At 41.3% G+C, this 72,089-nt stretch overlaps 1 long non-coding RNA gene across 1 annotated transcript; it reads right to left on the reverse strand.

Moving 5' to 3' along the window:
- Window positions 1–9,287: 9,287 nt before the first annotated feature.
- Window positions 9,288–46,667, reverse strand: LOC132210937 (uncharacterized). Its single transcript, XR_009447190.1, has 3 exons — window positions 46,578–46,667; window positions 45,767–45,859; window positions 9,288–9,380 (listed from the first exon to the last, which is right to left on the reverse strand). It is a non-coding gene; the product is annotated as an uncharacterized LOC132210937 (long non-coding RNA).
- Between the last annotated feature and the right edge of the window lie 25,422 nt (window positions 46,668–72,089).

Here is a 72,089-nt window from a genome sequence, read left to right on the forward strand (position 1 = left end):
CAGTGCAACGTGAGGGGAAATGAATCCCGGTGCAGCACGAGGGGAAATGAGTCCCAGTGCAGCGCGAGGGGATGTGAGTCCCAGTGCAGCGCAAGGGGAAATGAGTCCCAGTGCAGCATGAGGGGAAATGAGTCCCAGTGCAGCGCGAGGGGAATTGAGTCCCAGTGCTGCGCGATAGGAAATGTGTCCCATTGCAGCACGAGGGGAAATGAGTCCCAGTGCAGCATGAGGGGAAACGAGTCCCAGTGCAGTGTGAGGGGAAATGAGTCCCAGTGCAGTGTGAGGGGAAATGAGTCCCAGTGCAGCGTGAGGGGAAATGAGTCCCAGTGCAGCGCGAGGGGAATTGAGTCCCAGTGCTGCGCGATAGGAAATGTGTCCCATTGCAGCACGAGGGGAAATGAGTCCCAGTGCAGCATGAGGGGAAACGAGTCCCAGTGCAGTGTGAGGGGAAATGAGTCCCAGTGCAGTGTGAGGGGAAATGAGTCCCAGTGCAGCGTGAGGGGAAATGAGTCCCAGTGCAGTGCAAGGGGGAATGAGTCCCGGTGCAGTGCGAGGGGGAATGAGTCCCGGTGCAGTGCGAGGGAGAATGAGTCCCGATGCAGCGTGAGGAGAAATGTGTCCCGGTGCAGTGTGAGGGGAAATGAGTCCCAGTGCAACGTGAGGGGAAATGAGTCCCAGTGCAGCTTCTGTGCTGGAGTACATGTGACAATAAAGGGTATTCTATTCTATTCCGTTTACTTTAGAGATATGAATTCAGTTCCAACGATGGAAGCTGTAGAAGTTAATTAATTTTAAAAATCTGGAACATCAAATTAATCTCAATAAGCATGACAACCTTTATCAATTGTGATTAAGGTGCAACTGTTTTTCTAATAGAGTTTCAGGAAGGATACCTGCCATCCTGTCCCAGTCTGGCTTACATGTGTCTCCAGTATTGTGGCCGACTCTTCACTGACCTCAAAAGCAGTCCAGTTGTCACTCAATAAAGGATGGGAAATAAATGCTGGCTTTGTCTATGACACCAGCGTCCCATGAAAGAATATTCCTTTTAAAGGTTTCTGTATGAAAATCTCAGCACACCAAACAACCATTTAAACTTTATACATATTCTATATTATGTTGCCACGTATCTTTTCTCTCTGTTCTGAATGATAGATGGGTTTTATTCTGGTAATCGTTGCAATCACCTTAGTTGCCATTATTGAGGCATTTATTGGCAATACTGTGAATTGTGAATACGTTACTTATTATATGAATATAAAAGTGTAAATCTGATCTGTTACTGACACAATGCCTCCCTATCCCATTATAATACATATGTAGCATTTATTGGAAATGTTATTTCAATTTTCCTGGGATTTAAGTCCCAACCTGAAACGTCGGTTTTCCTTCTCCTCTGATGCTGCCTGGCCTGTTGAGTTCCTCTAGCTCCACACTGTTATCTCGGATTCCAGCGTCGGCAGTTCTTACAATAACAAATAAGATTTTGGGAGAACAAAATTAAGACCGATTAGCTGCTTGATGGTTTTATGTTTAAAGGGGAATCATATTATCTAAAAATAATGTTTCTTAAATCTTGCAGATAGAGGAGGTGGAAAAATCAATTATCATTTTGTTGCAATGCTTTTATGCACAACAAAATGTTAATATATTTCAGTATATCTTGAAGCAAGTCAAAAGAAATTTGCCACGACCTTGTGCATCAAAAAGATGCACCCTTACACAGTTTATGTCCTGTACAAAAGTCATTTGTGAAACTGGCAACAACTCATTGATACTGCTGTTACACAATTGCAATGCCAATGTCTGTTTTTTCAACTGCTCAGTCTCCCAACTTTCGCACCCAATGTGGAACTCCTTCTTTAATGAGTCTCAGTTCTATGGTTTGGCTTGCATTATCAGAACCTTTGGTTGTAGTAGAATATTGCCATTCGAAAGATCTTCTTTTTGTTTTGGCACAGTAAGCATTGTCCCGAAGGATTACATTCAGGTGAAAAGAAGGAATTTCAGTAATTGCTTTGGGAAATCATAAGTTTTTTGCAGATGAGTGCTTTGTATAATTTTTAATGAGAGCATGCCCATCATGGAATCCCTTATCTACAAGCTATAATTAAAACAATTAAAATGTAAACCAATGTAGTGCAACTGTTCAGAGGGCTTGGTTTCTAATTACTTCCTGCCTATGTTTTGTAAAAGTAAAATTTGCTTCTTGGCTTTTTCTTCATGTAAGATGGCTCACCACTGAGACATGATCATTCTGCATCTGGCATGGTGGGACAGCATACGCCAGGAATTATTCAATGGCCACCATTCATCCTGCTTTGACATAGTCTGGCATAAGGACGTGATAATGAGTCTGCTTTCCATCCTCCTTATCCCTTCTTAACCAAGTAGTTTGCTTCAAACTTGGCACTCTGTCCTCCAGCCCAGCAATTATGGAAAAATGGAACCAATTGAAGATTTTTTTTAAATGTTGAAATATGAATGAAAAGAAAAGCTGGGAAACTCAGCAGGTCAGGCAGCATCTGTGGAGAGAAACAGCTTTTTTTTGTACCGGTCGTGAAACTAGGGGGTTAGAATTTCACAAGCTTCCCCACGTGGTGAGAACAGAGGTAGTGGGGGCACAGTACAAGAACAAGAGATCCCTTCGTGGTCACACCACTGGGGAATTTTCCTGTCAAACAGATGCAAGGAAGATTGGCTGCCCGATGCAAGGAGGCATGCAGCTAAACCATCAAATAAGTGCCAGTTCGTTTGGCGCTTCCAGGATTTTGCTGACAGCAGACAATCTTTCCTTCATGTGGGGAAGTAAAAGACTAGTGGTTAACTTCGGTCCTAGGAGTCAGAAACTTTAACAATTAGAGTTCCTGGCTCGTTTACCTCGTCCAAATAGAGAAAGGAAAAGCATTTCTAAAAAAACGAAGTGATAAGAAACAGCAATCTATGTCTATACTGCAATAATGTTTGTTTTTAACTGCAGCACAGAAGAAATTTAGGTGAGCATTATATGTCAATACTTTTGTAAGTTAATCTTTTGAATTAAAATATCTGCTTGCCTGGACAGAGGAACGCAGTGCCACCAAGCGGATACAACAACATTTAGACACTTTCCCCGAGGAGTAGGAAAGAAGATCAAAGATTTCATGCTCTTTAAGTAAATGGTTGGGGAAAGGAATTGTCAGAGTCTGGATTCTGTTGTTTTACTGGCTTTCTTCACTGTAGAGTTGCGTAGATGTTAGAGGAGATCCGAAAAGAAAGGATTTCACTTACATCTTTTTGCACTGATCCAATAACACTTCCCATCTTGAATATAATGTAGAGATATAACTGCTATATTGGAGTGTGACACTATCAGAGCTCTGATGAAGAGTATCTGGACTTGAAACGTCAGCTGGCTTTCTCTCCACAGATGCTGCCTGACCCATTGTGACCTCCAGCATTTTTTTTATTTTCAGTTTACGAAAATAAACTCTCCTACCTTCATTGCGTCCTCCAGTTAATAAATTTGCCTATCATTGGGAATGCAACAGCAACAAGATGTTTGCATTCTGTTTTCATTTTGTCTAAGGAAATAACATTCATATAACCTGGAATATAGAATTTAGTTGGTTGCAGGTATGACTTATTCTTCTGTTGGCTGTCTTGTCTGGATTTCTCTCCACTCTTGCGGATGGTAATGAATGTGCGTTGGTCAATGCAGCTCGAGTCTGAAATTTCCTGAACGTCTATGAATGTTTTTGGTACAGTACTGTAAGGAAAAGCTGTGTAAATGCTCCAAGCTATTAACTAAGTCATGTCACGTTATTCCATCTTTCCCCAGCATACCCATCATGGAGTGCCTCTTTCATTCAGTTAATAATATTGCCATGCTGTGACAATCACAGTCTAGACAGAAGAAGTAAAAATTGGTTCTGTCTTCGGCTCATTCCCTTAGCACTGCATTTCAATAATCCAGCAGAGTTAAATGTTATCAAAGTCCCCGCTATACAAACACGTCAAAGCTTTGCTAAAATTCGTGTTCATGAGCAGTAACAAAAACTGGATTCTTGTTCTTGTTGCTTCATTTTAAATAGCATTCGCAGCATCTTTGCAATATTATCATCTCATTTGTGTCTTCGTACTAAGCCTGTACTGCACCACTCTTCATCCGATCAGAAATGTACACATTGTTTTTTTGACAAAGTGTGGTGGTTACTACAGGTGACAGCTTATGTTTTGGGCCTAGACCCCTCTTCAGAAAATGTCAACTTCATTTTCTGAAGAAGGGTCTAGGCCCGAAACGTCAGCCTTCCTGCTCCTCTGATGCTGCTTGGCCTGCCGTGTTCATCCAGCTCTACACCTTGTTATCTCAGATTCTCCAGCATCTGTAGTTCCTACTATCTCTGAAATAAAAGCACCACACTGTCTCAGGTTAACAGATAGCAGCCTGTCCAGATAAATGGAGTGATTGAATGGAGTTGAGAGAAAACATAGCACAATGACACAACAGAATCTACTGGAACATTAATTCTTTCATGTATCCCAGATTTTAAATGTTAAACAATAGGCTCATTCTTTGCTTCTAACCTAAATTGGGCCATGTGATGGTTGACTTATTGGCTACATCTCCAGTGTGCAAAATGTTATTTCATTGAAAATGTATTTTTAAAGTGTGGTAATCATTCTGTGTTTGAAGTCATTGGCACGTGGTGAAAGATAAGTGTCTTCTTTTCATTCAAAGGCTGTGAATCTAGTGCATCCGAGTTCTACTAGTATTACACAGTTATCATTTTAAGGTCTTAATGCACTGTTATTTCACATGAACCTGAATACAAAATTCTTTTGCTTGAAATACTTAGAGTGATAGCTGCGTCGAAATATAATTTAAGGTTCTAACCCACATTTAAAGTGCTTTGGTTGCAGAGCAAAATGTAAGCATCTATAAAGTATTCTGAAACAGATGATGTTATCACTTTATAAACATGATAAAAAATAACAAAAATATTCACAATATTTAGATTTTTAAACAGACTGCTGCTCTGAATAGACAGATATTTGATCAATGCAAAATTCTTATCCAACATTATTGGTCTAATGATCAAAGCCTTTTCATTCACTTGTGATATTTTACTTCCATTTTATCATCATAAGGTAGTTCTCAACTTCTCCAATATTCAGTGTTCAGCAAGCTAACACTGTGGCACATTCAAAATCCCAAAAGCTTCAGTGCAAGTGAATCCTTTTAAGTCTTCGCTGTTCTAGTTTTGGTTTAATTGTTGGATGATTGTTTACATGGGTTGTCTTAATTAGATCTGCAACTGGACTTTTTGTTTTTTGGTGCATAGAAATTTTAATATCTAGAGGTGGCTTAGACCTGACCCTTGTTCAACAATGAGAAGCCTTAGTAAATTAGAAGCTTCCTCATAGGCTTTTGTTTACAATTACATGCTTATCACCTTTATGTGGTCTGGTCGGCTTTCTCACATTTCATAAGCAAATTAATGGTATAGAAATAACAAAGCAACCAAAAGAGTAGAGCTATTTTTGGTCTACCAAATGATATTACCCTCCTACTTTGTAGAAAAGAAATGTATTTAGGCACTCCTAAAACTCTAATGCCTGTCTCCTAACTTACATAATCTTCTGTTCACCTATCACTCTTTTGCCCGTTAGCATTTATTGGCTTCTACGTAAGCAGCACCTTGTTAAGAATTCTCATCTTCATGTTCAATTCCACCCCGCATGGGTCTGCCCTCTCTATCTCTGAAACCTACATCCAGTCCCTCAATCCTATGAGATACCAGCATTCAACCATAACTATCTTTTTGAGCATCACCGATGTTAATTGTTCTACCATTAACAATCATGCCTTCAAAAATTGAGGCTGTACCCTGTGGAATTCCCTCCTTAAGCCTCTCCACCTGTCCAAATCCCTTTACTGCTTTAAGGTGCTCCTTAAAATCTATCTATTCGATCAAGCTTTTGGTCATCTGTTGTGATGTGTGATTCAGTGTCTAGTTCTGTTTGATAACATTTTGATGAAGTGCCTTAGGTTTTTGGCCATGTTAAATACTATATATAATATTAGCTGTGCTGTTGCACATTCCTAGCAGTGTTTTATCTATTTAATACTACAGCACATCATCCTGCAAAATCAAAAACTTGAGGATGCTGGAAATCTGAAATAAGTACAGAAAATATTGGAAACACTCAGCCAGTATTTTTGGAAAGAGAAACAGAGAATTCAGAAAACCTTTTCATCAGAATGGTTGATTCCTAGATACCTGTTTTATGTTCTATTTTGTAATTATTCATGATATGCACCACATTCATTCAACCCCATTTATTTAAACACCAATTTAACATTCTTTTTTTTAAAATGACGAGGGATCCATTGCTTGAAAGTTTAATTCTCACCATGCATTTCACTGTCTCTCAACCACATATAAAAAGAAAATCTTTCTTTTCACAAATTTTCTTATATATAAAGATAATTGTGGTTGTGGTCAGCCTACAATATAATATTTTGGTTCTATATTTAGGTAACCTCCTGTAAAAGATGTTACAAGGTACACAGTGAACGCTACAAGGAACACATTCAAAAGATTATGAAAGGAATTTGAGAATGACTCATTGTTACAGTACTGTGATTTCATGCCAAAAACCTGGATTCATGTCCAAGTCTGAGGTTTTAAAACCATCTGGTGTACATAGCACTCATCCTCTCCTTCAGAAAACAGTTCAATTAAAGACATACTTTCCATTATTCCAAAGTAAGGTTGAGGTGAATAAAAAAATGATGACACCTAAGGGAGGGTTTGCTAAAGTGATAAACCTGAGCCCTGGTGGATGATGAAGAAGTTCAAATTTAGGACAGTATTTCATCATAATGAGTTGTTGAGGCCATGACACAGAGAGGGACACAAATCCTTAATGAGTTATTGTCGATTTTTTGTTGGATATTTTTGTTTTGGATGAAAGAGTGTACCTCCTAATTGATTTAGGACAGGCTGGAGATTAGTCTGGCCTTGGTTGTATTTAGCAGAGACAAAAAGCTGGGCTACTGAGCCCATTGTTCCTGGTGAGACATAGAACATAGAACAGGACACGATGTGCTGAACATGACACCAAATAAAATTAATCCTTTCTGCCTGCCCTTAGTCCATTTCCCTCCACTCGTCACATATTCATGTGTTTACCTAAAAGTCCCTCAGATGCCCCTATCGTATCTGCCTCCACCACCCTGGTAGTGTATTCCAGACTCATACCACTCTCTGCATAAAAAACTTGCTCTTCACATCTCCTTTGAACTTTCCCCCCTCACCTTAAATGGATGTCCCCTGGTGCTAAACATTACATCTGTGGGAAAATGATTCTGATTGTCAACGCTAGCTATGCATCTCTTATTTTAATAGACTTCAGTCAAGTCTCCCCTCAGCCTCCACTGCTCCAGTGAAAAACAATGAGTTTTTCTGGCCTCTCCTTACAACTCTTACTCTCTAATCCAGGCAGCATCCTGGGAAACCTCGTTTGCACCCTCTCCAAATCCTTCACATCCTTCCTGTATTTTGGCAACTAGAATTGAATGTAATACCGTTTAGTGTGGCCTAACAAAAGTTTTATAAAGCTCTTGTACTCAATTCCCCAACCAATAAAGGCAAGCATGCCATATGCCTTCTTTACCACCCTATCTACTGGTGTGGCCACTTTCAGGGAGTTATGGACTTGAACCCCAAACCCCTTTGTACATCAATGATGTTCAAAGTCCAGCCATTAACTGTATACTTCCCCTTAATATTTGATCTCCCAAAGTGCAGTGTCTCACACTTACCCAGATTAAACTCCACCTGCCAATTCTCCACCTGTATCTGCAACTGATCTATATCCCGCTGTATCCTTTGACAACATTCTACACTATCCACAACTCCACCAAATTTGTATCAGCTGCAAACTTACTTTCTACATTTTCATCCAAGTCATTTATAGACATTCAATGAAATTGTTCATGTCTATCTGCAGGCTCAATTTACCCATCTGAGTTCCATATCCATTGATATTTTTAGCATTCCCAGTGTTTCGGGGACAGGACAGCTTCCCACCATCTAACTTCAATGGCCATGATCCAATTATAAGTTAATATTCCTAATTCTTGACTCTCTATTAATTTAAATAGTGAGCCCAATTTTAATACATGTACAATCTATCCACATGCACAGAGCTAAGATCAGGCTCAGTTTCTTGGAGTTTTTCTAATGAACCATGTTAGCATTTTATACACCCCAGCCTTCTTTACTCAAGGGAATGCAAGCCAACTTTACACAACTTGTCCTCATAACTTAACCTACTAAAGATTCCAGCACGGGTTTCAAGTGTAAAAAAGAAGCTTTTGTTCACATGTTGCAACAAATCAGTAGATCTTGCAAAGATCAAAGGGCATTCATTACAGAAATGATTTGGAGGAACCAGCAACTTAAGGGAGTGATGCTGAGACTCAGAAAGTGATTTGGGATAATACTAATTAATTTCATGCAAAATCCCTATATTCAACTTTGGGGGAAAAAACACTTTATCATGTGAGAAAAAAATGAATAAATCTAGAAGATTCAAACACCTGCGGCACTGTGTGAATTTTTAAAAACATTATAGCCTGAAACGTATAATTAAAATCTATGCCTGGATTCAAGGGAATATTTCAAGTCAGAAATTTTGACCCATATTTTCAATGGGACACTTGGGGGAAAAAAAATGAAGATTTTAATACTTCAGTTAAACAGTAAATGCCAAGCGCCCTCTGGTGGTGATGATGAGTCTCAAACGTGGAGTTAAAATTTACACAGAAAGACCACAGCTCTACTGTCCTCCTTCCTAATGCCAGTTCTAACAGTACAAGCAATTATTGAGCTTTAAACATATATTCGGAAACTATGTTTAATAGATCACCCAGAGTCAGTCTAGCAGAAATTGTTACAGACAGGACACATATTATTTTTATTTGTTCAGTAGTCTCTTTTTGATAATTTCACTGGTTCTGATTGAATCTGTAACATGTCTTTGCTATCTTACAGTAAAACTTGGAGTTAACTATGTGTGTGCATCAAGGTGGAGAAACCATTTCTGGGCATGAGAACATCTTTCCAGTTTCCTACTGTTGTCAACGTCAACAATAATGGGTCAGAAAGAGCACAGATGAAACAGATCTTTAGCATTGCTCGGATGGTGTCATTTCAAGAAAATTCCTCATCGTATGAAACATTTCTATTTCACATACCTGCATCTGAGTGGGGTTGAATGCTTGTGTTGAATGACAGACACAGCTGTGTAGTAAACGCCTTTGGACAATTTCAAGCTGCCCACTGAAACTTCATATAAGCCTCTTAAAGTCAGAGATGTCTGCCATTGGTCTGTAAGGGTATAACAAGCACCAGAGTTTAAACACACTAAAATCTATTGGCCTCAAATTAAAGACACAATCACAATAATGAAAATTAGATTTGTCAACAAAGCAGTGCCAGGCAAAAATGACTAGATATATTTAGTAATATGAATAGTTCAACTAATCAACGGTAACAGATGCTAAGCAGGCACATCACCAAAATGATCCAAAAGTTGGTCCCTTGGGCATGTTCCTGCCAGAATAAGTCACACTTTCAGTCAGACCATTCGCAAACATGCCCATCAGGAAGGTAGAACCAACAGCCCTGCCAGAATCACCCTTCTGTGTCCAGCTGCTGAAAGGTGATTATGGGGAAATGGCCAGAAACTCTTCATCTGGCTGAACTCTTAGCCATGGGAAGCTTTGATGTTTCAGAGAAATGGGGGAGGGTAGAGGGGAGCAAAGAAATGAACAAAAGGACAAGGTGTATTAAAGTGAATGTAAACAATGATATATAATCAGAATTAGTATCTGTAAAAATCAGTCTCTCAGTGTAAACTACAGTAGTTAACACAGGCAAGTTGTGAAGAAACCAGGAACAGAAGCCAGTGGTCAGCATTTCCAGAATATAAACCTTCTAAGACTATCTACCTATCAGATTAGTGAGGCAGAAGTCAACTTTATGAACTGACAAATTTTCAAAAAGCTTTGGACTGTAGTGTGTACTAAGCATATACCAAAACAAATTCTGAATTTAAAGTATGACATTTGTATACTCTGATTTGGTCAGCAGTGCCTGCACTCCCATTTCTAGACATTCAGCAGTCATGAGAGGAACACATGCCAACATCAATCATTGAATCCCTACGGTGTGAAGCAGGCCATTGGGCCCATCGAGTCCACACTGACCCTCTGAAGAGCATCTCCTCAACCTATCCCTGTAACGCTGCATTTAACATGGCCAATCCACCTAACTTGCACATCTTTAGACAGTAGGAGGAATCTGAAGGAAAACCACACAGAAACAGGTAGAAAGTACAAACTCCACACAGACAGTCACCCAAGAAATCAAATCCAGGTCCCTGGCACAGTGAGGCAGCAGCTCTAACCACTGAGCTACCATGGCTGCCCCAGAATGAGAGATCAGCTCCAGAATGAGGAAATAAAAAATATTTTATGAAATGGAGACCGAAAGTGATATCAATTTCAATGAGTTCATCATTTAAGAATGCAATATTTTAGAATGTTACATGAGAGCACTCCTAAGAAAAAACACAATAAATTTTCTGCTATGAATGATTAAATATTTGAAAATATAGTTGTAATCCTACTCTGCGATACTCTTGCAATTGCTGTAATGAAGCTTTAGTTAAACTTTTCGCATCAGACCATCCTATCTGAAGAATGGAAGTGCTCAGGTGAATCTGCAGCATAAAGGGAGGCAATAAAGAGCTGTGCATGGTGGATAACCAAATGATTTCCACACATTTCCATGTGTAGAGATACTTGGCCTCCTTGGGGTAGTATGGTTAGCATCAAGAAGTCATCGTAGAGGGAGTTGCAATTATAACCTGCATCTTGTCATTGCACAATATATTGAAGCATATCAATCAGGTTTCTGCTCAATTTTATTCTTCAGTTTCTTCCCATTTACTTGAGACCCCTCTTACCTCTTTCTCCATTTCTTTCCATTTGTAGCTTGCTCTTCCTCAATCAATATCACAAAACAGATTTCTTGGTCATATTGCTTTAGAGTTTGTGAATATTTGCTGTACTCAAATTGGCTACCGTGTCCTACCTTACAACAGTGCCTACATTTCAAAAGTAATTCATTGACTGTATAGCATTTTGAGACAGCCAATGATTGTGAAAAGCACTATATAAATGTGAGATAGTAGGAACTGCTGATGCTGGGGAATCTGAGACAACAAGGTGTAGAGTTAGATGAACGCAGTAGGCCAAGCAGCATCAGAGGATCAGGAAAGCTGATGTTTTGGGTCCGGACCTGAAACGTCAGCTTTCCTGCTCATAGAACGTAGAACGTAGAACGTAGAACATAGAACATAGAACAATACAGTGCAGAACAGGCCCTTGATGTTGCCCCAACCTGTGAACTAATCTAAGCCCATCCCCCTCCTCCAATGCTGCTTGGCCTACTGAGTTCATCCAACTCTACACCTTGTTATCACTATATAAATGTGAGAATGTTTTCTGAAGAAGGGTCCAAACCCAAAACGTCAGCTTTCCTGCTCCTCTGATGCTGCTTGACCTGCTGTGTTCATCCAGCTCTACACCTTGTTATCTCTCTATAAATGTGAGTCTGCCTTTCAGTTCCTTCCTGTTAAGTTTCTCTTTGTCTTCATCTCACATATATGTTATGAAATGGACCATCTACAATGTTTTAATGTTTGTTATCATTATAAGGAGTACATTTTAGAACAAAAGATTAAGTCCTCAGTTACTACTGCATGGATATTGGAGGCTTTTGACGATGCCATGACAACAACTTCTGTCTCAAATTGATTAATTGATAAATGAGTAAAGGACACTAGCTACAGGCCACTCTAATTCAATGCTGCAGATTGCAAAATCATACCAGTCAATTAATAAGATTTGTGTTTTTTTCTATTAGTCAACACAGATCAGGTTGGCTTTATCAAAGGGCTTTTTATTACATGTAGTATCTCCTTATTACATGTAATAAAAAGGAGATAAATCTGTCAAAAGCTAAACCCTATGCAGGCATAAACCAATTCTTCTCCTCACGTCTTTATTCTTACCTTCTCAAATTATGGTGTTTTCTTCAATGTAATGCATGTGCTAACAATTCCGATCCAACCATCTCTGCAGATGAGTTGCAAATTGACTTTTCCTCCTAGCTGGAAGGAAAACACTTAACCTATTTACTCCCTACTAAAGAAAACACACTTTCAAACATAAATTGTTTTTTTTCAGCCCCTCTACCTTTGCTTGCCTCTGAACTGTTAACAGGCCCACAGAACCTTCTACAAAGCCAAAGCTCCTGTCAGAATGCCATTGCTGTTCAGGGCACAGAGCAGCTGCAAGCATGTTTCAAAAAAACAGTACTAATGTATTTCACTTTTTATATGTGTTGTTTCAAAGTGGCTACATGCACTGTAGCAAAATGGAGAGATTTTGCATTGGTTATAAGGAAGTAAACCCATTGAAATATTCAGTCAGCTGTATATCTGAGGGAGGTTCACTGTTCTGTTAAGGATTTATCACATAGTTGAAACTGGCTAGAACCTATTAAAATATTCAACGAGCAAGCTAATTTGGATAGATTCTTGTTGTGTGCTGATACTTTAGAAATACAGCCAAAACATAGTTGTTTTCAGTGGTTGAATGGATTCAAAAGAAATTCTTGTGCAATAGGCAAGTTCAGTTCCTCTGCTGAATCATTAATGGCAAGGTGTTTGTAGGATGAAGTCATTCATAGATATTGACAATGCAAATGGCAAAGAGAGCTGACTTCAAGTGTCAAATGGTTGCTTGAAAACATTTCCCTTATAAATCACAGTGCACACCTTCAAATCTGATTGGAAATCAGATTTCTGTGAGGTGACTAGAAATTACATCACCAAAGTACATGACAGTGTTCCATGAAAGGCTGTTATATGCAAAAGTGCTGATGCTGAAGAGTAGAAAATATCTTCTGTGACAGCTATTTTCCACCTTTTGAAGCAGACATTATGAAGTATGCTATAATGAGGCAAGAAAGGGGCAACTATTAATCGTGAAGCATACCACCCGTCTTAACATTACAGAATAATGCCTACAGAAAGTATCAAATGGAATTATTGGCAGGCAACTAAGCGCAACACACGAGATATAAAACAAACTGAGGTGGAATCAGCTGTTACTGAATGTGATGTGCAGGCAGTTAAGTGTTAATCAAATTTTCTAATGAACAACTTCTAAATTTATAAATCCAGAATGACAACATTTGGAAATTAAGTCCACTTCTTTCGCAGCAGCATTTATGTTTGTACAGGCTTCAAGAATGTTGCAACCATTTCACTTGCTTTATTCCTTCAGCAGAACCTGTTTTAATTTGTGAATCTTCTAGATCTCAACCAAGAACACACCATCTGAACAGCACTGTTACCTCCAGGACCTCACCCCCTCTGCTGAGTAGACATGTAATTGCATTATATAACCTTCAAGGTTTGCAAATGGCCTGGTTACATGCTGTTCCAATCATATGAACTCCAGATGGAGTCCCAAATGTAGGTTGATTTGTTTTATCCATAGACCACATTACAAGAACATTAAGTGATGTTGGGGGAAAGTATTGTCTACTTTTTCAAATATTTTGAACATTTCTGCAAAAATGCATTGTGCGATTTTTTTTCTACCAAATGTTTCAATTTTCAGGGACATGTTGAGTTCAAATTGACTGTAATGAAATAGCTCAGAATCTAGTGCTTTTCTAAGTTTCTGGAAATCAGTTGTGTGTTTTCCTAAAAATCCCCATTAAGTTCAATTTCAGCACAGAGTCAACTTTATTTTAGAAACCACAAATGCAGGCAGAAATGCAGTCCACTGCAGTGGAGAATATATTAATCGCACAAATTGCACATTGCAGAAGTTCTGAGAAACACTGAGCATTAATCAGATAAATAGTGCCTCACCATGCTGCAAGTTTTTTCCTTCTTTGGTTTTATTTGCAACTCTCAGCTTCAGGTGTTAATAAACTTTAAAAAGATACCATATCAAGAGCTTCATTTAGAGTTGTAAAATACAACAGAAAATGAGGTCACTGGAAGTGATTCTATGAAAGGAAGGAGAATCATTCCGAATGTACAGTATTCTAATTCTGATGTCAGATGAATTAATTCAAGAATTGAATATACTTGCTGCTTCGTAAAGCTGTTTACCAGTAACTTTAATTTCAGACATCATAAGAGGCAGGACCATTAAATTGCAGCCAGCTAGACCTCTCCATATTAAACTTGTTAAAAGCTGCCAAAACACATGTAGTATTTTTAACCAGCTCGGATGAAGCGTCATCTTAACTTGAAACGTTAGCGTACTGTCTCTCCATGGATGCTGGCTGACTCACTGTGCAGTAATATGTTCCTGCATAGTAACTTTTAACTTAGTCTCTTTATTGATCCAGAAACTTTTAGGTAATTGAGTCGATATAATTCCCAATAATAAATGCAATATTGCATTTCCTAAGAAATTCTTTTCTTGTTTCAGGACTTTTTATGGGCATTGAAAGAGCCTCTGTACAAATTCTTGAATCTAATCATTTAGGTAATAATTTGATCTGAACAAAAACAGCAGAAAGCACTTCAAAATTCTGCAGAGAACACTAAACAGTGAAATTGTCTCACTGTCCAGGGTTTGTCTGTGAAATGACTATTTTCAGTGCCAAACTTTAACAAAATGGACCCTGGGAGAATTAGTTTTTTTTAAATCTTGAAGCTGGGTAACCAAAAAAGGTCAAGACAATGCAAGAGAACGGAATCAGAGATAATGGGAACTGCAGATGCTGGAGAATTCCAAGATAATAAAATGTGAGGCTGGATGAACACAGCAGGCCAAGCAGCATCTCAGGAGCACAAAAGCTGACGTTTCGGGCCTAGACCCTTCATCAGAGAGGGGGATGGGGGGAGGGAACTGGAATAAATAGGGAGAGAGGGGGAGGCGGACCGAAGATGGAGAGTAAAGAAGATAGGTGGAGAAGGTGTAGGTGGGGAGGTAGGGAGGGGATAGGTCAGTCCAGGGAAGACGGACAGGTCAAGGAGGTGGGATGAGGTTAGTAGGTAGCTGGGGGTGCGGCTTGGGGTGGGAGGAAGGGATGGGTGAGAGGAAGAACCGGTTAGGGAGGCAGAGACAGGTTGGACTGGTTTTGGGATGCAGTGGGTGGGGGGGAAGAGCTGGGCTGGTTGTGTGGTGCAGTGGGGGGAGGGGATGAACTGGGCTGGTTTAGGGATGCAGTGGGGGAAGGGGAGATTTTGAAACTGGTGAAGTCCACATTGATACCATATGGCTGCAGGGTTCCCAGGCGGAATATGAGTTGCTGTTCCTGCAACCTTCGGGTGGCATCATTGTGGCAGTGCAGGAGGCCCATGATGGACATGTCATCTAGAGAATGGGAGGGGGAGTGGAAATGGTTTGCGACTGGGAGGTGCAGTTGTTTGTTGCGAACTGAGCGGAGGTGTTCTGCAAAGCGGTCCCCAAGCCTCCGCTTGGTTTCCCCAATGTAGAGAAAGCCGCACCGGGTACAGTGGATGCAGTATACCACATTGGCAGATGTGCAGGTGAACCTCTGCTTAATGTGGAATGTCATCTTGGGGCCTGGGATGGGGGTGAGGGAGGAGGTGTGGGGACAAGTGTAGCATTTCCTGCGGTTGCAGGGGAAGGTGCCGGGTGTGGTGGGGTTGGAGGGCAGTGTGGAGCGAACAAGGGAGTCACGGAGAGAGTGGTCTCTCCGGAAAGCAGACAGGGGTGGGGATGGAAAAATGTCTTGGGTGGTGGGGTCGGATTGTAAATGGCGGAAGTGTCGGAGGATAATGCGTTGTATCCGGAGGTTGGTAGGGTGGTGTGTGAGAACGAGGGGGATCCTCTTGGGGCGGTTGTGGCGGGGGCGGGGTGTGAGGGATGTGTCGCGGGAAATGCGGGAGACGCGGTCAAGGGCGTTCTCAATCACCGTGGGGGGGAAGTTGCGGTCCTTAAAGAACTTGGACATCTGGGATGTGCGGGAGTGGAATGTCTTATCGTGGGAGCAGATGCGGCGGAGGCGGAGGAATTGGGAATAGGGGATGGAATTTTTGCAGGAGGGTGGGTGGGAGGAGGTGTATTCTAGGTAGCTGTGGGAGTCGGTGGGCTTGAAATGGACATCAGTTACAAGCTGGTTGCCTGAGATGGAGACTGAGAGGTCCAGGAAGGTGAGGGATGTGCTGGAGATGGCCCAGGTGAACTGAAGGTTGGGGTGGAAGGTGTTGGTGAAGTGGATGAACTGTTCGAGCTCCTCTGGGGAGCAAGAGGCGGCGCCGATACAGTCATCAATGTACCGGAGGAAGAGGTGGGGTTTGGGGCCTGTGTAGGTGCGGAAGATGGACTGTTCCACGTAACCTACAAAGAGGCAGGCATAGCTGGGGCCCATGCGGGTGCCCATGGCCACCCCCTTAGTCTGTAGGAAGTGGGAGGAGTCAAAAGAGAAGTTGTTGAGTGTGAGGACGAGTTCCGCTAGGCGGATGAGAGTGTCGGTGGAGGGGGCCTGGTCGGGCCTGCGGGACAGGAAGAAGCGGAGGGCCTTGAGGCCATCTCCATGCGGAATGCAGGTGTACAGGGACTGGACGTCCATGGTGAATATGAGGTGTTGGGGGCCAGGGAATTGGAAGTCCTGGAGGAGGTGGAGGGCGTGGGTGGTGTCACGGACATAGGTGGGGAGTTCCTGGACCAAAGGGGAGAAAATGGAGTCCAGATAGGTGGAGATGAGTTCGGTGGGGCAGGAGCAGGCTGAGACGATGGGTCGACCAGGGCAGGCAGGTTTGTGGATTTTGGGAAGGAGATAGAAACACGGACATAGGTGAGAGAACGGAATGTAGCTTAGTGGTAAATTGGAATTTTTCTTTAGATGTAAATTCAGTTTGAAGCAGCTGCCTTATTGGAAACCGATATCTCATTTAATACTCTGGCACGAAAGACAAAATACCAAAGATTTGGGCCTGAATTGTTTCCAGGTTGGAGAGGATTCCGATCTTAATCAAGGTAGTGCTGGAAGTCTGTATGCAGAAGTCCAAGCCTCTAACCCAGTGTCCAGCACCTTTGCTGGACCTGTCATGGGAAGGGTGGGCTATACTTTGGTGGCTCACAGAAGCAATCACATATGTTTAAGTCAGTCAAATCTAATTTCTGCAAATGGGATATCCAAAAGACCACCATTCGATCTATCAGGAGAATGTCTGAAGATTACAGAGTTCCTTGGAGAGTTAGGGAACCCTTTTCTCGAAGTAAAGCTCTTATTTTGGATCAGGTCAGAGACACTTTTGAGAGGTAATGTGCACTTTAGAAGAGGTCAAATTTCCTTTTGGATAGTTAAGGGTGGATATGTATGTATACAAAAAGTGGATAAGCTAATCAAAATTGTCAATCTGCCAAGAAGTCTGTCAGTTTGTCATGGCATTTAAATGCCCTGGCTTTTGGATTTTTGGAAACAAAAAGTGTCTGTGGTGTAAAAAGGAATTAGTGTTTCCTAATTCACTCTATCTGTTGAGATAAGCCTGGGGGTTATCATGAATGGATTTGGGCTGCATGACTGATATCATAACCTCTCATTATCACTTTAGGAGGCCTGTCAGTTTGCTGTTGTTTGACAATTCCAAGTGCTTATAAAGTCTTTCTAATGAGGATATGAATGCAACTGTTTGGTTTCATAAAGAATAAAGTTGCTAAAAAAGTTAAATGTTTTTATCAATAGATAATTTTAAGCATAATGAATATATCATTAGACACATGCAACTTTATATAATTGCATCTCAGTGTGCATATTGTGGCCTTGGCATGGTGGATACTGGGAGAGTTTGCTTAAAGTGTGCAAGAACAAAGTGGGGTTTTTCTGGGATAGCTGATGAGTTAACATTAAGTTGGCATTGCGGCTAAAAATGGCTGGGTTAGGTGGAGGGACATATGTTGATATGGAGGGTAAAAGCAGAGGAAGTGGGTGATGCAAGTAGTGGCATGTGTTAGCATGTATGTGATGGGGAAGGCTGTGGGTTTGAGGGAAGAAGAGTTTAAGGATGAGAATTGTCAAACATTTTTTATTATTAGAGATAACAAGGTGTAGAGCTGGATGCACTCAGGCCAAGCAGCATCAGAGGAGCAGGAAAACATTTATTTCGGGCCTAGACCCTTCTTCATGAAGATGTTTTCCTGCTCCTCTGATGCTGCTTGGCCTGCTGTGCTCATCCAGCTCTGCACCTTGTTATCTCAGATTCTCCAGCATCTGCAGTTCCTACTATCACTGAAACATTTTTTATTATTACTCTTTTTTTTTTGCAACTGAGACAAAATGCCAAGGCAGATCTGTCTCACAACTTGGCCGCTCCCATTGTTGCTTCTGAACTTTTTCGGGGAGCAGAGAACCTAAGTCTAGTAATGAGCCACACTTCCAATACAGCATCAAAATGTGACTCTCCAGAACACATTCTCCCAAACTGGATCTCTGGATTGAGGAATTTTCCCATCTCTTTACTTGGGAGGGGAATTTCAGGCTGAGATGTGTTGTGGTACAGCTTGTTGCATAAGAATGAACACCCAGGATAGAATCACAAATAAAGGATCAATATTATCGGTTCTTGAGAAAATATAGAAAATGTTAATGCCAATCTTGTTAAAATAAGTTGAGAGTTCAGACTTGAGTGACTGATATCTGATGCTAAGTTAGAATTTAATTTACCATTTTGTGGATGTATTTGGGACCCAGGTTGGCAGAAATATTGTGTTAAAATGTATGGGGTGCTAGTCATGTGTAAAATCAATGATCTCATTCTAACAGCAAGTTGTGCCTATAGTCTTTATGGACGATGGCTAATAACTTACTTACTGTTAAGCAAGTATTTGAAGCATTACACTGATAGACCATGAAAGCCAAAGCTGAACGTTTTTTGACTAAATTCAAATTAGCTCAGTACTTTGCACAATGAATATGACTAGAGTTTTAACCTTGTGAAGAATCGAAACTCTCTACAGTTCAGTCTGTAACAAAACATTAATTGCTTACTAAAAGTTTAAAACACTAACAAATCCTGTGACAAGCACTTTAAGTTCTTAATAAATCAAAAACAGATAAGAACTCAATGCATCTAATTCACACAGTGTAATAACTCATCTTACTTTATAACACCCAGACCATAGCACAGTAACAAAAGCTTTTGAATAAGCAACAAGAGCCAAGGAAAGATTTAAAACAAACTGTTTTATTAACATGGCTATAATTTTACGCTGTTTATCCTCCAGCTATGTCTTATTAGTTTAACTACATGTATTCTGTCTTTTCCAGGATTCCTGATGAAATATTCTACTCCAAAACAGCTTCAATATTCCTAACAGACTGTAGGCAAGTATTCCACAAGACAAACTTTGGAAATCTTTACAGCAAACAGTTTGTGACCTTTAGGAACAGTAACCCCTGAACTCCTGCACATCCTGAGGGTTGGGGGGTGGTGGTGGTGTGGAGGGAGAGGCAGTTGTTGGGTGTAGCTGGTTTAGCCAATACATAATTAGCTCTAGTTCCTGAGGAAGTCTGATAAAAAGGTTATTAGCAAATCGAAATTTTAATAAAGAAACGCAAATAAAATCCCTTGAGGAATGTAACAGCCTCAAATCTAATCTGTAAGTCAAATTGAGAAATTGAATGTTTATTTAATAAAGCATTTATTATTTTTTCGCTGTGCATTCTCTCTCTAGGGCTACAGTAGCAGCACTGTATCACACCAATATGTACAACAAGGTGAACAGATTTCAATTAATTCACAGTCTGGTTCAAAATAACTGCAGAACAGGGACTCAAGACCTTTTACTGACTCACGCCTTCTTGTGTTCATCTCGTGAAAGGTGATCACTGTGAGAAGGGACTGCACCTTGGCTGCTTCCTCCATATCTTCGTACTTTTCTCCATTACATCACTTGGTGTGCCCACTCCTCCCTGAATTCTTGTTATAAGACAGGGTGGAACAACTGTCTGGATTGTTTTAGAAATAGGCGTGAACCCTTACCCTAAATCAAAACTCTTAAAAGGAAACAAATAACTTGTTCCAGTTTGTCTTTTCAAAACTTTCCTATGTAATTTCCTTCTTCCATTTCACACCAAGCAAACCATTCAAACCTATTGACCTTATTTGTTCAGGGATAAATGACTGATATTACTCCTACAGGATCTCACTATCAGTCTTCCCCAGCAAGGCCAGTATTTAATAATGTGAAGGAATGTATTGAGTATAACCCCCAACTTCCCTAAAATTGGCACCATCTTAGTATATAACTTGCAGCTAGGATACAAGTTTACTCAATGATTAAATTTTCCGAAACAAATGTGGCACTAACTGTACAGTTCAGATCAGGAAGAATCCAGAACAGCTGAGCACACACGGAACATAGAACACTACAGCGCAGTACAGGCCCTTCGGCCCTCGATGTTGTGACGACCTGTGAAACCAAACTGAAACCCATCTAACCTACACTATTCCATTATTATCCATATGTTTATCCAATGACCATTTAAATGCCCTTAAACTTGGCGCGTCTACTACGGTTGCAGGCAGGGCATTCCAGCCCTTATTACTCTCTGAGTAAAGAATCTACCTCTGAGCATCTGTCTTACATCTATCACTCCTCAATTTAAAGCTATGTCCCCTCATGCAAGCCATCTCCATCCAAGGAAAAAGGGTCTCACTGTCCACGCTATCTAATCCTCTGATCATCTTGTATGTCTCTTAACCTTCTTCCCTCTAACGAATGGCTTCTTGCTTGTAGAGTCAGAGAAATGGAAACAGACCCTTTGGTCCAACTTGTCCGTGCTGACCAGATATCCTAAAGCTTGTCCCATTTATCAGCATTTGGTCCATAACCCTCTAAGCCCTTCCAATTCATATACCCATCCAGACGCCTTTCAAATATTGTAATTGTACCATCCTCTACCATTTCCTCTGGCAGCTCATTCCCTCTGCATGAAAAAGTTGCCCCTTAGACCCCTTTTAAATCTTTCCCCTATCACCTTGAAGCTCTGCTCCCTTGTTTTGCACCCCCCCCCCCCCCAGCCTAGGAAAAAGACCTATTGTCTGAATGAAACCCTTTGGAAAAGAAAAATCTTTGACAAACAGATGCTCTACACTTGAGACACACACATGCATCTAAATACTTTGTTACTGCCATCAGACTAAGTACTAAATGTCAAAATTTAAATGCTATATCAACACTCAATATTCACACACTTGTAAATATTCTTTTCTTTTGACTGGAAATTCATGCTCCTAATTGCGATCTAGAACAGAGGAAGAAGTCAGATTCCAAATCAGTAGTCAAAAGGGTCTGGCAGCAAAAGAAGAGGTAAAGATCTGATAGAAAAGTGAATTTTCCATTGGTGTTCTTCCTATGTTCCACTGTGCTCCCACATCACCACCTGTCTGGCTCACGCCTGTCTGCATCAGCTCGTTGACAGTAATGCTCTGGTCAACTGCCAGGAGGGACAAGATAATTCAATATAGAGTCTGCTTTTGATTCCACTCCCCGCCTCCATTCCTTCCATAGAAATTCCCCCTTCATTCTTGCAGCATGCCTCCTCTGTCTCTAGTGCTTGTTTATACAATACAATCCAGTCTAGGGAGCTGGGAGTCAAACATGTCAGCTTATTCTTCTGGGACAAGGCATCAGTGCTCATGGCTACATATTTCCTGTACCACTTTCCCTTCCCTGATTTCTACTGAAGGGATCAAAAGTTTCAGGTTTTGAGTTTAGTGATCATGTTTATTTTCTGCCATTAAAACTACTTGAATAATATGTAGAAAATCATTGTTCATTTTTAGCCAATGATTTATTTTGAGCTGAAGGCATGTCATTGTCTTTCCTTTTGCTTGTTGACATGCTACACAGAGTGGAATTTAATGTAGCCAACAAAAGTCTCACTCAGCTTTTCTCAGAAATGTTAACTGCATTCCTTGCCGATCAGGAACTTCATTTGGAAATGGCAGGCCCACTTCTGGGATCGAGGAGCCAGCAGATTGGAAATCCTAGATAATAAAGTGTGAAGCTGGATGAACAAAGCAGGCCAAGCAGCATCTCAGGAGCAAAAAAGCTGACGTTTCAGGCCTAGACCCTTCATCAGAGAGGGGGTTGGGGTGAGGGTTATGGAATAAATAGGGAGAGAGGGGGAGGTGCACCGAAGATGGAGAGAAAGGAAGATAGGTGGAGAGGAGAGTATAGGTGGGGAGGTAGGGAGGGGATAGATCAGTCCGGAGAAGACGGACAGGTCAAGGAGGTGGGATGAGGTTAGTAGGCAGGAGATGGAGGTGCGGCTTGGGGTGGGAGGAAGGGATAGGTGAGAGGAAGAACAGGTTAGGGAGGCAGAGACAGGCTGGGCTGGTTTTGGGATGCAGTGGGGGGAGGGGAAGAGCTGGGCTGGTTGTGTGGTGCAGTGGGGGGAGGGGACGAACTGGGCTGGTTTTGGGACATGGTGGGGGAAGGGGAGATTTTGAAGCTGGTGAAGTCCACATTGATACCATTGGGCTGCAGGGTTCCCAAGCGGAATATGAGTTGCTGTTCCTGCAACCTTCGGGTGGCATCATTGTGGCACTGCAGGAGGCCCACGATGGACATGTCATCTAAAGAATGGGAGGAGGAGTTGAAATGGTTCGCGACTGGGAGGTGCAGTTGTTTACTGCAAACCGAGTGGATGTGTTCTGCAAAGCGGTCCCAAGCCTCCGCTTGGTTTCCCCAATGTAGAGGAAGCCACACCGGGTACAGTGGATACAGTATACCACATTGGCAGATGTGCAGGTGAACATCTGCTTAATATGGAATGTCATCTTGGTGCCTGGGATAGGGGTGAGGGAGGAGGTGTGGGGGCAAGTGTAGCATTTCCTGCGGTTGCAGGGGAAGGTGCCAGGTGTGGTGGGGTTGGAGAAGAGTGTGGAGCGAACAAGGGAGTAAATCCTGCCAGCTGAGAGCTCCAGACTAATCTGAGGTCAGCAAATCTTCATTGCTAGACTGTGCCAGTGAGGAGTTGGTGGTAACTGCACGTACTACACCCACCCCAAGGCCCAGCTCCTCAGGCCGCGGTAGATGTTGGCAGGATAGACATTGCTGAGTTGGGGTTATGTTGGAGGGGAAAAGGAATCAGCAGAAAGGACCGTGGTTGGCCTTAGCAGTTTCCTACCTTTCCTAATGAGGGGTCCATTAGTTTGCTGTTTGGGCTCCCTTCATGGTGAGACCCTGCCCACCATTAGGTGAATATCCGCAGCAGGAGGAATGAGGCCAGTAAGTGGGGAAAATTGCCTTCTTAAGAGTCAGAGATGATAGTGGGGAGGGAGGGCTTTCCTGCCATGGACCGTGCTGAGGCAGAGATGGGAAAACAGCCCACATCCACCAATCTCGCTGTTTAAATTTCCCACACTATAGAGGTAGTGCTTTAGACTCAAAAACTTGCATAATGAATACACTGTGATATTTCTTGAATTCAACATCATCCTGAAAATAAGGACATCCACTCTTCCAAATTGCCTTGCTGTCCAGAACAATTCTATTTGGTTGCTCTAGCTTTTAGAAAGCAGAACAACTCCTTGGTAGCTGGCTCATCAGCAACAACAAAAGAAACTCTGGCCCAGTTACTAGTTACTGTGAATCAGGAACAAATTAAAAACTTTTTTTTTAGTGACAGTACATAGGATTCCAGGTACTTTCCTCACACACAAATTTGAACAAAAATTTAGCATAACATTGTAATTTTCCAGTACAAATCTCAATGCATTAATATCTAAATGCAATCTTATTCGTTCTTGACTCACAGTAATCTCCCAATTGCTGCCGATCTCATACTACCGTTGGGTACCGTTTTCACAATACCCGGAGCTGGCACCACGTGATTTTCCTCTGGAGCATTTTTCTGCTGCACCACGTTCCCTCCAATGACCCAACTTGGCTTGAATGAGCTCAGCAGCAGTGCATGAGATTTCCGCGCCTGAATGGGAATATTAACACTTTGCCATTTTACCTATCCAGCTAAAACTATTCCACTTATGATGCAACTTGAAGTTTATATTCTGCGTTATTGGTTGATTTGTAGACGGTAATTATTTGTAAGTACATAATTGTGATGAGATTGATGGAAGTTAGTACTTGTCTTAATACTAGACAAAATTATATAGAGCTTTTCATGATCACTGGTTGTCTCAAAATATTTTACATCCAAAGAGGCACTTTTTGAAATGTGGCTACTGTAGCAATGTCAGAGCTGTGGCAGCCGGTAAGCACACAACAGAGCAATATGATAATGACTGATTAAGCTGTTTGTTTGCATTGTTGACTGAGAGATAAATATTGGCTAGGATCACAAAGAATAACTCCGTGGCTCTTCTTAAAATTACTGCCATGTGATCTTTGACATCAACCCAAGTTGCACTGCCTCAGCACCACTCTGCAGAGTGTTGTCACCTTTGACTATTGTACTCAAACCCCAGAATGGGACTTGAACCCAAGACCACATAACTATGAACCGAGCCACAGTGTACACTTAACTCTGCTAATATGGCTGACACTGTGATGTCTGGCTATTGGTCTTCTTTGTGGATTTGTGAGAAAGCAGTCCTAAAAATCACCAATATGACCTCTAGAAACAAGCGCAACATTCCCCAGAATGCTCATTTCGCATGTGGAGTAGCAGAATAAGAACTGTTCTTTCCTGCGTCATCTCTGCAGCTAGAAAAGAAATACAATTCTAGTGCAATAGCAAAAAGCTTCAATGAGTTGAAAAAGTAATATAACTTTGGAAAAAGATGTTGAAGGAAAAGCTCTCGTAGGGGCCTGTCACTATCTGTAAATGCCTTTGAACATTCTGAAGCATCCTTCGAGGAACCATCTCATTCAATGTTCAACCTCATCTCGCTGACAGAGAACTGATTTTGTCAGGCAGGCGACCTGGTAATGACTCCCTGCTTGTGCTATTTAATGGAAAGATCGCTCATTGTTATGCTCCTACCCAGGAGTTAAAACTAACCGTATCGTATCAAAACTATTTTAACTTTTGAATCAACCCTGGTTGAACAGTATAATAGAATTCACAATATAGGAATAGGTAGTTCGACTTCATTGAACTTTGCTGGTGCTTTACCCTCCATCCATGCAAATTCAAGTGTAAAGTCTCACGAACTGCAGTAGGGGATACTTGTTTTACATCTGCCATAAAATAGAGGCATCTGGGAGCTCTGTAAACTTCATTCTCAATTTTTCTGGAAAGTTCACAGTCTGTGAAGTGAACCAAATGAAACTTAATACTAAAACTTAACTTTCATTCAGATGCTAGTGAATAGAGTTGTGAATATGTTTGCTCAGAGCTCCTTTTCTCCCTACCAGACAGAGATACGGAATTGTGAGCATAACTCATGTCTCCACAGCTCATATCCCTCTCAGCAAGCAGTGCTCACAAACTGTACTTGTACTATAATGATGCCTTTAATCATTTTGCTATAAAGCTGCACTGGCCATGGCAAAAAATTGCACACACATCTGTTCTGGCCCTTTAGATCAACACAATGAAGCAACAATGAAGCAAACTCACAATGAACGACTCTGCGGTCTTCAGTTTATTGGGTGGCTTGTGGACACGTGTTACACTTGAAAATCTATTCTGAACAATCTGCGTGTCATTCAATATAATGTTGAGATGTTACTCTCAGATCTCTTCTTAACAAGAAAACTGCCAAGTTTAATGCAGTCAAATATTTGATAATGTATCAGGATAGTTGACAGACTATTTAATTACCAAAATAATTAGTTGGTACAGCTGTAATTGGCATTGATTTTCTTTGAATGATATCTGTGATTTCAGCTGGCGGGTGCACAGAATATTTCTCCATTTGCAACGTGAACTAACCACATTTTTTATTGAGAAAAGGAAACTTCAACTTTGGTATTTTTTTTATTTATTGTTTGATGCAAAAGCGTTACCAAAGGCCAGACATAAAACACTTGAAATGATATTGCTTCCATAACAAGAGGAAATGAAGCCCAGTAGCACAGCTGGTAGAGTACCTGCCTCTCAAGCAGATGTTCATGATTTTGAGTCCCAAGGCTGCCTTTTACTCAAGTTTATTGAAGGCAAGTTTTGACTGTTCAGCCAGGGCCATAGAAAGAGCAGCATGGTGTGATAGAACATTTAGTCTCAGTTTGCAGAGACAGGATAGCCCTGTTATTGACAGCTTATCCCATCAATCAGATGTGAAATGATATTTAAATAACTGGTAAGGATCAACTGCCCAGATTGTCTCTGTTCTTTTTTTTCCTATATATTTTGTTGGATGTGGGCATCGCTAGCTGGCCAGCGTTTCTAGCCCATCCCTAATTGCTCTTGAGATGTACTAAGGAAGGGTTGCTCCGGATTTACTCAGGAAGCAATGTAAAGAGTAACAAGTTTCAAAGGGAGGTATTAGGACAGATCTTGATAAAATTCAAATACATCTTCAAATAGCTGTTTTTTCCCAATAGATTGATTTAATTTTTATTCCGGTGTTTTGAACCCTTGACCATGACGGTTTAATGACACTCTTAGCAACTTAACAAGCAATTCCTGCTTCAGATATCAATTGCAAATTACACCACCTGAAAACCAGTGCAATGTTTGAGCTACCTACTTGTTCTGATGATTGTAACGGTGTAGCAATTCTGATGTTAATTGAACTTCCAGGAACAAAGTAAGGAAGCTAGAAATAAAAATAATTGACACAAATAAACACTACAGAAAATGGAAAGAAGCGTAAATGTTCTAAGACGTAGCAAAAGTCGGCAAAACTCAGAACAAGTGAGAAGGATAAAAGGATTAATTTCAAGGTCAGAGATGTTCATGTGATGCTGTTGTCAATGGATTACTTATAATGGTAGAGTCACTTCTGGGCTATTCTTAGAGCGAGTCACAGGCTATGTAGTTGGCAATGTCATTGGGCTAGTTTGAAAAATAACACGCTCTTTGTGTTTAGGAAAAAGCGGTCAAACATCCATAAAAGATGCACTTATATTCCAGGGTAAATTTGGTGAGGCCCCACACAACTATCACACGCAATGGCCACAGGTCAGATGCCCAACATTAAGCATCCCATTTTCAGAATGCCTGATTTTGCAAGCAAACGCTTGGAGCTCAAATAAGGCCATATTATCCACATGTGTGACCTTATTATGTTCAAGTGACAACTTCCACTTTTGCCTGGGATAGCAGGGGCATCACTTGCCTTCTGGAAAGAAGACACCAGCTGGACAGTGCACTCAACTGTGCTTCCATGTGGGTATTGCTGTTCTTCAAGCCAATCTCACTGCCTTTATGAAAGGAATGATTTTACACTAAGCAACATTCGAGTACAATCACTGTTGCGTAAATGGTTAACTGGACAATATTTAATACTAGCTCCTGAACATGTGTGTAAGGAGATACGTCATGACAATGTCAGATCAAATGGAACTGAGAGCTGATGGAAGAAGGCACTGGTGAAGCCTTCCCCTATTCTTATGCATAATGGGCATAAAATGACAATACTTTGCATTAGGCTTGTGTGCGGTCTTTATATGTTTCAAGGTCCTAGAAGCTCTCAACAATATTCGAGTATAATGTCTTTGCAGGAACATCAGCAGTAGCAGTTATTTGAGAAGCACCATGTGGTTACTACAATTTTTAAAGGAGAAGAACTCGCGATGGTGGCTTTTATGTTAAGTTGGATGCCAGCACTGTAAATGATGGTGTGCCAAATTTTGGGGTCATACTTTTGCTGTAATGACCACTACTGGCCTCATCACTGCCTGATTTGCCACACTGTGAGCCAACCTCCCTGCAAGGGATCACCTGACCATCTCTCCAGCCAACAGGTGAGACCCCCATTGCCTCGACAAGATTCTACCCAACATTGTCAGATATATTGTACTTCACATTCAGTGAATCAAATGCAGTGTATGCACATCATAACAATACATACTGACTGTGTGCAATTTCATAAAGTCAGGGCATTCAAATTTAGTTTGGCTGCAAAGTGGCTTCCAACCTGATTGACAGGAAATGCGTTCTCACAGTCCTCCCGCAAACCAGCTCAGTTTGATGTCACCTAGAGTATGAATCTGTTGCAGTGTCAAATCTGTTCTGCCAAATGCACAACGAGTTAGTCACTTTGAGTGACTTTTAAATGCATCTGATGCAGATTTATCTGCTCAAAATTCAAAGAATTTTTCTGCTCCCAAGCTATAATGGACTTGTTCCTGTTCACAACAAGTGCACTTTGGGCCCCAAAATGGTGTCAATAACACATAAAGCCAATTGTGATGGAAAGAAATAGGTAAGAGCTTCCAAATCTTTCGGAGCTACCCAAGGCAAGAGAATCACTAATACTGATTTGATGCCATTAGTGCTTTGGAATTCAACAATGCAGCTACCAGCCACAGTTAACTTCATCCAGCTGAACACGTTCAGCAGAGTTAAGGAAACTCCACCAGCATTATTTAAAGGAAGTTGCTGATTGATTATTCTGTGGATGTTGCTACAACTCTACAAGTGTTTGGTGTTTTCTTTGGTTGTTTCAAGTTGTTGAAGCAGGCAAGGAATGCTGTGGAAGGTGCAGAAAGCTGCTTTCAAAGCTTCTACGCGATCTGGTTGCTTCCAGACATGTGTAATCATGAATTCTAGACAGCGTCTTTTGTGTAGGGATTGGTTATGAAGAGAAAATCAAACCACAATTCTAAGAGCTGCAGCCCTGATTTCCTATTCCTGATTCGATATGAGGATATCATTATTTTGCTGTCATTTCCACTGCTGCCTTCAGAAATGGTCAGCCCATATCCTTCATGAAAGTTAGGATATGTAGTCATGCCTGTCCCTTTACACCAGGAGCTGCTGCTTGGTGCAGCACAAATGTTACTTAGAATACTGGTGTATGTGCTGGAATGAAATAGAGACTATGTAACATCAAGTAAGAATATTTCTGGGTAAGGCTGTAAAATCTCCAATTCTCTTTAACAACGGCCCATTTGATATCACATCAGAAAGTGAGAAGTCATATATATCTGAATATAATGGAGCTTTCTCTGGATAGGTGGAGGGTGAGATCTGAGTTGATAATGGTCTTTACAATCATAAAAGAGTAGCTGTAGAAAAGATATTTTTACTTATGTGTAAACTGAAATTTAGAGGCTAAGCACATAAGATAGTTATTATTAAATCCACTGCAAAATTCAGGACAAACCTTCTTACAAGGAGAGAAGTTATGACATGGAACCTGCAACGTCAAGAAGTAAGTGAGGTGAATATCATGGATGAATTGAATGGGAAACTAGATTAATGGGTACATGATGGAGAAAGAAGTAGAAGGATACATGAGCATGAGGCTTATGTGGGGCACAAACACTGAAACAGCCTTTTGGCTGATTGGCTTGTTTCTGAGCTGCAATAGAATGCAATAAGGCCTTTCCAAAATGATGTAAAATGTCATGAACTATCAAATTAACCACCTTGAATATTCCAGTGTTCAGGGATGCATCGGGACTGGGCATCTGAATTGCTTACACACTTTAGTAACTCCTGAAGACTTGGATGATTCATTTGATGTTCCCATCCCAAGGTCTTTGACACAGTCAAGAACCAAATTGCTGTTCTTTATATTATCAGCAATCACGGCTGTGAATGGCTCTTTGGTTTCTTCACAGTTCACTCTATGGTGCCATAATTCACTTGGTAGGATTTGTTCCATCTGTTACTCCACTTCTCCACATTGCTGACCACCTCCACTGATATCCCAGCACTATACAAACCTAAAAAGCAGGTACACAAGGCTTTAATAGGGCTTAATCCATTCTCCGCGAGCGACACTTTCCTCCTTTTGAAGGGGCAACGTTCTTCAGTCTTTTCAACCCAGAGCAGAATTTAGATATGGAAACTATTCAGTGATGAAGTGTATTGCACAGAACAGGAATGCTGGAAAAAAGCAAACTGTCTCGAATTGGAGAGTCTAAATCTAGACATTGCTTTCAAAGCGTTATATTTCCAGTAAATATGGCATTCAAACATTTTCTTGTTGTTGTTTTGAAAGTAGAAGCTGTTCCCAATAGCTAAGAAAGAGCACGGAATTCTCAGAAATTATTGTCACATTGATGTTAATCAGACTGTTATATCCAGCGGCCATTAACACTCAGGAAAGTCTTTAGCATAAATTATTTCATTATAAATTAGCCCAGCTGATTGTTGTTTGACTGTAAGGCAGGTTCTCAGAGTTTGAAAAACGATTAGTTGTTAATAGCATTTCCTAAACAGTCCTGCTGAGAAGGCTTTAGCTGGCTCTAACTTGTCAGAACATGCTGCGTAGGAAGCAAGCCCCATTAACCCATTCAGTGACAAAAGTCAAAAAAGTCAACAGAGATGCAAAAGCACAAAGGTGGTACATAATCTGCTGTGTCTGTGTTCAGAGTGCCTGAGATTCAATTTGATTATACTGTGTACGTGATTTTCAAGGAATAGCGGGGTATATACATCCATAACCAAACTGCATATCAAAATCTCCACTAAACCTTTCTGAATTCTCCTTTGCAACTCTGAAAACATTCAAGGGTTTTGGCAGCATCTAGGTTAATTGGCATCCCATCCATCAGCTTCAACATCCACCACCAATACGCGGTAGCAACAGTGAGTACCAGCAATAAAAGGCTCTGTAGTAACTCACCAAGACTTCTCCAACAGTACTTTCCAAACCTGCAAACTCTAACATCCAGGAGGTCAAGGACAGCAGTTACATGGGAATACCACAATCTGCAAGTTCCCATCCAAGCCACACTCCATCCTAAGTCATTGTTCTTTTACTGCTCCTGGGGTCAAAATACTGTAACTTCATTCCTCATAGCACATGTGAGCGTCCTTACACTTTATGAATACTTAATAGCAGTTTGAGAACCAGCTCACTACTACCTTCGTCAGGATGGTTAGGGATGAGCAATAAATGCTATTCTAGTCAGCAATGCTTATAGCCCATGAATGAATAAAAAAGTGTACATCTCACATAGAGATATATCAAAAGAGTATAGGCATAATCTCAATAGATGTAATGTCTCTTCGCTTTACATGGTTCTGTCAATCTTTAACATTTTTATGACCAACTTAGCGTGTCATAAATGCACCTTATCTCTTATAACTAAGAATTTAAAAGTCACCATACGCTGTCCTACTACTTCCTCAGACTAAGCTATTTGGAGTGACTAAATGTGTAGATTAAGAATGAAAATAGAACTGGGTCATTAAATAAAAGAAAGAACTGTGGATGCTGGAAATCTGAAACAAAAACTCAGCAGATCTGGCAGCATCTGTGGAAAGAGAGTTAACATTGCATGTTCAAATAACCCTTCTTCAAAACTAGGTCACAGCCTGCATCATCTGCTGCAGGGATTTCTTTAAATAAGTGTTATCTCCCTCCATAACGATGCTTAAAATTTCAATATTAAAACCACCGGTTGGCCACAGCCAACAGTTACTGCTTTTGCCAAGTCATTATCCAGTGGTGCAAATAATGGTCCTGTGTGTGAGCTGAACATTCCAAACAAGAACATGAACATATTGTAAGATTTCATTATTATAATGGACAAAAAATCCTTATTTCTGCTTGCATGCACACTAGAACCTTTCTGGCAGACAGGGTTCAAAACAGTTGCTTTAAAAATACTTCTTTTCTGCCTCTATTTAACAGTAAAACAAGATACAAGGTTGAACCACATTAACGTAACCTTGTGAAGTCTGGCCAAAACAAGTGTATTCCTCAAAGAGTTTGGTCTCAAGATTTAAGGGAGCTTCAGCCAGAACATTTTGTTTATAATGGCAGGCTTGGAATCATGAGAATTTGCTCCATTGATGCTCACATATTAGTATGACTGTAACAGAATACAACAAAATTTTCTGCTGATTGTGCTGTATATTAAGCTGGATAAGTTCAGCATAACCAATATTAGTCAATATCCCTTTAGCATAATCCCTTCACATTTTAATGAAATGGAGCACACAATTGGCAGACCATGGTCTCATCAAAAATTGCTGCTGTTTCAAAAACAGATTTTTGACAAGGTAAGGAAATCAGAAGAACTAGGAACAGGAGTAGGCCATTTGGCTTCAGATTTGCAACATATTCAGCACACAAAAAAAATGACCAAGTGTTTATTCCAGGCTCAGATCTTGCAGTTAGTGGTTAAGTATTGAGCTTGGTGCTGGCCTTGAAGAAAGCTGCTGACATGAATCAAAACCTCTCTGTGTTGTAGTTTTTCCTTTTCCTGATGACACTTATGTCTGATGACAAGTCAAGGAGATACCTTGGAGCACAAATACGTCAACAAGCAAGCAAGCACCCAAACACATTGTAGTATTCACAAACTGCAAATCAGGAAGGTAAAAACAAATAATATCCCTCACTTTTAATTTAACCTTTCCAATCATAAAATAAATGGTGATGATTGGATTACAATAGAAGTTAAAAATAAACAAACTTTACTTTTTTAAATATGGATCATGTTATCTTTATGAAGAAATTTAATATTCCACAATTGTGAAATTGACTTTTTGAGGCTAGTGAGGTTATTTAGCAGTAATGAGATTCGCCTCATGCAGCACTGCTTAACTTTTCAAGGGTTTTTTGTCACAAGACCTACAGCATAAGACTGGCAAATTCAGTTAGTTCAATTGATTTCTCATTATTATTGTTTGCCTCGGGTGCAGAGGTGTGTGGGTGGGGGGGCATGGAGGTGGAGAATCATGGAGGTGTGTGGGTGGGGGGCATGGAGGTGGAGAATCATGGAGGTGTCTCAATAGCCTGATGTCTAAAGAAGCATAGAATCCATGAACAGATTCTGGATTTCTGCATCATCTAGCATGTTCTACAATAGATTGCTGTCAGTTTCAGTGAAGTAATGACGCAGACTATTGTGCTTTCATTACTGTCATAAAATCTAGGTCTATTTCTGCAAGGTTTCTTTTAATTATTTGTATTTGTAAGTATTATAAATACTGAAAAATTAGACTTGCATTTATAAAGCACCTAAATGACTGCAGGAGAACTACCCAATCTTCAAAATACCATACCACCAATTAAGGACTTTTCAAGTGTGGTCACTATTTCAGTACAAATTGCAGTATCCCCCAAAAATCTATGAGACATGGGATTTTTACTTCCATAATAGAAGGTAGAAGGAACTTCAGTGTAAAATCTCATTCTATAGGCACTACTTCCAGAAGTACAAATCCCTCAGTTCCATGCAGCTATGTCAGCTCATACTTCATGCTCAAATCTTTGGAGTGGGACTTGAAAGTACATCCTTCTAATTCAGAGAAGCGGGTGTAATCACTGAGCCAGGGCTGGCTCTCACACTATCCCTTTGGTTTAGCACTTTCAGCTATTAGGGTTGACACTATGTAACAACAGGCCAGCATCCAAACAACCTCAGGGGTTATTATCTCTCCCATTCACTTTCCCTCACTATGAAGGACTGCCTGACTTGTGCTTAGCGTCCTTACATCAAGGCATACTGCATATTGAGAAAGCCCATGGTGGGACATTTTATTTTGTTGATTCCAAACTTGAGCAATCCATGAAAATGAAAATGTAAACACAAAGAATTAGAAAATGTGAAGTAAAATTGATGAACATGACAGAATTATTTAAAACCCTAGCCCAAAAGAAGGAGGCGTTCTCACAAATTTCAAAGGGGTGTAACAATATTTTGGCTTCAAAATCAAAAGGGAAGAAAACAGCAATTCAAACGTGTGTATTCCAATACATCACAGCTGAAGTTACAGTAGGCAAGCTCTAGATCATCCCCAGTTTTAAGCAATTCTCAATCTGTTAAACACTATTAAGTTTTCTTTAGACTATGGCTAAGTGTAATCAAGTTCTTTATGAAAATGGAAGGGAATTCCTTAGAGACAGGGAGACAATATAGCTAGGAAACATTCAAGTAATTCAACCAAAACCCAACATTGGTAGTCTGTGTGAAATGTTTGTAAGTCAGATGTATAGAGAAGTAGATAGTAGACATCTGATAACTTTCTATTCAATATTCTCTGCTTCTCCCACATCATTTTTGTCATTGTCCTACGACAAACTTACATTTCTGAAACAGAGCAGTGATTGCATCTTATCTCCCAAATTTTGAAAGTTGATTTCAGAACAACCAACATGTATACCAACCAAAGTAGGAATAAAATAATTTCTTCGTAATATTTTGAAAACATGTTATTGAAAATAACTTCAGAAGCCATAAAAAATTTTTAAAAAACCATTATGTGTTCTCGAAGTTTGAAAAACCAGCAGGGAAACTTTCAATTCTGGCCCTCACTGGGCACGCAGGAGCCTGAAGACAGACAGATACCAGTTGCATGTGAGCTTGGACATAGGACTGACACACACGCTATGTAGCTCTTTGTAGGTTAATGATATAGTTAACCATTTGCTCCACTGGTTAAAAGGTACTTAGGGATCCATGCAGGACAATCTCTCATGTTTCTCTTGTTCCTATAAAAATATTTTTGAGATGGAACTTCAGCAGTTCAATTAAAACAAACATTGATTACTGCTGAACATTCTGTATTTGTGCCTGAAAATCATGTATGTGTTCTACAATCCACGTAGTCATAGTTGTAAAAAAGGTCCAGCCTATTTTTGGGCTGAAGTGAAAATCAATTGAAGCAGGCCTTGGGCAGCTGGTCAGCTCTCACTTCAAAACTCATGTCAATCTTCCCATTCTCCAGTCTGTACCCGGCAGTAGGCAGATGAAAATTGTCTCCGTATGAAGCGCTGAACTGCATTGTTATGTGGTCCCTCTATTCCAGTGCTCTTGTTTTATAAGATAGGGCTGCTAGTTATATGTGTAGTATTTGCCACCATAAGTTTGGAACTAAATATCTCTGGATTTAATTTGGGTAATTTCTTAACTATAGTAATGTTTTGTAGAATCACTTCAAGCAACCAGCAACCTCATTGTTCTCTGCCTCTATACAATAGAGTACTAAAAGGGTCTTTTAATTCAATGATGTGTGAATTTTTACCTTTTTTGAATTGTAACCACACATTTCTTTGTTCCTTCAGCAAGTTCTGCATCACCCAGGAAACAACATTCACTTTATTGTCCTGTTAACATGTTGTGCACATGTTTGACTGACTTTCCATTTGAAAGCTAAACTGAAAATTTCAATAAAAATAATAGGATGCACCCCCCTCCCCCCAAACCCTCACACAGCCTGCCCACTCCATAAAACAATATTTAAAGACTGTGGAGGAGAATTTAACATTGATAGTAGTCTTTGCAATAAGGCATAAGCCCACTACTGATTCATACGTGTGAGGGGGAGGGAGGCCTTGGTAATTTAGGGCACTTATAAGTGGATATGAATAAATCATTATATTGTAACATCTGAGCCCGGGATTTTAATAATAGAGTATCAGGAAACTGAGTTGTAGGCGCATTGATCTTAAGTCCAATTCAAAACCAGAGAGGCTAAATGGTTTACATAGCAATTAGCTAATCTTATTGCAAATGTGCTTTGCATTCAGGCAGCATAAGAAAAGCCCATTCACGCATGCTAGTAATTGGTTTAAGTGTTTAAGTGTGTATATTAAAGAAGGACTTTAGCCCGTGAAGAACTTTCCTTCCACGGTTGAAGAAACAGTTGAAAAGTACAAATGAACACCAACAGGAGCCAATGCTTAGAGGTTAGAGATGATGTGCCTGCCCTTAGCAGGGGATTACTGCAGACAGCTGCAAGGACAGACCATGATACTGAGCAGCAGGCAGGCAGCTGAGTTAAACAGCGAGAGACAAAGCCTCCACTTGAGCCCGGTCACCCCAACCGATGTGAAAGACTAAAGGTGGCTTCAGCTGCAATTTTCTGCACCACTTCTGTGGGTGTGCTGTGCTTCAACTCTTTTCGAAGTCTCCATCCTGCAAGTCCCCATTATCAATTTAGTGACTGACAGTCCCGCAGAAAGGAAAGCAGTATCTTGTATCTCCCTCTGTCTAGCTGCCACCTTAAACTGAGGCAGATTCTGTGCGTTGCTGCTGTATAAAATGGTTGCCACTCCAGATAAAAAGACACAGTTAGTACACAATTTATAAGTAATCTGAGAGATTTTATCCTGAATATCTTCATTTTCATTTTTCCCCATATTAGATGTCGCTTCACTGAGATCACCTTGGTACCAATGGGGTCCCAAGGTGGTCAAGGAATGTACACCTATTCCTTTAGTACATTAATTCTGGTTCAGAGCCAGGACGTGGGGAACTTCTTTAATTTAATTTAAATTTATTCCAAATTAAGAAAATAGGTGGTAAAGACAGTACTGTTGTCAGATTGCCCACAAATATATTTCAAATCACACAATGCATTGGGTGTATGAGGGAAGAAGATAGGATGCTTGTCGCTCCCTCAGGTTTGATGAAAGATTACAAAGGCTGTGAAAAGATGTTACACTTCTGGCAATAAACAAATGCGATAAGCATAAGAATCTTTAAAAAATAAGGACAGGCATTTAGAGAATCATTTGAGAGCTTCTGATTTCACAAAAGCTGCTGATTGGCAGCGCCACACTTACTCTGTGGAGGCAGGGGAACACTGGAAGGTCATGAGCAAACAAGCTGCCTGTGCATTTCCTGGCAGCCAGTGCACAGTTGTAATCTACAGTCTGATTTCAATCTGATAATCAGAAAACAAAAGAACTGTAAAAGAGGAGGATTTTATTTAATTTTAGTTATTGGATGTCTAAAATATATAGAATATTATATGTATACACACACATCTGCCAGTTCCAAACTTCATGCTCATTAACATCATTGGGCTCCCCTGTAAGTAGGTTTATGTGTCTTCACTGGCAGTAATCTATTTTTGCTGCCCAATATCCAGACATACAGCAGCATTTTTCAATGAGTGCGACAATATCTACTTATACAAATTGGATGTCATGATCCTTGTAGCCGTTCTTGAATGCACATCTCCAATCTATCAAACACCACAATAGTTACCATTGCATTCAGATGAGGCTCAGCATGAAGAATTGAACTGCTTTCGTTGCAGTAAGTGGTTGCACAGCACAACAGAACATCGCAACTTGTCACCCTACTTTAACTGTGAACAGTTTCTCCATTGCATAAAGAAAATAAACTGAATGATGTATCCCAGATAATGCAATATTACAATCTCCATAGCTCACCATGTTCTCCACATTCAGACCATCTTCTCTAGAACAATTTGTAACCTTCTTGAGGTTGACAGGCCTAGGGCCCATCTCTCTCCATGAGCAGATTCTGTTTGCATCCCAACCACATGCAGTTCTTTCATGTGTTACTGCTGAGAAGGTTGTTTGGTAGTTTTACCCCTGACTCCTTCCCTGCCCAGGACTTGAGCTGAAGCACTGTCAATTAAATTCCTAAGATAAACCCATGTTGTGAATGTAGGAAGATTGTTCCTGCACCATTTTATGGATAAATGCCTCGTAGAAATTGTTGAAATCAGATAACAAACCCCTATTTCCCAGTTCATTGTGGGCATGAGTTTAATTGACAGTGTCATTAATGTAACAACCTCTTTTTGTCTAGTCGCTTGAATCCTTTTCACTGTTTAAATGTAGGCATGTTTTTTATGAATTACCCTGTAAAATCCCAAAGTAGAAATCAGATCTGATCTATATTGCAGCTTAAAATGAAAATTCCCTCCTGGCCAATTAGCCAGTCACTTCTGATTGTGATGGTGCCACCCAAAGTAATCTTCGTTGCATCCTACATCATTGTTGCTTGGTTATGTTGAAAATCCATAGCCTCTAGGAGCTCCTGAGAAGCCTGATAGATGGTGGGGCTTGATGCAAAGAAGGTAAAAGGCATGAGAAGGACAGGGCTAGTGAGAACAGTTTCCTCTGGCACCAATGGAGAAGGGCTTTATCATTGATGTGATGGCAAAAGTGCCCAGTGAAGTGAGACAAGCTGTTTTCCAAAGAGGCAGCTGGGCCCTCCCTGGGGGGCCAGGGGATGGGAAGCACACTGGGAGGTGGCTCACAGTGAGTCAAAACTGGAGCTGGGAGTGGTTCCTCACTGCGCGTGGTTTAACTGGGAGAGGCCTCCAGGCAATTAAAGATCCTCAAAAAAGAAAATAATGTGTGAGAGAAAACAAAACTTGGACTAGAGCCCTTGGCTTAAGGACCAACTGAAGCAGCACCAAGGTCATAAGTGGGGCCTAGACAACTCCTGCAGGAAGGCAGCAAACAACCTGAAGTGTTGATTCATAGAATCCCTGCAGTGTTGATAGAGACCATTCGGCCCATTGAGTTTGCAACGGCGCTCCAAAGAGCATTCCAACTCTTTTGAACTGCCTCCATTAAACACTCCAGGAACAGGGACAACAAGGGGTTAAAAGACAGAATACATCTCTCTAGATTCGTTCAGGGAATCCAAAAATGAATAGTAGTGAAACAGCCTTTGCAGGTGCATTGTTTTAAAATCAAACACAAACAAAGATCTCAAAAGGAAATTTACAGAACCTTACTAAATCAGAATGATACCACCTGGGCCAATGAAGCAGTCCAGCCCCCGAGGTGTCATCGGCCTTGACAAGCTTTGACTGTGCCAGTGAGCACCATATGCTCTCTTTCCAGGGACACTCGAGCACGGACATAACCGTAAAAGAGGGCAAAGAAGTCAGGAACAAGCCCATCCATGGCCCACTCTCTGGACCCGTTGATGGCCAGCCTGGCCAGGCCCAGGAGCAGAACCACGAGAAGGCCACTTGACTGGTTCTCCCCTGCACACGCCACATGTTAGTAGATCAGGACCATGGATCCGAAGTGTAACCAAAACATTAGGAGCAGCCCCTTCAAATACCTAAAGACGAGCTGGAAACAGGAACACGTGACGTAAACATGGAACACACTCTCATTCAGCCACGAAAACAGCGTGTGGCCTGCCACCTGGTGAAATGATGCAAACTGCAGTTGCACTGGACCCTCTGTGTGCAGCACTCTCCACCCCAGATCCCTGATGGAAAAGCAGAGAACCCCTGTGTATGGGACCTTCCCACGGGGATCTCCACCGCTGGAGGCCAAAATCGCACACCAAGGCATGTCCAAAAGCATTGAAATGAAGACAGTGCTGCAACAGCCCATACAGGAGACACCTCTGTGCCATCCTGGTTAAACAACCTAGCCTACACATCTCTGGACACTACGGGGCAATTTAGCAAGGCCAATCAACCTAGCCTGCACATCTTTGGACTGTAGGAGGAAACTGGAGGACCCAGAGGAAGCCCACACAAACACGGGGAGAACTCGCAAACTCCACACAGACAGTCACGCATGGCTGGAATCAAACCCAAGTCCCTGGCACAGTGAGGTAGCATTAAACACTGTGCCATTGTCCCACCCATGATTCCACCTACACCATGCTAATATAGTTGCCCTCTCCCTGACTCTGCGTAAACCAATGTTGGGAAAGTATAATCAAATAAATCCCTACACAACCTGCCAAAGTCACTGCCTGTGGAAGTTCAGATAATCATTCTTTACCTTCAGATTAGTGTGAAGAATAGAACAATATACGTTGAAGGCTATTAGCATGATGTTGCTATCGGTTACAAAATTCAAGTTACTCATCTATATATGAGTTATCTATATCACTGTTTGGATGAGTCATTATTCTCTGTGCAGAATGGAGTCTAATGTTTGTATTTAATTCTCAGTTACAGTTCCTCAACAGGACTGAAATTTAACCCAGATCATGTCCTCACCTAGGTGTAACTGTGGCAGCCCTCAAAAAATATTTTAATCCCACCTTTGGCTTACATTCTGTCTTAAATTCCAATCACACCTGGTCATATCAGTCTCTTCCTCTCGTATTTCTCAGCTGCAGACCTGTTTGCAGGATTTAATTTTTATCACTAAATTATCACTGCTTGTGTGTTTCAAATTTCCACTCATTTCGACTATAGTTTTGGTCAACAAATCGCCTAATAGTCCGAGGAAGCAGGTCATCGTGATTTGCAACAGCCTGGTGGTAAGAATATGCCAGCTAACAAATTGAAACAATCTATCCCATTCTGCCCAGTAAGAGGAGAGAAAATTAATAGCTTCCTGCTGCTGAGTGCAAACAATGTAATTTATTTAGGTAACAGTAGTCAGTTCCAATGCACATGAGACCAAGTTGAAGAGCTGGCATTTATCTTGCACTTGGAGTGGAGTACTTATTTTTTGAATTGCTAGTGATTTGTGCTCAGTTTCCTGTACCAGCACAAAGATATTTTGGTACAGTTTCATCTGAATTACATTTCTCTCCCCATCCTTTGGACTGCAAGCTATTTACAGCAGGCTGGCATTGTTACCATACACCTAACTGTTGGGTCATCTCCTCTGGTGATGCATGTCCATGTCCTTCCCAAAATCTTCACTGCCACCATTTGGAAAAACCTTCCCAATTGTTTAATAGGTTTTCAGCATCGGCTGTTTGGTCTGTAATTTGTACAGTTATTCTCAAGCTGAGCATCTCTCGACGTTGAGCACAATGGACAGAGTAAGATTCATACCCCACTGCTTAGGTAGGACAACCAATTTCTTGCTAAGATTTTTGAAGAAATACATCATTGTAAACAGTTCTAGCCCAGGAACAATGATCGCCATCGTTCAACAGGTCACCAAAGGTAAACCAGCCTCCACGTTAGGTCCAAATTCAAATCAAATTCTCCTGCAAGCGTGAACGGACTTCCAGTTCATCACATGTCACACAGTGGGATGTATGAACTGAATGTTAGGGTGGATAATACAAATTAGAGATTAATTAATGCCTTAACTTATTATAGACACTAGAGGATAAAAATAAGATTCATTAATAAGTACATGGATCACAAACATGTGACTACCCCATGCCTAAAAACTTCACACTACCACTCAGTTACTTGAATACAGTCCAATGTGAAACACACTGCTGAGTGGCTTCATGTTTAAGAGATACTTGAGTTTGTTTTAAACTTAACATCTATTATGACATCTCCTTTCTAAGCATTAATGCAAGGGATATAGGTATCACTGGCTATGACATCCTTCATTGCTAATCCCTAATTGCCCAAGGGGCACTTAACCATGTTGGAGTCACATGTGGGCCAGACCAGTTAACAATGGCAACTTCCTTACCTAAAAGACATTAGCAAACTGGATGGGTTTCTCCCCCATCTTCTAACAACAGTTTCATGATCAATATTAAATTCTTAATTCCAGATTTTTATTGAATTGAAATGCCACCATATCAGCATTTGAACCAGGGTCCCACAACATTACATGGGTCTCTGGAATCACATTCCAGTGGCAATACCCCGAGACTATTGGCTGTCCTTGAAAGAGTCTGGTTGTAACAGAAGCTCAAAGTGGCTGTGAAAGAGCTTCTAAGCAGGAGGATCAACTCAATGGAGCAGCTGGTCAAATAGAGCACTTCTAAACTCTCAGATTTAGCACGAAAGCCTTCACGGGAGGTAGGTAGGAGCAGAGAAGTCATTTTTGCACAGAAAGCCCAATTTCCATATTTATTCTTCAATCTCTATTATTGGTACTGTTTTGCTTGTGTGGGATCTTTAAGTAGGAAATAAAAGCACATTGTGAGAACTCAACTTCTCCCTTGCACTGACTAGCCCAGATAATGTTGATGAGGAACGAATATGGACTGAGACTGAGTAAAAGGACATAACAGAATTGCAGGCCCTTGAGCGGCATAAAATAGGATAAAGGTCGCGTAGTTACAAAGGTGTATACATCAGGACAGAGCCAAATGAGGTTTATAAGTTATAACTCACTGGAATATTTGGTACAGGATGGCTTGATACTTGTAAAATTCTTTAAAGTGGCTCAGAATTAGTGTGATTAGCCAGCTTTGAAGGGTAAGGATGTTATGCAAACCACAATGACTCTGATATGACAAGGCAACCTTGATAGGCTAAAAATTCCAGTTCCTGCGTTCAAAGCTGAAGCTGATGTTGATCAGATCAGAATTGTTCTGGATGTGAGTTTGCTCGCTGAGCTGGAAGGTTAGTTTTCAAACGTTTCATCACAATTCTAGGTAACATCATCAGTGAGCCTCCGATGAAGTGTTAAAACACATTGATTTGGAGCCAATCTACCATCCTCTGAGAAAAAGAACAGGAAATGACATCGCCAACGCAGGAAATGACATCACCAACCCAAGGAAACCTAACCAGATAAATAGAAAGCGGGACATAACACCAGCGCTTCGTCGGAGGCTCACTGATGATGTTACCTAGAATGGTGACGAAACGTCCGAAAACTAACCTTCCAGCTCAGCGAGCAAACTCACATCCAGAACCTCAACCTGAGCTACAAATCTCAAAACTCGTTAGATCAGAATTGTATTGAGAGTTCCATCAGGCTGAACGTAAGATCAGTGTATGGAGCTGACTCACAGAACACAGGTCACCTCAAGCTCGAGACCAACAGCTGCTGCAAGTGTATCAGCAAGGACAAAGGATATATTGTTAATTATTTGGCCCCTTGACCTGTGATTTTGAACAGAATGCAAGGGATATGCACATTTTAAGGAACAAAAACAAAGTCGCTGGAAAAGCTCAGCAGGCCTGGCAGCATCTGTGGAGGAGAAAACAGAGTTAACGTTTCGGGTCCGGTGACCCTTCCTCAGAACTGATGGTGGCTGGGAAAACGTCAGTGTATATGCAGAAAATAGGGAGGTGGGTGGGGTAGGGAGTAAACGATAGGATAGATCCCGAAGAGAGAGAAAGACAGTTGGACAGACAAAGGAGTTGCTAACGATCAGGCTGGGAGGGTGAATAGTTGTTAATGGGGACTGTTAGTGCCTAACAACAGCGGGTGTGTAGTGGCAGGCTATGTGATAACAAGGCCTGGTGTGTGGGCTGGGGGTGCTGGGACATGGGAGAGTTTAAGCCCTAAAATTAGTAATATTAATACTGAGTCCGGTGGGCTGTAGGGTCCCCAAGCGGAAAATGAGCTGTTGTTCCTCTAGCTTGCGCTGGGCTTCACTGGAACACTGTAGCAAGCCGGAGACAGAGATGTTGGCCAGGGAGCAGGGTGGTGCATTGAAGTGGCAGGCAACACGTCGGTCAGGGTCTTTCTTGCGAGCAGAACGTAGATGTTCTGCAAAGTGTTTGTCAAGTCTATGCTTCATTTCCCCAATGTAGAGGAGTCCACAATGCTCACAATGCGGTCTCCTCTATATTGGGGAAATGAAACATTACCCTGGCACCATCCCTCACCTCTTCCTCCGTTACATTGATTACTGTATCGGTACTTCCTCATGCTCCCGTGAGGAGCTCAAACAGTTCATCCACTTCATCAACACCTTTCATCCAGACCTCAAATTCACCTGGACCATCTCTAACATCTCACTCCCTTCCTGTCTCCATCTCCATCTCCGATAACCAACTCAGCACCAACATCTATTTCAAACTCACCAACTCCCATAGCTAAATTGACTACACCTCTTCTCACCTACCCTCCTGCAAAAATGCGGTCTCATACCCCCAATTCCTCCTTCTCTGCTGCATTTGTTCCCGGGGGGAAGTGATCCACTCCCAGACATCACTGATGTCCTCCTACCTCAAGGACCATAACTTCCTCTCTCCCATGATTCATAATGCCCTCAACTGCATCTTCTGCATTTCCCGCACTTCTGCCCGCAAACCCCCTCCCCCCAACAATAAGAACAGAGATCCCCCTGGTCCTCACATATCATCCCACCAACATCTGCATCCAACATATCATTCTCTGCCACTTCCACCACCTACAATCCTCCCCACCCCTATCTGCCTTCTGTAGCGACTGCTCACTCCATGCCTCCCTCGTCTGCTCCACACTCCCCACTAACCCCACCATTTCTGACACCTTTCTCTGCAACCACAGGAAGTGCTACACCTGCCCCTACACCTCACCTCCATCCAAGGCCCTAAATAAGCATTCTGTATCTGACAGGGATTCACCTGAGCGTCTTCTAACCTGGTCTATTGCATCCATTGCACCCAATGTGGTCTCTTCTATATCAGAGAGACCAAGTGCAGACTTGGTGACCAATTCGCAGAGCATCTGTGCTCTGTACCTTCCAATCAACACGACCTTCCAGTTGCCAGCCATTTCAACTCCCTTTCCCGCACCCTCGGTGACAGGTACATCCTGGTCCTCCTCCAATGTCACAATAAGGCCACACGAAAATTGAAGGAACAACTCCGTAAATTGCACCTTGAGAGCCTACAGCCCAAGGTCTCAACATAGAATTCACTAGCTTCAAAATCTCCCCACCCACCCCTGGCCTCATCGAACGTCCTACCTCCCTCTCATCCTCGCCTCCTTGACCTGACACAAACTGTCCATCTTCCTTCTTACCTAAATGCCCAATTTTCCCACTGACCAATCTCCACATGCATCCACTTATCACCATCCCACCTACCTCCTACCAAACCACCCTCATTCATTTCTGAGCTCCAATCCCCTTCTCCCAGCATAGTGAAAGATTAAACCCTATAATGGAACAAATTGTAGAAACTTCCATTTATCGAGAACACAAACAAGTTTACAGATTTTGCTACTGCTGATGATACAAAACATCAACAACCAAAAAGAACTACAGATGCTGTAAGTCAGAAACAGAGACAGAAATTGCTGGAAACGCTCAGCAAATCTGGCAGCATCTGTGAAGAGAAATCAGAGTTAATGTTTTGTGCCGCGTCACCCTTCCTCAGAAGGGTCCTCAGGGTTACTCAACATGAAACATTAACTCTGATTTCTTCCTACAGATGCTACAGACCTGCTGGGCTTTTCCAGCAATTTCTGCTTTTGTAATCAATCGAAACCTAAGATCTCAAAAACTCTAACTCTTTCTTTTTAAACTACCTATTATTGATGATGCTTTTTGCATTAGAAACTCTCCCCTTTTTAAACTTTCTCTGTTGAAGTTGATTAATTATTGTTATTGGGGTTAGTAAATAAAAACAAACCTTTCTTTCTATCAAGAAACAGTGCAATTGGTTTCTTGATTTTGACTAGTACTTCACTTTAATTGGTGTATGACATAACTGCACTCTCAAACAAATTCAAAATTCATATTGTGGTCAGCTAAGGAGGTTAAAACAAGAAGACTGAGTCACCCTCTTCACCCGGATGTAACAGCTTATACCTAGCACACAAAGCTGAGAAACACACACAGATCTCCTCAAAAATGAGATAGACAGAATTATAGTGCGAGCAAATGTGCATCAGCTGGGACAGTAAAGACATTATTAACCCATCTGACCTCTTGATCTGTGAATTTGAACAGCATGCAAAGGCGTATGCATATCAAAAGGGGTCTTTGTAGTCACTCCTTCTGGATGGTGTTTCTTTATTGTACAGTAACAATGACTCTGGGTTTGGAAATGTCATTTCCCTTTCTGTGCTTACACCAATCCCCTGAATAAAGTTCTGCAACACATATAGTTTGATATATTTTGGAAAAAAAAGAGTCTCGAATTTACTACCTGCTGAACACAATTGGCAATAAAATGCAATTTTAAAAGAATCTTGCATTTCAAACAGTTCCTGCTTGAAGGTACTGAATTGTCACTTCACAAAAGTATGGAATTATCATTTGCTTACATTATTTGAGCAGCACATTAGAGTTACAGAATACACAACTCACCAGCTATATAAACTCCACGATATTTATTAATCCATGGCCACATTAGAATACTTGGGGTGGAATTTTCTGCTCCCAGATTGGTGTCAGTCAGTGCTGATGAGAAAGATGAGAAAATGTAGAGAATGAAAGAAATCAGAATCTCAAAGTTGAGTTAGTATTTTGCAATTTTTCCCTCAAGATTTAATGGTGACTTCGGAATCTTGCTATTGCAGCAACCACATTATTTCAATGCATTTACACAGAAACGCAGGAGATAGGAGCAAGTGGAGACCATCTGGCCCTTTAGGCCTGCTCCACCATTCGTCACGATCATGGTTAATCATCCAACTCAATATCCTAATCCTGCTTTCTGCCCATTACCTTTGATCCCATTCACCCCAACTGCTATATCTTGCCACCTCATGAATACCTTCAATGTTCTGGCATCAACTACCTCCTGTGATATTGAATTCCACAGGCTCACCACTTATCTCTGTCCAAATCGTCCACCTCAAATCCTCAGTCTATGACCCCTGATTCTGGACACACCCATGATTGGGTACATCCTCCCTACATCCACCCTGTTTAGTCCTGTTAGATTTTTGTAATTCTCTATGAGATCCCACCTCATTCACCTGAACTACAGCAAAAACAATCCTAATCTGGTCAATCTATCCTCATATGTCAGTCTTGCCATCCCCGATATCTGCCTGGTAAACCTTCGCTGCACCTTAACTGCCTGTTCACAATGCCATCCCTGCATGCTTCATGGTCACTATTTCCCTTGAACCTTCATCCACATCAGTCAGCATTAACAAACCAAGAACCTTACCACATCAATACTCCTACTTTCTGAGCACCTCATATGTCGTTTCGGCTCATTAAAACCTTGCTTGGGAGCTCAGGGACACCAACAGCTTGTAAGCTTTTGCCCGGCCACTTAATGAACAGACCACATCTCATGCACCTACAGAATGCATCTTACAGCTTTTAGCTTTCTTCCTTAGTGCTCACACATCCATGCTTACTCTGAGACTGCCAGCCTCTGTATAACTCGTCTTCCTTTCCAAGCACACAGTCAATGACTTCAACATTAACTGACAGGCTGCTAGCCTCATTACGGATCTCATTGTTTCCTTAGTGCACGGGCTGTTTAGTGCTGACCTACAAGCAACCGGCATCAGTGGCTTGTATTTTTTCGAATGCAGAGGGAAACACAGAAGGCTTCTTACCAGTGGGATCCATGGACAGTTTAAAGGGGTGGACATGTTAATGTATGGCACTGTGCTATGTCAACATCATACCGGCAACATGTACAAGCACCTTATGAAACAAACACACTGAATCTTCTTCAAGTCTAGCTAAATATGAAAGTCAAAGAGGAGCAATTCTTACTGAGTGAAGGGGGACTATCGTCAGTTAGAGCAGTGTCACCAGCAGTCTGGAAAGGTGCTGCTCTGATTCCAGTCTAGGGGCAGGCCACAGATCAAGTCAGCAGCCTGGTCCTATCAGAATCAGGGGATCTGTGTTCTTGAAATCTGGGAATTAGGCCATTGTCAGTCCTGTGGATCAAATACAATCAACCCAAGGATTATAGGTAAGTTATTTGGGGTGCTGTGGTTACATCAGTCTGGGGTGTAGGTTAATGAGACAAAAGGACTGATTGAATCTGTTGGAAGAGTAGTTAGTGACAGTGCATGAGCAGGAGATATGGTGAGCCCACATTTCCAGAAGTGCACATAGCTATTCGACTAGGTGGGCAGGGGCATTAAACCTGGTATCAAGGAAAGAAACTGCATTGGTCTCGGTGTGTAGCAGTGCTGTCAGTAGGAGCTGAAGCCTTTTTCAGAGGGTTCATCCCTGTCTGACTGAAAGCCAAATCAATCAGTGAGACTGATATCCATGCAAGCATGCTGGCAAAATTAAAAAATACACATCTCATGAAATCATAACTCCACAACATATGATGAAATGCAGAATTTTAGGTTGTGTCTAAAACTCACACGTGTTCGACGGCAGGGTAATGAGAGAGAAATTAGGACAGCGAGCCTAGTCGAATGTTCTTCTTGATTTTAAAACAAACCCCCAAGATGGTCGGCATCTGCAACTTAACGCTTCAAGAGTATGATTCCTGCATGGATTGGTGAGTAACATTCTGATACAAACCATTTCTCCAAGGTTTCTGTTGATCTTTTGTTATAATGGGAGATTGGAGAGCCAGGTCAGAGATGACCTTTCTCTAAAGTAATTCAGACCTCCTTTGTAACCTTCCTTGACTCTGTCTGCCCTGACATGAGGCACCTGAGAGTGTCATAGGGGACAAAAATCGGAATATAAGCAGCAATTTCTGTCAGATTTCACCCAGTTCTCCGCAAGAAGGGAGGACGTTGGAACCGAAATACACAATTCAGCTCTTTGGGTACACTCAACCATTCAACAGAACCATGACAGATTTCCTACTTTAAAACTTTACTTGTGTACTCTCCAACTTTACTTGTGTACTCTCCCATTATTCCTTTATCATATTAACATCTGAGAATCTATTGATTTCAGTCTTGAATGTTATCAACAACTGAGGTTTCCCAGCCCTCTGGGCCAGAAAATTCCAAAGTTTCACCAGCACTGAGTTTAAAAATTCCTCCTCATCTCAATCCTCAATGACCTAACCATTATTCTGTGACTTGTGTCCCCAGTTCGGATAGAAATAATATGCAAGGATTTGGGGAGAAGGCAGAAGATTGGCTGTAGTTCACGATGCTCATTTGAAGAGCTGGAGCAGAAATGATGGACTGAAAAACTTCCATCTGCTTTGTAACATTTCTGTGATTCCCTTCTATTTTGCCATGTTAAATAAGGTGCTGCATAAAATAGAAATTGGTATGTGATGTACAGACCTCGTTACTGTACATTTTTGCATGTTCAATGGTATCAATTGGTAACAAAATACATTAATGCATTGTTGCATTGTTCTAACTATATCTCAGCTCCATGTGTTATCTATGTTCTGTGTGCAATTCTCCAGCTTGCTGGGACCCCAGCTTCCTACATTCCTACTCCAAATGGAGTGAAGCAGTCTGCTGCTATTATTGTCACTGGTTTGTAGGTCAGGTAATGTCCCAGCATCAGTGTAATGTGTGTATAGACATGTTACAGGTCCAGCATTCATATCATTCAATGAATTGCAGCTGTAAACCCAGAAGGGAAAACAGTAAAATCCTGCAAAACTTGGAAAGTCACCAAAATTTTGAATGGTGAAATAGTACTTCGATCACAGCTGCTATTCTCTAAATGTTGGAGAAAGGCAAGTAGCATTCTACTGCGACAATAACCAACTGAAAGAGAGACTTGTGTTTGTGAGACATCATCCAGGTGCCAAGAGACTTCTATTGAGACTATGAATGGATAAAGAGCAGACCATGAAATCCAAATTTTCCAGGAAATGTCAACTGAAGGCTCAGCTGATAAGTGTTTGGCCCCATATTCCTCCAAGCATTCGCACGTGAATGTTTCATTGAAGGCAACTGAGGAGTAACACGTCAGTGCTTACATCAGCAAAGAAGGGACAAGTACCTCTTTTGTGAACTTTTATAGACAAGAAGTTCGATTTTCACATTCTGTTTCTTTTAAAGAATGTTTAGCAAACAAGTATATATGAACCATCTTCAGTTTTATCAGAATCATACTAAAGCTTTTGCTCTCTCTACCCAAACATACATTTGGCACATCGCACACAGAAAGGAATACACAAGCAGCATTTTAGTTTTGTCCAAAATGTATGGATGGAATTCTAGGGATACTCTGTTAGGCATAGACACACAATTGTGTTAGTTGATAGATTTGTTGAAAGTTCTTGTTGTTTTGCATGTTCAATATATTAAATAAATTTGAGTGCTAAAAGTCTGGTAGAGTCAATGAAGCCCAATGGACACCACAGACCTCTCTCTCTACATCTCCAGTCCTCTCCTTAAGTTATTCTCCTTGGTAGCACTCAGCAACAATTTCTGCTCTATTAGCACCATTAATATAGAAAAATAATCATCCTAAAGAGTTAGAAAGAAGAAATGGCGTTGAATTAAAGATCAAGAGACTTGCTTTAAATACTTTCAGGAATGTAGATATCAGACAGTAATTAATATTTTATGTTATAGTCAGCTTTTAATATCACTGGAAGCCATTTAGATTATTATTTTCCCCTATTTCATCTCCTTCTCTCCTGCAGAAGATGTCTTCTATGTGGATCCAAATGTCATCAAACTGTTTGCTACCTTTCTCAAGTGGGTCTTCTCAATGCTTAGGCATCAGCAATGAGCATTTGTAAGATACTGTTACACTGGAGCCTAGCTCTGTTCTCATTCAGCTCTTAAAGCAAGGGCTAATTAATTAAGATCAGGAAAATGATCCTTGGGATTTGCCAGGGACAATAAAATTCAAATGTATTGCTCCTGCTTCTACTTTCTTTGAGGTTCAATATCTCAAAAAGGCCCTTTGATATATGCGTGGAACATGCAAAATGCTTAGTTTTTATATACAGGGAAAGACAAGATTAAGGTCATTTACTAGGACTTGAAGAACCAAGGAATTTTGCATATCCACTGCCATCACAAAGGAAAATTAATAATGTTTGCAGTTAAGCAGTTATTTTTTGGGCATTCCAAATGCCTGTAACAACATGAGCAGACAGATACCTGAGCATAGGGCAATAAGCCTTTTAGTTACTCCCTCCTCACTCTGCACTAAGTGCAATTTTCTGATCAGATATACCTCGTTGAAGTGGAGATTACACCAACAGGATGTATTAAGAATCACAGAGACATAATAATTTATCACAAGTTATAATGTGTTGATTTCTCAAAGTGTCTGATTACTGAGTTTTTACAATTTCGGTAAAATTGGGAAAACGTATTTTGGCCTTTGAGAGCTACAAGGCTGTAAACAGTATTTCCTTCTTCAGCTGTGCATTTCCATTTTAGCTTCGTTTCCTTGCAACTTTGTTACTTTGCTTTTATATCAAGTAATGCTTTTTTTTGCTGTTTTACTTAAATTTTTGTCTCGCCAAATCCAAATTTCTAGGGATGTCTACAATTTCAGTTGCTGCCACAAAAGTCAGACCATAGAAATTCATCGGAATTGCTCTTTGTCCTTTTTTACTTTGGCAGTGGATGATGAGCATTTTGGGGAGTCAGATCTGTTTATACATAAGGCAGACAGTGTTCGCAGTTGCAGCCATGGCTACGCAACAAAGCCCTCCTCGCTGTGTTTGTCTGACGCCCACATACTGCAGCAACTCTGACAGCACCTTCCAAAGTTGTGACTTCTACCAGCTAGATTTATAGGCACAGCAGATACAAAGGAACATCACAAGCTGCAAGATCCTCTCCAAACCACGTACCATTGCGACTTAGATCCTTCACTGTTCCTCTTCCAAGATACTCTCCCAAACAGCACCATAAATGTATCTTCATCAGGTGGACTGCAGTAGTTGTAAAAGATACCTCATTGTCACCTTCTCAGGCAACAAGTGCTGTCCTTGCCAGTTAATTTATAAAATGGCAGTCAGGAAACTCTTTACATCATACTGGTGTTCATCTTATTGCCTGAAATAGGCAGGTGCTTTGGACACCAAACTTAAGACCTTGCTAAAAGGGACTGTGCCACCAAACAAGTGTTTTGTGGGTAACCATCCATCCTGAGGTTATTGTTGTCCTATTAATGCCAGCATAGGGCATTCAAAATTGACCCCTAGTGGCTGTCCTGTGTGTACATTGTGGCTTCGAAAGACATTCTGTCCAACTTCAGAAGAAGAAGAAGAGTATGCATCACTCCTTATCCAACCACTGTCCAAATGTACCATGAGCATATAAAATTACTGTGACATTCTCAACCTAGCACCTCTCTACCATAGTTCATGTCATCTTCAAACTTGGTTACACTCTCCCCGGATACTCTGTGGGACACACAGCTCTGATCCAGCTTCAATGGCAATATCACGGACTAGCAATCCTTGGGTACTGGTAAAAAGCATGGGTTCAAACTCCACTTTTGCAGCTGGTAGAATTAAAAACTAATTAATACCTCTGAAGTTTAAAGCTAGCTTCAGTAATGGTGACTATGAATCTGTCATCATTTGTTCTAGGACCAATTTAAGGACCCCATTTTCCCTCAGTTGCTATTTGACCAGTGGGAGCTGGAATAATTGCCTCATGGGGAACCTGAATAGCAATCCTGTCCTTGTTTGCTTACAGAGATGTTGGGCCTTCTGGGAATCCCCTCCCCGTCTTTTCTTCCAAACTTCCTACACTTGCCCCATTGCCACACCCATTCCCCACAACCTTCCATACAGCCAGCGAACCCTGCTCAGAAAACCCATCCCCACCTTACTCACCTGCTTCCAGAGTCCCTGGCCCTTTTTTGGGATTTCCATCACTTCACTGGCACTCGTGATAATGAAGAGCTGTTGGCCTCCATTTGGCTGAGAACCAATGAGTGAGACCCTTGTCTTCTGAATTAAATTCCACCTCTCATCTTTGATTTGAAAAATGTTCCTGTTCAAATAGCTGATTTAAGGACTTGAATATTGGATGACCTTATTTTGTCAGCTGTTATTTCGCACTTGGATACTGACCCAGATTGTGTTTGAGTTGCAGCATGTAAATCATATTGAGCACATTCTGGGTGGGATCACCACTTAAGAATAAACATGTGCTTGGAATAAAGGTAGGAAGATTGCCTTAATTGAGATGTTGTCAGTTTGCCGATTGCTATCTAAAGGTGATCGAGCTGCAAGCTCCAAGCCACAGTGCAGTAGCACAATCCAAGGAAGTTGTATTTTCCAATAGATTTTTCAATCTGAAAGGACGATCCCAGAAAACCTGAAATCCTGGGGCAGAAGTCTCCTTAAACGAATTGCTACAAAACTGTTCAGCAGCCATTAGGATATCCCTACCAAATGAATTCATCTGTTGCAAGCAGAAGCTTATAGCTACACCGGAGCTGTCGCAAAAAGCAACATCAGGTTCAACACTGAGAGAAGCTGCTTGAAATACATAGCAGGCCTGGCAGCATCTGTGGACAGAGAAATAGGTCATTTGTGTAAATAAGGAGGACACATTCCATGGACTCTACATTTCTTTCCCTACTCTGTGCTACAGAGCCACCCACGGTGGTTAGTACTGCTGCCTCACAGTGCCAGGGACCCGAGTTCGAGTCCACCCTCAGCCAACTGTCTGTGTGGAGTTTGTACCATCTCCCCGTGTCCATGTGGGTTTCCTCCAGGTGTTCCGGTCTCCTCCCACAGTCCAAAGATGTGCAGTCTAGGTGGATTGGCTATGCTAAATTTCCCATTGTTTAGGGATGTGTAGATTAGATGGGTTATAGTGGGATGGGTCTGGGTGGGATGCTGTGTGAGTTGGTGTAAACTTGTTGGGCCGAACGGTCTATTTCCACACTGTGGGAATCTATGATTCTACGATTATTCTCTCTTCTGTCCATAAAGTGCTCACAGTCAACATGTCTCTCTCCACAGATGCGCCTAAGACAAAAGGATTAATTCTACCTCTACTTTCATCTTACCACTGTGGGCTAATCAGTTTTTAGGATCTCTGGGCCACTGTTCTCACTCTCATCATCCTCTTAGTTCCCATGAACACTGGGTATTTCTGGCCTTATGTGTTCTAATTGTAGCAATCTTGACTATATTGGCACGGTCGAGTCAGATCTAGACTTGAACACAAGTTTTAAATCAACACTGTTATGCAGTACCAAGGGAACTCTGCGCTGTCGGAGATACCAACTTTCACATGAAATGTTAAACTGGGACCCTCTCTCAGGAATTAAAAGATATATGACTAATCCAAAGTGGAACCAGGGAGCTCTCTAGTATCTTGGCCTATATCTATCTCTCAACTAACATCACTAAAACAGCTGCTGTGTAATTATGGAGGCCTTGCTGTGTGTAAATTGACTCCTACCAACTACATTACAACTAAGAGTGATCCAAAGCTCTCCTCTAACCCCCTGCTGCAGGTCCACACTCCATGCTTGGGAGTTATGGTAGCTCAGTGGTTTGATTCCAGCCTTGGGTGCCTGTCTGTGTGGAGTTTGCACATTCTCCCCATGTCTGCGTGAGTTTCCTCCGGGTGCTCCAGCTTCCTCTCACAGTCCAAAAAGTTGCAGATTAGGTGGATTGCTAAATTACCCATAGTGTCCAGGAATGTGTAGGCTAGGTGAGTTAGCCGTGTGAAATGCAGGGTTACATGGATAGAGGTGTAAGTCTGGAGTGATGCCCTTCAGAGGGTTGGTATGGACTCAATGGACTGAATGGCCTGTTTCCACACTGCAGGAATTCAATAATTCTACGCAACAACAGATTCAAATGTGTATTTGTATGCTATTCATGTCACCTTCTATGCCATGCTTGCTAAATGTACAAGAGCTGTCAGGTTTTTTTGGAGGAGCAAGTCACACAGGAACAATTTTTTTGTACACGTTTTGCAGTTGCTTCCTTGGGAGAGGCACTTGCATTAAAAATCTGCTGCTTAGCATTATCTCAGCACCTTTCCTCAGGTCTGCCATTTGTTTCCACATTTATAGCCATGTCCTCTGGGTGTTGGAGAGAGAAATCACCATGTCAGTTGTCCCCTGCTGGGCATTTTGGACACAATTTACTGCAGAAGGTGCCTTTGATTATCAACCAAGGCAAATCTTTTCTTGCTTCACAATAAGCATTGACACCTTTAGGGCACTTTCTGCAAATATGGTCACACTTATATGAAAAGGAAGCTCCATTCAGAAGATTTACTGACTTGGAAGTTTAGAATGGTACTTTCATTTCTTTCAGCATTTCCTGTAATTTATCGAATGCAAGAAAAGAACCTTCAAAAGACGTTTGCTCTCCTTATGCTTTGCATTTGGATGGTTTTACATAAAATCTTATCATCTTCCAAATTTCATCTTTAAATAGATTCTGTTCTACAGAAGAAAAAGTCAAACAAGGAAAGTGACTGAATCGGGCTGAACATCCAACTACAGCATATTGTAAACTACCTTAGCCTTTATGATCCTAATTTTGTCATGGTCATTCTCAAACAAATCTAGAACTGTGCATTTTTTGTTTGTTCTATGTTAAATGATAAGAACTGTCTAAATCTCTGAATTCAATCCTGGCTTTTTGACCAACAGAGCGTTCTCCACCATTTGTAGTTATGTCTTCAACTGCCTGGGACCTAAGTTCTGGGGTTCCCTCCCTAAGCATCTCTGAGTACGGTGGGTTAGTGGTAGGGGAGAATGGAGGCTCAATGAGAACAAAATAGGGATGGAGTCGAAAGTAACATAAGGGATGTCAGAGCATCAGCCTTGGAGGGAGGTGGGTGCGGAGGCAGAGATAAAATGAGTAAGAGGTAGCAGAATGTAGGGCACGACACATGCCCTGGCAGCACAGAAAAGCTCATTGACCTTGTTTCGGCACTGCAAGATCACATTGACCCAGGTGGCGACCTTTGACCAGGCTGGCATCATCTAGTAACGCTGACTCATCTGAAGGTTGCCTGGGAAAAGGACAGCTCTCCATTGCGCCACCCTAAAGACCAGGAACTCCAGCTCCCTGTTGGAGAGACATGGTACCAACTTCCCCTCTCAGCCATTTCTTTACACAATCTCCAAAAATGAGTCGGGCAGCTTCCAGACGCCAGAGCTCCCCCAGGTCCCAAGCAGGCTTCCAAAGATGGTGCAGACACAAGAGATACTGCTCTTAGGGCAGATAACTGCTGAGCGACACATTCTTTCACAAAGGTTAGGTGGCAAGTTGGAGCAGAAATCAGATGTGAAAGACACTGTGCGGATGGGGAGGTTAGCTAGTGATGCAAGTTTGGCAAGATGTGACATTAAAACTCATTACCTCTTGCTGCGAGATTCCTTTCATAAAAGTTGATGCAACTCAGCCTTAGGTAAAAAGGTTAGATTCAGGCTTAAGTATTTGAGATTCTTGCCAAAAATGGTTAACTCAATTAGTATTATTACATATTCTATATTCCAATTCATTACAATTGAGATGAATTGTCCATAAAACCTATCAAAGGCAATGACTTTAGGAGTGTGTGAAGGGCTCACATCTCCTATCTCACGAGAAAGGCATCGGTGACAATTATAAGGTATCCAACTGTTGCTACTGGTCCACCAAAACATCCTTATTCAGGTCCTCCCGGTAGTGGAATAGGGAAGATCACACGATAAGCCTACACTTTGTGCTTTTTAAGGACCTGTTTTCTCAGCATGATTGAGGGCAACCGGGTTGGAGAGAAGACAAGTGAGGTCCCTCATTCCCCACTTCCATTTCCAACCCACCTGGTCAGCTGCAAACACTGTTTGCCGGCTGTGATCATCCAAGGGTGCTCTGCAGCAGACAAAGGGTTCAACCCAGCACTACTGTTTCTAGAAGAACAACCAACTTGGTCATCTACAACCTCAAAGCAGAAGCACTAAAACAGCTAAAGTCAGTCTGAAGCCAGCCACATCCCCTAATGATAGATTCTGTGTTATTTTTATTGTAGTGTTTATTTTACTTTCTATTTTAATTCCTTTTATTCCAGTTTCGCCCACCACTCCTTCCCCACTTAATGATCTATATTTGTTTTTGGATGAATGCTGAAGATGCATTTCATTATTTTATTTAGATAAGCTTAAGTGTAATAAAGTGAACCTTTTGGTAAGCTTGAGAAATAAAAGCTGCCCCATTGGTTATTTCATGCACAAACAATTAAGTATTCAAGGAACTGACTACCATTATATCCTTTTCAAACAAAACAAACTTGTTGTGGTCAAACAAAAAGAGGGAACTGATTTGGTCTCTCCTAACCTGATCGTAACAGAACTGAATGTTTTTACTGTTAAACTGAGGTGAAAATAAACAAAAGCACTCCCAAAGATAAAATGATTCTCTGATGGAGACATTCAAGACATTAACATGGGAATGGTTATGAAATGAAGACATGGAAAGGACTTTGGGTTCTTTGGCATAGGGAGTACCAGTACCAAATTTTGAAATATTGAGAGGGAAAATAAGAGGAAATTTCTATAAGTAATGACAAAATGAAGTGAAAGTCAATGAATGCTCCACTCTCCACAGTGATAGCTTTGGACAGTGCAGACTGAAGCCAATTCAAGTGTCAGTCCTTGAAGTGACCTGTTGAGAAGGTTTATTCTTTTTTTTCCCATTTATTATATTGTCCATCAATTATTCTTTCAGTATACCTAAAGGAATAATTGCATTTCAAAATCTTCCTCACAATTAATCCCACTTAGTCTAGGGCTGACCTAGAGCTCAGTCTTCACTTTTACTTTTATTTCACTCTCCATGAGTTTGTCACAATTATCCTTCAACAAAAACCTAAACATATAAAACCTATTCTTTTTAACTGTTGGGTAAATTTGTTGAATCAATTATTCGGTAGGAGTGTTCATCTTACAAAATTAAATATGAATGAGTAATTCTTTTTACTGGCATTCCACCCTCACCCATGCACAAATAATTTTTCATTTGTGTAATTGCACAGAGGAAAATATGGTTCTCAAGAGTGAATTTATGCCCCTGGGGATCAGTTCACAGGTGACGCTGACATGACAGTGCTGAGCAATTGGTACGAGACCAGCACAGGTGAGAGAGAGTAATGCCCTTAGGGACATATACCTTGAATGCTATATCCAAGGCTGCTCCCTTTGAAAACACCTTGTTAGGAAATCTGAGCTTCCCCTGAGACATCACTGGGGTCTGATTTCAAACACAGGTTTCACAGTTCAGTTTTGACAGGTACAGAACTGATTCACCGAGAAATGGCATACCCTTGAATTGCTTTGGACCTGCGTGGGCCACTTGTGCTGTAATTAAGGAGTAGACAATTTATGACACATTAAACTTCTTTTCAGATGTTGAACTGGGACACTTTGGTGGAAAATTAATCACCCAGCAAACTAAACACACCAGCATTCATTTAAACAGATTCAAAATCAATTAAACCAAGAGCTAAACTTGCAAGAAAGATTACCCGTGTTAACAATATTCCTATTAACTAGCATTGCTGTCTTTGTCCTTCAGTTCATTTATTACTTCCTAACATTTAATCCTGCGCCCCTGGCACAAGCAGGAGTGAAGAAGATTATAGTTTATTGAAGAGTGGAATTCATTTTCCAAAACATTTTTATATGACCCAACAGCTGGAGGGCAGAAGGCATCATTTTGCAAGATTTTTCAAACTTGGTCTGTTCTTGTAAGCTTATCATTACTTATCACTTGAAAAGATGTCAATATTAAAAGTTGCATCCAATCTCTGAAAATTGAAAGTTCCCATATTCCGTGCTTTGAACAGTGTTGCAACATTCAGGGAACCTCATACGTGATGTTATGAAGAGCAGATACTGACTCAAGCACTGAGTCACTGGTCACTGAATCTAAGCATAAAACCATGAACAAAAGCATTTTAATGCCATACAACATGCTAGGGAAAGAGATCATGAAATAGAATGTCAGTTCATCAGATTTCCATCGTGTGTATCAGACCTCCAATAAAACTAGACAATAATTACAAATTGCACTACACTGACTGCTCAGACAATATGGTTTTCAAGTTTGGCTTGGAAACTGGCAAATGTGTAGCTCCTCATTCGATTGATATGGGCTTGATACTTACCACTAAGCCAGAAACTACATACTATACATATAGCTATCACTCTAAGCTGCAGGAACTTGGAACACAGATAGGGTGTAATTTCCCCATTTTCAGTTAAAGTGTTTTATTGAGAGGGATTCATGGTACTTTGCACACCGAACATTTTGCTCTTCACCTCATTAAATGTGCAATAGATGGTTGGACATCCTACTGGAGGAATCTTACAGGCTGAGAGACTGAAGTGTTCCCCACTGTTGGGACCTTATGCCTTTCACAGCACATTTAAAAACCCAACAATGCATCACATCAGATGATGTAAGTCAGGAACTATTCCTCACACTGTGGCTTTGCAAATTCATTACAGACAAGATAGCTCAGATGGAAAGAAAGGTCGCTCCCTGCTTGTCTGAACTTGGTGTACAGAGCAGTGGACAGGACAGCAGTGAACTGCTGTAAGAAGCCATGCCACCAGACCGGCCAGTCTGGGCACAAGTTGCAGCCCAGATCAGTGCTATGTCCCAAGTGAAACAGGACACTCAACAGTACGGGAAGTAGATCAATGAACTTCTGTAATTTGCAAGGCTAAGTGCCACCACCCTCTTTCTGCAACTTCACATTCTCAGAACCAGTACTCACTCTAACTTTGCCACTACACACATATTTCCCCAACAGTCATGGACTGTAACTCAGTATTGTTTATTTCATGTCCACCCAGCAGCTTTCACCTCATTGTCCCAAACTACTGACTCCTCCTGCTGTCTAGGCTTCCAATTCACTCACTGGGGGCTTATCATGCATCACTACTAGCTGATCTTCCATCCACTCCCATTCTACTCAAATCTCCGTCTGCCTCAGTGCAGGAAAAAACTGGCCCAAACCACCAGGCTGATGTCTCCACAGAACCCCAACTTACCTACCTCCAATCCCCAGACTGGCTGCACTTAACTTGGAAGTGTAACTGAGGCCCTCTCCCTGGACAGCAAGAACACAGATCTTCAACATTTTCTGAAGAAGGGTCCCGACCTGAAACGTCAAGTTTTCCTGCTCCTCTGATGCTGCTTGGCCTGCTGTGTTCATCCAGCTTCACACTGTGTTATCTCAGATTCTCCAGCATTGGCAGTTCCTACTACCCCTTGACTGACTGAGGCAGTATCCTCTGACAGTCTGGGTTCTCCCTCAACCCTTAAAGGGCAGCTCCCCTTTGACTTTCACACGTGACCATTGACTTAAAGCTTATGCAGTGTGTTTCCTGAATATGTTTCTGGCACATGCTGAAGGTGTGACATTAATGTTACACAGAGCCCCACAGAAACATGTCCACCCCCTTGATTGTTCAGTGCTTCCCATCATTCACGATCTACCAGCCTCTCCCTCTACACAAAACCAATGCAAGCCTCAGACTGTTATCAAGCACTAAAGACCTTGTGCTCCAAGAAAAAAATGTGATGTATACAGAGGTTGGTGGTCTCTCAGTAAGTGGGAAAGTGAATGAACGCTAGGGAAGCAAGCTGAGAACCATATGCTGCACATATCCATGTGGACAAAAAACATCTTGTGTAGATGCATGAGAAATGTGCATGGCCCACCATCCAAAGTGACCAGGTAGGAGCGTGCAAGTCTGAGGTGTCCCTGAACTCCAAAGTAAAGAATGAAAGATCTGAAGTGGTGTCTGAGTTGGTCTGAGAGCAAGCACAATGTTGTGGTGAGGCTGGTAACTTACTGATGCCAACTTGCGTGGATGGAGGGTCGAGTGAGATGGTCGCCATGGATCTTGCAAGGACGCTGTTCTGATTAAGCAGTTGGATGATGGCTGGGACAAGTATTCAGGGAGCTGCAGCCACCAGCTACCTACTCCGTTTGACACATCAGGATTCTGAAACATCTAATTGCTCAGGGGAGGAGATAGGCATAAAAATAAGGTGAGCTAGGCTAATAGGAGGATTAAATTTAAAAAAAAAGATAGTTGCTACTTGAAGATAAAATCACAAAACATTTTCTCAATGTTGAAATTCTGATTTATTCATTATCTTCTTATTTTAATATTTTTCTTGCCATTGCTTATACCATACAAGAGAAAAAAAATTCCTCATATGTTGTCACATTAATCCACCTGGAACCTTCCAATTCTTTAATGGGATGCAGGGTTGTTAACACGGTCATCATTTGCAGGTCATTCCTAATTATATTTGTGTGGCTTTCTCGAACTGCTGCAGTTCTCATGGTATAGATACACCCACAGTGCTGCAAGGACCTGAGTGCCCATATACATCACCATTAAATCATCAGGAACTGATACATACTGATATCATCAATAAACTGTCTGGGACAGGATACGGGCATATTTTGCCATCAAACATCCAAAAGAGGCCACCATATTGCATCCTTGCTACTGGACCACTTGTAATATTGCATTGTCAATATATGTTTGCTGCATAGTTCCTGTTCAAATCCAATGCGACGGAAGATGTAAGTTGGGGTAAAATTGTTTAGGCACTGACTCTCGATGCACATTAGAAGAAAATACAGTATCAGGAAATTGCACACTTCCAATGTTACACATATACTTGCCAAATTTAATAGATGGAAAGTTGTGCTGGGAGTACACAATCTTAAGGCCAAGAGGTATGAGAACTGGGAAAGATTTATCTAGTAGATATTTAGTTCCACTTTAATATCACTTTTCCAAACTGTAATGAGCCCAAACAATTTTCTGTACAATACATAACTCTAATAGTGTTGAACATAAAGCTTATCATAAATCTGGATATCTGCTTCAGAATATAATTTTATTTTACATAAATTGAGCATGTAGCATCACTTTTCATTATTTTCTATTAAAGTCATAAAATTCTTCATATGAAATCTGATGAATATATATTGTGTTATTTTTCATTTGTGAAAATTGCAGCATGTTGTTCAGTGTTATATAACATTGATACCTTATTTAAACACTCACTGGGTCAAAGCTACTTAAACACAGCGTCAAATAGATAAAACAAAAAACAAATTTGCCTCTTTGACTTCCACACAATATCACAACCCAGTCAAAAGGAGAAGTGGGAAATATTCAATGATGTGACAGGACTTTCTTCTTTTAAAAATTATCTTTCTTTTAGCATTCCCTGTCCTTCCATCAGGATGGAGTTGATTACTAAAAATCTGAGTGCACTTTGCTGTTGCTTTGAGAGCAGGTGATGCTAAGATCTCATAGCTGCACAGGCAGCGTGCCAAAATCTCAGGTGGAAACGCAATGCCCAAAGGCACTTACCTGGGACTTGAAGAGTAAGGTTAATCACCTCAGAAACACTCCCGTCAGCCAACATTACCACCTCCCTACCGCCTAATACCACAGAGACATTAACAAGATTTAGTTTCAGATGTAGTGTCACTGTGGCTGTGCACTCTCACGAAATGAGAGTTTCTGTCTGACAAACAATAACCAATTGTCTGAGAGAGACATATACTGCTCCCAATGCAGAATGTAATTGAAATGACTTCACCAAAACAACCTCAAACTTATCTCCCAGCACTGGGAAAGTAAGTTGGGGTCAGTAGGAGTTAGAAAACATGATACACAGCCACAGTCCAACAGCAAGTAAGGCTCCTGGCAGAGAAATAATTGATAGGGAGAGAGAGCATATTTCTTGACACAAATCAAGAGACAGGACCTTTCATCTGCAACTGTTCAATGCAAGGCAAAATAATTCAAGTAATGAGCTGAAGGGACTCTGATGCTGATTCAAATATTTGCCCAAGAGATATTTGGTTTCTTGAGTAAACTTAATTTACAAAGAAGTCAATCTGACAGAAAATAAATAAGTGCATCTTAGAGACTGGGGCATTCTCTGGTCAACCAGCAGTTCCCCATCAAATTAATTGTGGCAGAATGCACAAAATGTAACAATGGAGAGGGTGCAATCATTTCTGATGTCAACAAAACCTTGCAAAAGCCTGTGGATAAGAAATATTCAGACTGATGTACGCTGAGTCTTCAATCTGTCACATTGTAAAATTGCTCATTAATATATCAAGTTACAAATATACTGTATTTTGCTTTTGCGAATAGAAACCAATCACATTCTGGACCTGTAATCACATATTGTTATTCTCTTTCAATCGCAATATGCACATTTTTCCGTATGTTACAGCACCTCTCAGTGATAAGAGAGGTAATGTGAGATTTCCTCACCTCTCAGAACATCGGGATCTACAAACAGGTTAATTTCTGTAAAGAATGAGGATAAATTAAAATAAAACACCACAAGGCAATAACATGAGATAGCAAGAACTGAAGATGCTAGAGTCAGAGATAACATAGTATGGAGCTGAAGGTACATAGCAGGCCAGGCAGCATCAGAGGAGCAGGAAAGCTGATGTTTTGTGTCAGAATCCTGCTTCAGAAAAACAATAGAAAGGCCATACCTACATTTGTTCCTAATATAGTAACAGATAAAAAGCATGTACAGATTGAGGGAATGAAAGTGATTTTAAATAAGAACCTTGCATTGGTTTTCACAAATGAGATGGATAATGGAGTTGTAAAGCTTAAAATTCAACAAAACAATGTTACTGAAGAAACTTTAAGTGAATCTGTAATCAACACCTGACGATTTACATATGAGGATTCTTCGGAAATTCAGGCAAGAAATCGAGTGAGTATAATCTTTGAAAATTATGTGTAAACAAAAATCATTTCACAGCACAGGAAACAGACAAATATGATACCTTTTCATACAAAAGGAGTCAAGGAGCACCTGGGGAAATTACAGAGGAGTTGGTCTAAATTCCATGGTTTGAAAACTACAATAGCTTGTACCATAAGAATATTACTAAACAATTGGAGTATTATGGTTTAGTCAGGCTCAGTTCACCTGGATTTCTATGGTTATCCAACCATACAGAGATTTGAAGGAGTATTAAACAGGATAAAAGAATTATGGTGGATGGAGTTTATATGGATTTCAAAAAGATAACAATGCATAGAATTAATAAGCACGTGATGACATGGATTAAGAGCTAACTGAAGACAGGAAACAAAGCAGAAGAATAAAACATACCTTTTCAGACCAGAATAAATAGGCATGGTTTGTGCCACAGGAGTTAACAAAATTACCCAGACATTTCCTTTTACACCCAAAGTTGGTGAGGGCAGTGTATTTTTTATCTCTGATGCTGCTTACCATGCATAGAAGTAATTTGGAGAACAAAACTAATATTTATTCTTGACACCAATGGAAATCTTGATGAAGAAAATGAGACAGTTGAGAAGTGCATTGATAGGCTACAGGATCGGCAGATAGGTAGCACATACTTGTCAATATACACAATTGTGTAGTATCATGTTCTGGAAGCAAGAATCATTACTGTTGGCGGTAGCAGGAATATAGCATTGCATAACGTCATACTTCAGCTATAACTGGAAAATTGTGTATAAACTTTCAGGGTACACTTTGACAGTTCTCACAGTACACCAGTGGTAGCCTCTGCTCTGAGAGAAAGATTTCTTATTACCTGAAAAAGGAGATTTCTTCATTATAAACTGTGTCCCTCCCATTCTAGTCTCTTCTACAAGGGGAAACAACCTCTCAGACTCCATCCAGTCAAATCCCCTGAGTGGCTTATACACTTCAATTCGACTACCTCTCATTCATCTCAACTTCAACGAGTAAAGGCCCCACCTGGTCAACCTACACTCAGAAGATAAATACTTTATCCCAAGAAACCCAATGAACCTGCTCTGAACTGTTTCTAATGGAGTTAGATCCATTTTTAAGATAAGGAAAGCAAACTCTACTCTAGATATCACTGAGGCCACCAGCTGCAGTAAAATTTCTCTACTTGTATTGTGGCATAGATTTCAGACCATACAGGCATGTACCTTTAAGACAGTCACATGACATCGCAACATGTGATGACCAGGTATAGGGGCACTCAACTCACCTTCAATTGTATTTTCTGCATAGTGAAGTTACAATAGACAAATAATAGTATGTGTATAATGTACAATAACATCAACAAGTACAGAACCCAGACTGTATGTAAGCCCGGACTATTGAAGTCATATTATAAAGAACCGTCAACACATTTTTCTCATAAAAACCTGACATTTTGTAATATGTAGTACACAGGCTAACTTGCAATAAACTATAAATATCAGCATAGGGGCCGTCAGTGGACTCCAAATGCCGACTGCAACAGCTACTGGGACAGAGTGGGACGTCATGGCTGAAAATCTGACTCTAGCATGACAGTTGAAAAATGTCATTTTCCAGTCATCCATCAATCTGTCTGAAGTTAGTGATAAAGTTACAACTACAACCAAGGCTAAAGTTCAATAACCAAAATTAAATGCTACAATCCTGTACTGAATCAGTGAGTATTCTCGCTTCACAAAAATTTATATTTTATATATACTATATATAATAAATATGCAAACATGGGACGCTGCTGCTGACCCTATTAAAATAAAATCAGAAATGCAAATCGTCCTGATGAAGGGTCCCGTCCCGAATTTGCTGCTCCTCTGATGCTGCCTGACTTGCTGTGTTCCTCCAGTTCCACACTGTGTTGACACAGAAGTGCATATGGTCTTGCAAGGACACCTGAAAGAGCTCCTAGAAGAAAATATAGTTTTAAAACATTAAAGAAAATGCTTTCAATACTAAAGAGGCCTCATCTTTTTTCCAGGCATCACTCAATTTCTGCCATTTGCTTTTTCCAAAGGGAGTGGAAATTAAAAATAAATATGCATACAGGATCATTCTACCTTTTTGGTGTAAATGCCACCTACAAACAAAAACCTGCACACATGAAACTTTCAATGATACCATAAGAAAAGTAATGTAGAAGCCAAATGCTACATTTGGAGCTACAACAAGAGCAGAGAAACAAAAACAAAGTTGTTGGAAAAGCTCAGCAGGTTTGACAGCATCTGTGAAGGAAAAGACAGAATTAACGTTTCGGGTCCGGTGACCCTTCCTCAGAACTTCGTCAGCCATCAAAAGCCTCAGAACTTCCTCCAGTCTGAGGAGGGGTTACCGGACTCAAAATGGTAACATTGCTTTTTTCCTCCCCAGATGCTACCAGATCTGCTGTTGCTTAGAGAAAGAAATAATCTTTAATGGTCATCAGATAACTGATGAAAAATAACAGACTGTCAAACTACTTTTCACTTTGGCACTAATATAATATGAAGAATAAAATCTTCCAGCATTTCTGACAATGATTGCAAAGATAATATTCCTCAGATTTTAGAAGATCCATTTAAAATTTGAGTCAATTTCAGGATACACAGGCAAAATTTAGAGCTCTGAAGAAGGGTCCCTGAAAGAAGGGACCTGAAACGTTATCTCTGCTTTCTCTCCACATATGCTGCCGGACCAGAACAAGTTTCTCCAGAAATTCCTGATTTTGTTTCTCATTTCCAGCATCTACAGTTCTTTAGCTTTGTTTTCATGGTACACATGCTGCTGTTCTTTTCATTATGCCAAAAATAGGTAACTATGTTGGAAGTCGACGCATCCCAGAAAAGCTTCAAGTAAGTCTATTACAAAATGACAAGTCTATGGCTCTTGGTTCTTAGCTCCTCATGACCTCGTTCACCATTTATCTGCAACATGTAAGCAGATATCAATACAAAGCTACGGAGTGTCATTTCACCAAAGCTATACGGTCTGAAAAGTTTAAGAAATTGATCCTTGACTCTACACCCACTGAATCCTCCAGAAAAGCACTTCTCAACAAATACCACAGATATGCCATTGACGTTGTACTAGAAGAAGGATTCATATTTGAAGGAGACCAGTAGCATTTCTAAGTTATTGACTGTGGGATAGCTATCACAGCCATCAAAAGATTCAATGGGATACTCAAGTTTAGTAGGAGACCTGGTTTGTATCATCCATCAAGATTCAGCATTTCACAACATGCTGTACAAGAGGACACTGGGCAATGTAATAAATCCAATTACCCAGAGAAACGCAAAGTGCCACTCAGTGCTCCAGAGCAGCATGTGAAGAGGACTAACCAAAGAACAACGTGAAATAAGCAACAAAAGTTCTATCCAAGGCACAAAAGCATATCCATAAAGTCCAAGGGGTGCCAAGAATATTACAGCTTAAAGGTCACAGTCAACCGGTATTTGTACTCGACTTTGGCTTATCCATCAGTCAAGATATACTCCAGCAAAATATAGATTGTATTATTGAAAACCTACCACATTGTGTCTGTGTCACAGCTAACACTGCACTCCTTGGAAGGACATGAGCAAGTTACAAAACTTAAATAAAGATAATATTGCAGATGCTGGAAATCTGACACAAATTTCCATTGGCTCATAGCTGCACCAGCATCAAAGAAGGGTCTTGGTTTCAGCAGAAAGAAACGTCAAATCTTCATGAACCAAATCAATTTCTTCAGTTCAGTCAATTTGTCAACTAGTTTTAGACCTAATCCTAACAATATATAAGATTACAGAATTTACTTTGATTAATATTTTATCCCCACGTATTCCAAATTTTGTGACCACAGTAATTAGTTTTTGAGATCTTCTCCACAAAAACATGCCATACACATAACAGAAAGCTCACCAACATATTTTTCAATCTCTCAAAAATACTCTGTCATCCAGTTTTGGATTTTTCAATATTATTATCCCTCCAAGCTCACTATGTTGGAAGTCCACGCATCGCGAAAAAGCCTCAAGTAAGTCTACTACAAAATGACAAGTCTATTGCTCTTAGTTCTCAGTTCATTGTGACAACTCAGGCTAACCAATCCAACATGGAAAGAGACTCCTGACCTCGTTTTTGGGACAAAGGTTTAATATATATCTATTCAGGGAGCATTTCATTGTTCATGCTGACCAATACCAACACTAACCTAAAGAAGGAGTGAAATCCACACCCTCAACACACGGGAAAGACAAGCTCTGGACAGATTAAAGAAGGACATCACAATACTACCTGCAGACAAAGGGCGCATTACAGTGATAATGAATAAAAAGGGCTACATCTCCAAGGCACAAGCACTGCTCGCCGACGAGAACACATACCAACCAGTACAGACTGACCCGACACCTCAACTAGGCAACAAAACCCTCGACATGCTACAAAGACTTAAACAAACAGGACAGATCAACAAAACAGGCTTCTTAAAAATGAAATCCGAAGGAACCAACACACCCTGATTCTATGGCCTCCCTGAAGTGCACAAACTGGAAATCCCGGTCAGACACATAGTCTCCCTACCAGGCATTCCATCGCACAGATTTGCCAAAGAACTACAAAGAAAACTCAAGTACCTAGTCAACAAGTCACCCCACTCCATCCACTCAGGCCAAGAATTCCTCAACTCCATTACAGACATAAAGATAGAGGATGAAGATACCATGATATTGTTTGATGTCATCGCGTTACTCACATCAATAGACATACTAATTGCAAGGGAAACAATGACAACACTACTTGAACAAGAACACGACCCCGGTGAAATCATCTCTAAGGACAACATGCTCAAACTATTGGACCTATGCCTGACCACCCACTTCACCTTCAATATCCAAATACATGAGCACATCTACGGGACACCCATGGGATCACCTATCTCCGGGCTGACAGCAGAAGCAGTAATGCAAAGACTGGAAAGGACGGCCCTTCCGCAAATCCAACCTATACTATGGATACGCTACGTAGACGACACCTTTGTCATCATTACATGGACCAAATTAGAAGAGACACGCAACACCCTCACCGGAATAAAATTCACCAGAGAGGAGGAGAAGAACAAACTACTCCCATTCCTGGATGTCATAGTAGAACGCAAGACAAATGGGGAACTGCAAACAAAAGTACACAGAAAAGCCACATACACAGACCAGGTATTGAACTTCAATAGTAACCATCCCAGCACACACAAACAAAGCTGCGTGTGAACACTATTTAAAAGGGCAACAACACACTGCAGCAACACGGAACTACGCCAAAAGGAAGAAGAAAACCTCTTCCAAGTGTTTAAGGATAATGGATATCCAAAGATCTGGGTCAGGAGATCTCTATAGGAGCAGCATCAGAAAGATTCTACATGCCCCGACACACTCATCACACTACCCTACATCAGGAACACGTCGGAACTCACCACAAGACCCCTATGGCAGCTGGGCATCAGAGTGGCACACAAGCCAACATCAATCCTATGACAAGTGCTCAACTGAACTAAAGACCCACTCCCCGCCAAGGACAGGACCAATGTCATCTACAAGATGCCCTGCAGAGATAGCGAGAAACACTACATCGGACAAACAGGAAGGAAACTAACAAGAGTACATGAACACAAACCAGCTACAAAAAGACACGACCAATACTCACTCATCTCAATCCACATGGACAAGGAGAGCCACGACTTCGAGTGGGACAATACCAAGATCCTGAGACAGGCTAGGCAGAGACAAGCACGAGAATTCCTGGAAGCATGGCACTCCATGAAGCAGGCTATTAATAAACACATTGAGCTCAGCCAATATGAAGGAAAACCGGAAGTGAGGCAATCCATTGCAATGGACCTCAGAGTTTAAAAACAAGGTTGGAAAACACATCAATGCTTCATTGGAGGCTGCACTGAGGATGTTACCCAGCAGGGTAACAAATCATCTGCAAAACAACAAACCAGCTTGGCGAGCCAACCAACCTCAACACCCACAACCCGAGCTACAGATCTACTCCAAAACCTTAGTGTGTGTATCTTTGCATGTTATCAGAAAAGAGTTCCCATTCTTTAACAGAAAAAGGAAGATTGTTGCATTCTGGTATTGATTCTAAACCAGACAGAGACAGTTACTTGACATCGCAGTATGTGCCACGTATTAAATCAATTGCTCAATGTAATGGAATCAGCTCCATCAGTCAGGTATGTGTATGTGATGTGATGTAACATAAGTGAGCATTGAATCTGGACCATGTTTATAGCTCTGTAATATTGTAGCTGCATAAATAGTTTGTGCTGTAAAGTAAATTCAAGACATCTGCCTCACAAGAAACCTATGTTTTGTTAAAGTTACGTGGGTTAAAGTAGTAAACTACAAAAGTCATCACTTACTGTTATAATCTACTCCCCTAACAATAACCACCAGCTTTCAATTTGCTAAGGAGTACAATGGTGAAAAGGGTGAAAGCATTAACTCTTTCTGTAAACCTTTCTTTTGTAAATTTAAAAACATGATAATTAAATGCAATTGGCTTAATCATCATTTTTTCCTGTTCCTTTTAAGGCAATTTGCCATTATGTGCTATTCATTCTCAGACAGGGCACATCAGAAACAGCTAGTTTCCAGTTCCCTGATAATAAAATGTGAGGCTGGATGAACACAGCAGGTCAAGCAGCATCTCAGGAGCACAAAAGCTGACGTTTCGGGCCTAGACCCTTCATCAGAGAGGGGGATGGGGGGAGGGAACTGGAATAAATAGGGAGAGAGGGGGAGGCGGACCGAAGATGGAGAGTAAAGAAGATAGGTGGAGAAGGTGTGGGTGGGGAGGTAGGGAGGGGATAGGTCAGTCCAGGGAAGACGGACAGGTCAAGCAGGTGGGATGAGGTTAGTAGGTAGCTGGGGGTGCGGCTTGGGGTGGGAGGAAGGGATGGGTGAGAGGAAGAACCGGTTAGGGAGGCAGAGACAGGTTGGACTGGTTTTGGGATGCAGTGGGTGGGGGGGAAGAGCTGGGCTGGTTGTGTGGTGCAGTGGGGGGAGGGGATGAACTGGGCTGGTTTAGGGATGCAGTGGGGGAAGGGGAGATTTTGAAACTGGTGAAGTCCACATTGATACCATATGGCTGCAGGGTTCCCAGGCGGAATATGAGTTGCTGTTCCTGCAACCTTCGGGTGGCATCATTGTGGCAGTGCAGGAGGCCCATGATGGACATGTCATCAAGAGAATGGGAGGGGGAGTGGAAATGGTTTGCGACTGGGAGGTGCAGTTGTTTGTTGCGAACTGAGCGGAGGTGTTCTGCAAAGCGGTCCCCAAGCCTCCGCTTGGTTTCCCCAATGTAGAGAAAGCCGCACCGGGTACTGCATCCACTGTACCCGGTGCGGCTTTCTCTACATTGGGGAAACCAAGCGGAGGCTTGGGGACCGCTTTGCAGAACACCTCCGCTCAGTTCGCAACAAACAACTGCACCTCCCAGTCGCAAACCATTTCCACTCCCCCTCCCATTCTCTTGATGACATGTCCATCATGGGCCTCCTGCACTGCCACAATGATGCCACCCGAAGGTTGCAGGAACAGCAACTCATATTCCGCCTGGGAACCCTGCAGCCATATGGTATCAATGTGGACTTCACCAGTTTCAAAATCTCCCCTTCCCCCACTGCATCCCTAAACCAGCCCAGTTCATCCCCTCCCCCCACTGCACCACACAACCAGCCCAGCTCTTCCCCCCCACCCACTGCATCCCAAAACCAGTCCAACCTGTCTCTGCCTCCCTAACCGGTTCTTCCTCTCACCCATCCCTTCCTCCCACCCCAAGCCGCACCCCCAGCTACCTACTAACCTCATCCCACCTGCTTGACCTGTCCGTCTTCCCTGGACTGACCTATCCCCTCCCTACCTCCCCACCCACACCTTCTCCACCTATCTTCTTTACTCTCCATCTTCGGTCCGCCTCCCCCTCTCTCCCTATTTATTCCAGTTCCCTCCCCCCATCCCCCTCTCTGATGAAGGGTCTAGGCCCGAAACGTCAGCTTTTGTGCTCCTGAGATGCTGCTTGACCTGCTGTGTTCATCCAGCCTCACATTTTATTATCTTGGAATCTCCAGCATCTGCAGTTCCCATTATCTCTGAGTTTCCAGTTCCCTGTTGATTCTGTTATGTAAACAGTTGCCAAGAGCCCCTTCATACTGCCTTGCTCAAATATATCTGCTCATGTAGAACTAATCCACGACTAGTACAATCTCAGTAGTACAACTAGTACTACTGCAACTTCAGTTATATGAAGAAGTGAACAGCAATTGGCTCTCAAGTGGCTTCAATTTCAGTATTTTCAATCCACATAATTTTAAGTCAATCATTGTGAGCATCAAATAAAAAAAATATTGAAACACTCTCCCATTTCAACATCTTGGAGATAGAATTAATAGAAAAAGCTTCAGGAACTATTGCAGATCTTTCAACTAAATCATATCAGAATATGAAGAATATGATGCAAATATTCCAAACTTTTCAGTCAAATATAATTAGCGAATTTAAGCAGCATATATAGCGCATCTCTATAAAAAGGTGCAATTCTCTACTTTTGTTCATTGAAATGAGTTTGATGACATGACATGATCAGTAATGTCACTATGGTACTAAACAAGCTTAGTATCATTGATTTGTTACTTTGAAGCTTAGTTCTGAGGAGACAAAACTGAATACTATAAAATGATTAAAAACGTTGAAGGAATTGTATTGTAGCAAGTCCAACACATAATTCAGAAACATAAACTAATACACTGGGGGAAGGCTGTTGACATTCATAAATGGCATAGCAACCCAATTTTACATAAATCAATTCATCAATTCATCAATTAAACCACTGAACATTCTGGGTTTTATTACACACTGCAAACAAAGTAATCACAGCACAAAATGTATTTGGAAACTTTATCTGCAGCAGTAACATTCTAAACGTTTATTTGAATGAACTGAGGGCAACGTCAGCAGG

Source organism: Stegostoma tigrinum, chromosome 24 (genome assembly GCF_030684315.1).
Source record: "Stegostoma tigrinum isolate sSteTig4 chromosome 24, sSteTig4.hap1, whole genome shotgun sequence".
Classification (NCBI taxonomy): Eukaryota; Metazoa; Chordata; class Chondrichthyes; order Orectolobiformes; family Stegostomatidae; genus Stegostoma; species Stegostoma tigrinum.